General features: G+C 27.2%; 2 protein-coding genes across 2 annotated transcripts in view; one reads left to right on the top strand and one right to left on the bottom strand.

Annotated features, from left to right (window-relative positions):
* Nucleotides 1–8232: 8232 nt before the first annotated feature.
* On the top strand, nucleotides 8233–54056 carry LOC107446684 (chromodomain-helicase-DNA-binding protein 1; the record flags this gene model as incomplete). Its single annotated transcript, XM_043043196.2, is given in 38 exon segments — nucleotides 8233–8524; nucleotides 8809–8998; nucleotides 12174–12257; nucleotides 12468–12535; nucleotides 13628–13870; nucleotides 14871–15004; nucleotides 15644–15860; nucleotides 17873–17973; nucleotides 18058–18239; nucleotides 20275–20402; nucleotides 20483–20699; nucleotides 22257–22346; nucleotides 23571–23761; nucleotides 25174–25309; nucleotides 26610–26662; nucleotides 27948–28101; nucleotides 28675–28827; nucleotides 29700–29771; nucleotides 30610–30759; nucleotides 30891–31042; nucleotides 32172–32268; nucleotides 32357–32449; nucleotides 34630–34821; nucleotides 36196–36338; nucleotides 36604–36645; nucleotides 36782–36918; nucleotides 37841–37982; nucleotides 39137–39287; nucleotides 39802–39906; nucleotides 40937–41080; nucleotides 41394–41553; nucleotides 43426–43433; nucleotides 43543–43715; nucleotides 43836–43989; nucleotides 44749–44921; nucleotides 46866–47036; nucleotides 50321–50443; nucleotides 53467–54056. Coding segments are annotated over 38 exon segments (5483 nt in total), but the record flags the coding sequence as incomplete, so codon positions are not given.
* Nucleotides 54057–57836: 3780 nt separating this feature from the next.
* The window catches only part of LOC107446709 (RNA guanine-N7 methyltransferase activating subunit), a 4936-nt gene continuing 1771 nt past the window's right edge, over nucleotides 57837–61001 (bottom strand). The window contains exon 2 of the mRNA XM_016061425.3: nucleotides 57837–58166. Coding sequence (XP_015916911.1) covers nucleotides 57944–58166 — 223 coding nt within the window. The 3' untranslated portion in view covers nucleotides 57837–57943. The remainder of the gene's footprint in view (nucleotides 58167–61001) is intronic.

Below are 61001 nucleotides of genomic sequence, written 5' to 3'. Positions count from 1 at the left end.
CGAAACTAAACATCCATTAAAGCCAAAAGTTAAATTATCAATTGACATTATTAATTTAAATTTATTGTTATTAAGGTTATAAGTTCACTAATTAAAATCACTTGTCTTTGGTATTTAATGCTGGTTAAGCTGAAAAGGAAGCATTCATTGCTTATCAGCTAATTACCAGTTAAGACAACTAAACGTACCTTCGTATTTTCGTTGAAAGGAAACAGCAGATTACCTGCTTTACCATATGCTTGTACAGAATCTGTTCACATTCTAATTAGTCCCAAAAATCATCTCTTTATGATGAAAAAAAAAATTATTGTTTAATTGAATGTGAAGAGGAGCCTGATATTGTTATTCATCACACCTGAGAGAATTGCGAAAGATGCAAAACATTACTGCGGCCAATTTCACTAACCAGTGTGTTAACAAACTAGCAGGCACAAAATAGTTTCCATTTGGAAGAAAGCGAGGCCTATCTGTTCAGTGCTGCTATCAGACTACTAAGTCAAAAATAAATTATTATTCAGCTGATAGTAAATGTATTCAGAATTTCACTAAATAAATCACTATAACACTGACCATCAAATTCATGTAAAACTAGCTGAAACATTTTATGGTTTGATTTAAATTATTTTTGCATATTAGTATCACACAAAGCATGGCAATATAACAAACTTGGGGGGGGGGGCATTTTAGGTTACCTTTATTAATCCAAAATATGCCTGTTTTTATGTAGTGAAAATATATTAAATGTAACATTAATTTTGTTTTATTGTTAATTGAAGAAATTTGAAAGAAAATGATCAAATGGTAAGGCCCCAGGGTTGCTTTTTAGCGGGGAAAAATTAGTTTTTACCAGGACACAGTAAAAACTAGGATTTTACTGGTAAATACTATTAGCCCTTGTGCTTTATTATTTATAACCGATTTGAATCATATTTCCATATTATAGAATATTAATAATTATAGTTAATATACGTGTAAATATATATGTATGTCAGCAAGCCATTAGACAAGTGATATGATGTAAGCTATCACCTAATTTGTAATTGTAAAACTAATTATTCATGTAACCAGGTGAGGCAAATCTTCTCAATATTCTGATATATGGGTGATTCTTTGGAAACATGACAATTCGAAACAAAATATTTCTTCAAATTTAAAGTCTTCAAAATAATCAAAATTTCTTTTTGTATATTTATTTAGTTACATTTATTAATATCTTACAGACTGCAGTGTAGTTAATTGACATTTGCTAAAGGGAAGAAGAAAAAAAATTACCAAATTTTTAATGCCAGGAAAATGACATATTAGCTTAGAAGTTAAAAAAAACAGTCATTTTTAAGCTAATGGTGAGTAAATCAATTTAAGCCTTTGCGTTAGATAGACCATGAATAGCTTAAATTCTTTTATCCAATGTAGAAAGAATGAAAAAAATTTGTCTTGCTGATATGTACAGAATAAAATTGTGTAAAATAATCCATCATTAAATTAAAAAAATAACTGATTACATTCAAGCATATTACAATCTTACATAAACTTGGTATTAGGTTAATATTTGCTTTCTCTCTTTGCATTCAACTGTTTAAGAAAATTTTCTGGTAACTGTTTCAATGTTCTGGTACTTTAAAGCCAGGATAATGACAATTTGCCATTATATAGCATTTAACTTTAACATTTCTGCCTAAGATGCTTACATTCCGCAGAAAACGATAGGATTTCTTGAAATAACACAGGTAAATTTATGTTATTAATGATTTCAAGAAAACAGAAAAATGACAACATAAAAACCTACTCACGTTGAAAAAATTTTTGAAATAGGTTTTGAACTAGAAAGTTGGTTCTTTATTCATGCAATAAGACATGTTCAGATAGGATGGTGTTCTAATCAGTCTATTAGCATAAGATATTGATTGCTGGCCTTATCTATTTTGGTTATAAATCACTAAATAAAAGTAGGTAATAAAATGACAGTTTTCCTTGTGACAAATTATTGACAGAAAAAATTATTTTCAACGAAGTTCTTGTAAATAATACCCTCTGCATATATTCTAGAAATGTTTACAACGGTTAAGATAAAAAAAATTTAGATATGGGAAGTTATGAGCTAGTTATTATTGGAAATATTGTTTGTGACATACCAGGAAAATGACATTTTGAAATGCAATTAAATTTTTTAAATATGCAAAACAGTCAATGCTAATACAAGGTCATTTTAAAGTACTAACAGCAATGCTATTTATTAAAATTTTAACAAAAAAGTTCATTTAGTGGTATAGTATTAGATCTTGGAGCAAGGGACTGTAAATTGTCATATTTCGTGAGAATCACCCATATCTATTAGATTTTCAATGTGAGCCTATAACCATTAATTAAAAATTGAATTCATATTTAAAAATTGCATTGTATTATTTCATTGTACACCATAACTTTGCTACAGCTGTATATACAGAAAATAACTGATTAACCGGAAAACTCAAATGAGCAGAATTATGTTATTTTATAAAAAAATAATTTATTTTTATTTTTTACAAAAGAATAATTGCTTAACTAAACTCAGTGGCGCAACAGCCTATATAGGACCAGGCCTTCTGTGCCCATCTCAGTTTTCTTGACCTTTGGCTGTGGTGTGCATGAGCAGATGTTCCAGTTAGGTGGTCAGCCGAACGCGTGTTTAGTTCTCAAGCATGCTTGGTACTCATTTATCGACCCACTGAATGGATGAAAGGCTGGTTCAACCTTGTCCAGCCCAAGGATCTAACCCATGACCTGTTGCATGAGGGGGTCAAAGGAATAATTAGATTTTTAAAAAATAAACTATGATAAGGGTACAGTAAAATAAAGATTTATCTTACCAATCTTTAGTCGTTTATTTTTAGGAAATTAGATTAGGAAAAAAAATATTTCATGTTCATGATAAAAATGTCTGCTTTTAAGCTCAAAATTTGCAAAATAATCATTTGTTCAAATGAATTAAAAGTATAAAAAAATTGTTTTTTATGTAATAAGTTTTCAAAAATCTGAACGACAAAAATGAATATCAATGATGTAGACATTAGAAATAAAGATAGAAATGTTATTATCAAAACTTAGTTATAAAATGAATATATGATAAACAATAAAAAAATATGTATAGCAAAAACAAGCCTCTTATGTGGTTCAAATAGGATAATCAGGAGAAAATAATACCAAAAATATATTAGAATGAAAACAATTTTCAGGCAGAATATTTAAAAAAATAGAACGAGAAGGAAAACTAACTTAGTTATAATTTTCGAAACTAAACATCTATCTGAAAAGTTATGATTTATAGTCTGCTTAAGGAAGCATTTTTTTCTCTCAACTTAATCAAAAATGATAAACTAAAATTTTGCTCCAGAAATTTAAATTTCAGAATGACCTTATTCATAAATTGTATATATATGTTAGTTCCAGTCATATTTTGGCATTATAGCACAGAAAAATTATTTTGTGGTCACCAAACTTAAATTTCTTTTTTTTTATTTAACTGGATAAGAATTAATACTTTAAATAATTCAACAGCTGCACATTTAAGAATACATTTGCAGAACAGATCAACAAAAAATACATTTCACCTTTTATTTAGGTCATTACATACTCATTTAGTGTAAACATTGTTTATTAATAATTTTTAAGAATTAGATTTATTACCACAAATATAATAAACGTTTGGATGATGAAAAAGTAATAAGTCGTATAAGCAAATATGCATATTTAATGCTAAACGTTATTGTTTTTCCTTTGTACTGTATTCTCTTCAACATATCACACTTCAACTAGCATGAAAACTCTAGTTAATAACTAACAACAAATCGCAAAAACATAAGTTTTTCGAGATGCAAGGAAAAAAATGAAGTGTAATGGCTTTTGACTTAACTGATAACACTGAATGTTGATCTCAATAAGATGGAGAAAAGATTGCATGATAGATTGTGATTAACAAAAGTAAAGTTGCATTCTTTTGAAGTACACAGCAAAATTTCCAAAAACAGCAAAGGTATTTTTGTTTTAGGAATTCAGGCAATTTAGCTGGTAGTTGCCTACATGTTTGCAGAATAAATATTTTGGATAATGTTAACAAAATGTTTGTTTTTCTCTTTTCTATATTGATGCCAGAAGTGATTTTTTTTAAAAAAGTAATATTGTTTAGAACATTAGTTCTTAAAATGATCATATATTGTTCTGCAATGTTTAGTACAACACTATTTTAACAGTGTGTTTAATTCTTGTTTCAATACTGCCTTGAATGCTTTTAAGCTGTTTTCAGAAATAGTAGAAACAATAAGAAATTTTTCTGAAGATGGGAACAATTTTTCCCAAGATGGTAAATACCTTGCCAACCCTGAGTGAAGCTGATGACTTAGGTTCTGTTTTTTATATGTTTAGAGAGACGATAGTTCAGCTCCAAAGTACTATTTAAAAAAAAAAAAAAATATTTGTAATTACACATAAAGCAAGCTCGAAAACAGGTATGCTATGGTCAAAATACAAATGCTAAGATAAAGCAGTTTCGAATAATAAAATTTCCCATGTTTCAACCTTCTTGTTTACAGAAACAAAACTGAAGTATTTAATTTCTTGTGTTCTTTTCTTAGTATGACTTTCAAATTACTGTTTTTGGAAAAATTATAAATTTCACACCATTTTAATCTTCTACATTTTTTCTCTTATTTTGACATTTGTTTAACCTTTTGTTTACGGTCCTTAGCATTATGAAGCCGTTCTGGTTCACTTATTGTACCAGCTGTAAGCAAAAGGTTAAATGTGTAGAATCTGAAAGGTGTATTATTTCATGTGGATATATTAATTAAATTTCAGTTTAGGAACTTATTTAATAAATCGATTGGCTGACTTTAAGGACTGATATTTTAATTTTCAGCAGAAGCATTACATTTACTAATTCTTGTTCTCTCTTAATGCTTTTTTTTTTAGATAATCATCTGATTCATAAATAAATACTTCTAAATCTGAGTTAAACTATTAAAAAAAATTTACATGAAAAACAATTTTAGTGGTATAATTTCATTTTCAGTGTAACTACATTGATGAGGAGTTTTATAAAAACCAGGGGCGTGTGTAGTGTTAGTTTGAAAAATTGTGTAAAAAAATAATTCTGACATTCGCTTCAGATATTTAAAAGTTATGTGCTATTTGCAAGCTAAAAGAAGTGAACATTTTAAAAATTATACTAAATTTAATGAAAAAAAACTTGATGATTAAAATTACGAACGTCTACTTCTCACCTCGCATCAAAAAAAATATTTTTTTTTGCAAAAATAGAGGGTATGCTAGACAGCAGAAAAAATAAACACACTTATATGCTGAACTTAAATTAAGTAAATGTAGTCATCTAAAATTTATAAAATCCTCTTTCCTACCTGACTCATTTAAAATTATTTTTTTCCGGAGCTTTAATTAAGTTTCATTACAGATATCACAGTTCTGACAAAACTTGCAAAAAAGTAGCTAATAAATTGATTTTTAAATGCAAAGAATGTATTTTAACACAGTCTATCGATCCTCACAGTAAAAAATCTAAACTCAGTGGCGNGCCATCAAATAATTTTGACTTCGTGATTATTGGAAAATTATTAATACTAAATACTATCAAATCAAAACTCTTTATTTACATTGAAAAAAAAATACATTTTGCCATGTCTTAAAACAACTTAAAGTAACATCAGTGTGACTTCTGTTGTTGCAGATTCGATGACAAATAACTTATATTAGGTTGTAAGATGTAAGTTTAAGCAGGACTGATGATTTTTTTTAATCTAGTTATTTATTGTTAGCTTGTTTTTTACGGTCATTAATTGTTTTTTTGTAGTACTAATTTTTAATTTTTTTATCAATAATTGTTTATTATTTGTTTGTTTTTCGTGAATTTTAATTCAATTGTTCCATATGCTTCATAAACATTTGTGTAATAACAATTCATAGTGTAACAACAATTGTGATCGGGTAGAGCGCCCGAAATATATTGTGTCGCGTGCCATTGGTTCGCCATCCCTGTTGTATATGGTTTTATTGCACCCTTCTGTGATGAGAAATAAATACTCAAGTTCCCAATCATTAAATTTCCTCCAAATTTCAAATGAATTATAAAATTGATCTAAAAACATAAAATAAATTTAAAATCCACGCAAACAGATTTCAGCAAGAACAGCAACCAAACCTGTAATTGGAGCATATTTTTTCTAATTTTGTTGGCATTATATCATAGCTGTTACTTGTACTTTTAGATTTTATGTATGTTTCATTAAAATAAGTTTGAATTGATTAATTCTGTTGTTTAGAGTTGAGGGGAAAAAAAAAAAAAAACTAGTTGAGACTATGAGAACTATTGAATCATTTTTAACCCTATTTTCAATTGAGCCCATACATTTTAATGCCTTTTTACAAAATTTTATTCACTTTTATTGTACATGATGTTGGCCAAATATCAAATAATCATACTGTATGTTTATAAATTTTTCAATGAAAATTATGTATAAAATAAAAATAAAAGTCTAATAAGGGTTATGTCTCGTGGGGCAATTCTAGAGAGTTGACGTGGATTTTTTTCTTAGCAACCTAGCAATTTGCTTTACCATTAAAATGCTATAATTGAGAGCCCTGGTTTAACAAAAAATAGATTACAAATTATTACAATATATTTTATTTACAATACCATATATGTAATGCACATGGCATAAAGTGGTTTTTTGGGTTGAGATGGTTAACATATCAACTCACCCTTATAAAAATGCCGTCATACATTTAGAGAAAAAACTTCCCATTTGCTTATTTTTGCTGGCTTAGGGCATAAAGAAATATAAGCTGACTCAAGATATTAATTCCCTCCTTATGACGAATTTGGTTTTTAAATTGCAAAAATTATTACATTTTGCAGTAATTATATCTTAAATAAGCATAAGGAAGAGGGCTTGTTATATCTCTATAATGGCTGAGAAGAAGGTTAAAAATCAATAATAATGTGATATGAATTGTTTGAGTTGCCTTGTGAGTTGAATTGTTTGGGATAAATGAAAATAAGTTAGATCTGTTTGTGATAGCAGAGTACATAAATTAGTATATTATGTACAGATGTTGTAGGGTGTTGCTGAAGTTTGAAAAGTTGTTAATTTTGTAAAAAAAAATAAATTATTCTACATACATATATTGTATTCTACAATATAATGGTGCAAGGAGCGATGCCAGTGGGGAAGAAAACAGTTTTAGTGAAGGTTTGTTTTAGGGGTTTACTTGAAGGCATTAAAAATTGCCTATGATAGGATTTTGTCAACCTTAGTTATACCAGGATCAACTGCTCCTACTAACTCAAATTAATGATTATTTTTACTCAGTATGTGCAATACATTTTTTTAAATTTCATAGTTTCTAAAGTTTTTTTTTTTTTTTAAATGAAAATAAATGTGTCAAATAAGCACATTTAGTATTGAAATGGGAATAAAAAAAAAAGGGGAAATTTTAAATTTGTCTTACAGAAGTTCATATAAAATTTAGTTAGTTCTGAAATTTTGGGTCACATGATTCCAAGGTGCCTCATTGGCTGGACTTATTACATGCAGTTATAAGGTACAACATCATTGCAAGTAGCCAAAGCACTAATTGCTTGTTAATGAGAAGTCCAAAAATCCTGAGTCCCTGGTCGCTATCCTACTAGAACTTTAAAATCAGCCTTTTTTATTAACCCATATGGTGTCCTTGTTTGCACTTAGTTTCGTCTTTTGATCTTATATTAATTTTATTAAAATGTAATTTTATATTCTTAGAATAAGTTAGTAACCTTTAAGAACAAACAAACTTATCTTTATTTTTTATTAATATATTAAAAATACTAATTGTCTTCTAGTAATTTTCTAAAAACGAAACGTAAGTATGTTAGTTTTTGTTGCATAATTTACTAGCATCTAGAAATTTTGAACTATTATAGACCCTTGTTATTCCTTACATTTTGCGGCAATAATTTGTGACAATTTGTTTTTATCATAATAAGTTAGAAAAAGAAAATTAACACCACTTTTTTCTTCTTCATTTTCACTGTGTAATTTCAGTATTTTAGAATCATGCAATTGCAGGGAATATGCATCTAAATAAAACTTAAGTTTAAATTTTACTGAAATGAAACATCACCCTATGAAGCAGTATTGTTTTCACATTGTTTGTGTTTCGATACTGAATTTATTGTTTTATACTTCTACTTTTTTTTAAAGGAAGAGGAATCACATGGATTATCTACAAGTGGTGAATTATCCTCAAGCATAAGCAATGATAGGGATTCATCTGCTTTGAACCAGACTCTAGATTCAACTAATGAAAATTCTGGCAGTGACTCAGATTCAGATTCTAGCTCAGGATCTGGTAAATCTGGCTCTGCATCAAAATCAGAAGATGAAAAATCTAATTCTGGGAGATCAGCTAAAAGTTCAAATTCAGGATCTAACAGTGGCTCTGGATCTGACTCTGGCTCATCCAATAGTGGTTCTGACTCAGGATCTGAGTCAGAAGCGTAAGTCTTTTTATTATTTTTTTAAATTTTATTTATTGCTTTTATTTTTGAAGAAGGTATGTGCAAGGTAAATTGTTTATTATAAAATCTTAAATCTACATTTTTATTTTTTGACAGGAGAGAATATTTGTTAGAAATAAAATTATTTTCCTATATTTTGAGTAAAGAAATCAAAACATTTGCAATTTATGTTTAATTATATTTTTTAATGCTATTTTTTAAGTTAAAACAAAATAGGTTTTTCCTTTTTAATTTGGTTGTAATTTTTTCTCTCTCATTTTTAGAGAAAGTCATGGGTCTGCTAAAGATGCTAAAATTAAAAAAGAGAAGCAGAGTTCACATTCAGAAAATGAGTCTGCTCATAGTGAAGAAGATAGCAAAAGTTCCCATGGTAGTTACAACTCTAAGGCAACTAAAGCAAAAGATGTTAAACGTTCTCCGAAAGGCCGTCGTGATTTAGATGATCTTAAAACGGTAAATTTCAGTCTTTTTTTTTCATGTTAAGTTCAGTTCTCTGTCATGCAAACGAAGGTATACTTGCCAGTGAGAACTTTTGAGCCTATAAAAATTAAAATAAAAAAATGTGTACATGTATTCTTACATGTTAAATTATCGAGTGTGTGGATGAAAAAAAAATATCTGGGAGTGATATTGCTTTTATCAAAGAAAATTTCCAAATTTGTTATACAAAAGCTTATTTTTATCATAGAAAGTTATAGGTACTTATTTAATGTGCTCTGAGTTTCTAAGGGTATTACATTTTTAGCAATTGTAATGATTTCAGCACAAACCTGGATTGTATACAGTTTTTTTCTTCTTCTTTTTTTGCAAAGTATATTTTAATTTGAATTAGCTTCTTTTTTTGCAAAGTATATTTTAATTTGAATTAGCTTCTTTTTCCATTTCTTCTCTCTTACTCTAAAGAAAAGATTGATTACCTATCCAAAAGAGTCCATCTATTATTTTTCACTACTAAAATACCATATAATAATGCCATGCAAAGATATGCATATTTTCTATCATTTCAAAACTAAATTTCATAAAAATAAAATCAGAAAAAAGTAAAATCCTTTGCCCGATAAATGAAAACCCTTAATATAATTTGTTATCTTTTTATTCAATAATCTCAATTTGAGTTCCAATTTTAAAGATTCCCTCTACGTCTGCTCAACGCATTTAATATAAAATTTGAAAAGAATTACATGAATACTATGAATTTTATTAAAATCCCTTATTGTGTCTTGCAGTTTCTTTGCCACCAACACATAGTGTAAGGCTAAGAAATGGAACTTCGGCAATAAACTAAGACAGTTAATATAAGGAAGGCTTCCTTAACTTTCCCCTGGCAAATAATAATATTGAATAATACTTCTACATAGCATTTGTGATTTCTTGATGGATAGTCGTTTTCTGTTGGGTTTGCCCCTTCACTTATACCTTTCTGGCCATTTAAAAAATTATTTTATTCTTTAACAACCTTTATTTTATAAAAACTAATTTCTTTGAAAAAGAGCAGATATGAAATATAGTGGAAAGTCCCATGTCCATTGTTGAATTTCAAATCACGCATTTCAGTTAGTAATAATTTCTCAATTCTCTTGATTTGGGACAATTCCATAGTGAATCTGGGTGGTTTTGTTGCTCGTTCTTTTGGTAGATGTTAAAATGAATTTTCACTTGGTAATTAAATATGATATTTTGTTCCATAAAATTCGTATTGTGCATTTTGCACTAAATTATTGACGATTCACCCTCGATCTCATGTGGATTTACGATCACACTTTTGTCATTTATTACTTAGGAGTTTCATAATTTTTTAATACTACTTTACATGGGAAATTTCTATTCACACATTTGAAGGATTGCTTTTCGATGCACTCACTTTGTGACAATTTAATAGTTCACATGGTTTTGTCGATCGCATTTTCAACTGTTTGGTATTTCAACATAGGTATTTTTTTAAATTATGATTTTATTTTCAATATAATACTATTTCGATCTGTGAATTCTGAATCGCGCTTGTGAATTTTGACTGTATGACCCCCTTCGTGATAATTTCAAGTGAGAACTAGACTTTCTTCAAAGTGTGAAATTTTGCTCACTTGAAATTTAGTGCCCGATTCTTGACGGTAGTAATCCTTTTATGTGAGACTTGGGGAGAAAAATACATGATTTTTTCGCTAGTGCTGTTTAGAAATATTGGATTTCATTTCTGTGATATCCATGTTTTTCATATTATTACAGAAATCAGACTGAAATTAGAACAAAAGTTGGAAGTCTGGTAAAAGTTAAGAAGATGCGTGAAATCAAAAGATTCTCACCTCTTTTCTTTAACAAATCGCAAGTGTCAATTTAAAAGTAAAAAAAAAATTTTGTTCCTTTGTCCTGTATTCTTTTGTTATTAATTCAAAATGCCTCTTCTTTAACTTTGTTAACTTAACTTATAACTTGAATATAATTGTTTTTCGTCATCATTATGAAAGGAAATTGTGGAAAAATTGATAATAATTATTTTCTCCAACGATTACTAAACTTCATCAATAAATTCCAAGTGCTATTTTCCACCACCAATTACTTCTTCCTCTGCAAATGGTAATTAACATCTACGGGATAAATTGTATCATGAATTGTACCATTTTAATTTCTTCATAGCCCTAAATTTTTTACAATTGATGCAAATAATTTATCATCTTCAGAAAGTGATTTGATAATCTATTTTAAACTCACTATATGCAATCTTAATAATTTGAAGGAAAATTCCAAATATAATTAATGCTACATGTAAATTAAGTTACATAAAAGTATACTCTCTGAATAAACTTACCTTCCCTCCCCCAATACATCACATTCAGATTTTCAATCCCTAATTATTCATATAATTAATTATGTAGCTCAATTTTATATCTATTTATGATGTATATATATATGTACAAAGATAATTTCATGCAAACAATAATATAATAAATATATATATTTTTTATGGTTTTATATATTTTTTATGGTTTCATTTAGTAAAAAGAAGAATTGAAAATTGTAAGGTATACAGATTTTGTGTAATAAATAACCTTTTATGATAAAAAATTGAAAAATCCAGCGTTTTTGATTTCATAGCATATTTACAATCTGCTTTTTACACCACTAACATTGTATATTTGTACATGAAAATCTTATTATAATATGAAAAGTTTAGGAGGATACATTTTTGTTAGCCGGCCAGGTGGCCGAGCGGTTAGCATGCCTGACTGCGAAGCAAATGGCTGCGGGTTCGAATCCCGTTCTGAGCATGGATGTTTCTCTCTATGTGTTGTCATCTGTTGTGTGAGATGTGTGAATGTGGCCCACCCTATGAACGGGTATTTGTGGGAGTGTGGTGGGGGTAATGTTGCTCTCATCCATGACTTATTTTCATAGGTGCCCACTGGGTAACATTAAATGAGCTACACTTCCGGCATCTTCCAAGGTGAAGAACGAAAGTTCAGTACCTGCCGTTACATTTTTTAAAAAAATCACTGTACATGTATATGAGACTACTTTTATGTGCATTGTTGCAACTTCTTTTAAATTTGATTAAACATGTACTGTATATATATTTTCAAATATTTATCTGACTATTAGTAAAATAATTCAATATTTTTCTTTCTTTACTAAGCTTTGGGAAGAGAACCCTGAAGAATTTGGTATACGAAGGTCTGGTAGGTCAAGAAAAGAGCCAGAAAGGTACACAATTGGAGATGTAAGTTTTGTTATTGCTGTTTCAGTATAAATTTTGTGTAATGTTATTTGTTTTACCTACATGCTTGACAGTGGCATAATTAATCTGTTATATTTAATGTTATATTTAATCTCATATTCTTTAAAATTTATTTTTAGAGTGAGAACTGTTAAAATGATTATTTTTTTATTCATTATTTGCATTCTAACAGATATTAAATTATTTTTTTAGGAATCTGAAGAAAGTGATAGTGGACAAAAAAGGGATTCAAAAGGCGGAAAGCGTGTCAAGAGGAAGCAGTATGTATTTATCCATGTATTTTGAATTTTTTCTTCATGACCTACTTCTTTTTATTGAAGAACGTAGTTTTTGAATATAATGTGTAAATATACATTGATAATTAAAAAAAAATGTATCTAAATGTGATGACTAATTGTAAAGATGGGAAAAAATAATCCAAAATGTTATTTCCAAATGTAACGAGGGCTTTAGAACACGTCTAATGATGTTTTTGCATCCAACCATGGGTGCCATCTTTCGAAAATTTCCTCAGACGGAAGTAAGACGGAAACAAGACTGACTCCAAGACGGAAATTGGATTTTTTTTTTCTGTCCTTAAAAATATTTTTTAGGTCTATGTTATTGGTCTACTTTTTTATGTCCTGTTGTTATTTTATCAAAAGACAGATGAATAAATGTTTTTTGTACAGTATTTAAACTTGATGTATTATGGTAAAGCTTTCTTAGATAGTTTGCATATGTCGAGGGGGTATTGTGTATGTTAGGTATTTCAGTCAAAAAATTTTCAGTCTTGGCCTTTTTTCCAACTTGCACCCGTGCATCCAACTGTTCCACTGTATTTTTTTCAGGTTTATACTTTTCAAATATTCGTATTTAAATCTTATTGCATAGGAATTACAGTTTTTTTCACCACAAATGCTTTTCTGAGCATGCAGCTTGTCTTCATTGCACAAACCTTTTATATAAATTAAATAGCTTGAGAATTCAAATAGATATTTGCAATTCTGTATTTTTTTGTCTGAAATTTTAATGTCAATCCTGGTTTTTTACTAACCATTCTTGTTATTATTTATTGTGTTAAAATGTGCTTTTTGTGTTTTGCATACTTGGGTGTGTATTTAAATTTATCTTTTAAAAGAAGTCTTGTGATGTCTTGGGATTTGTGTCCTTACGAGTACAGCATTTATTATATACAAACAATCCCCTCATTATTGCAGTGATCCTTTTATATCAATGATATCCCCTTTATATAATGCCTGCTTTCAAATAATTTTTAAATTTTTTTTTCCTGCTCTAATAACAAAGCACTTAAAGTTATTTTAGCTCTTGGTAAGTTTCTATAATAGTTATATTATAAATATTATATTTAGATCTCAAGACTGGAAGGAATCTAATAGTGATAGTGACAGTGATGATAGTGCTTATCAAAGTAAGAGGTCTGCACCTAGAAATAAATCTACTCATTCAGAAAAGAGAAGACCTGTTAAAACTTCAAGCTCTAAGAAAAGGGTCAAACCTAAAAAGAAGGGGCATAATTCATCAGACGAAGATTATTACGATTCAGATGGTAGTGAGAAACAAGTTCCATTACGGCAGTCCAGAAAGAGTGTTAGGTTTGTATTTCAGTAATTTGTTTTCTGAAATTGAGATGATTTACCATGAAGTTTTTTATTATTACTATTTTACTCTGCTTTAACAAGATCTGAGACTTATTGAAATTTTTTTTAATAAATTAATGTCTGAAGTTAAAAAATTAATAGAAATTTGATGTTATAAGCATAATTTGGATGTATTTTTTTTTTTTGAACTTATTAAGGAATCTGAAACTTATTGTTAAAAATCTGATACTTACTAAACTTATTAAAGAATCTGACAAATATTTTTTAAAAAATTTATTTGAAAGTATCAATGTCCTTTCACTGACAAATTTCTGGTAATAGGGAAAAGAAAAAAGAGTGTTAGGTAATAGAAAAAAAAGAAGAAAATTCTGCCCATGTCATTTGTGCTTAGGTATATTATGCATTGGCATATATACCTTAGTACTAGAAGATTTTTCATCTTAATGCAAATGATGCAACATTGGAAATAAAATAAAATCTTTTTAAACAGATTTCTTAGAAATATACATGTTTTTACAATGTTTTCAGAGCAACAGGTTTTTTTTATCCTATTTTATTAATAATTTCTTTAGTTAGTTATGTATGTATATAGGAGTGTTTAGTAGCATGTTTATTAGTTCAAAATTACTAACATCGTGTTTGTTATGGAATTTTTTGCTAAACTATTTATTTGTTTTTAATGCTGTCAGTGTTGTCCATTTACTTTTGCTATTTTGACTTTGTAAAACAATCATTTGCGAAATTTTTATTTTACTCAACTGCTTGTTGCACTTAAAATATAATCAATATCAATAATCTAGGTGCAATCGAAAAGTTTCCAATAAATGTCAGCCTCCATCAATTTTTTTAAAATATTTTTAATTGATTTATTTTTTAAATACATTAAAAAACATAAAATAGAAATTTTAAAAAAAAATTTAATTTCCCTGCATCTCTTTAGCTAACCAAAAAGTACCAATAAAATATACTTATTGTGTCATGATATTTATATTAGCTATAAAGAGCAAAGTGCAGACGAAACAGATTCAGATGATCTTGTTGAAATAGAATATACTGAAACTATAATGGAGGAAGAGACTGCAGAGTGCATTGAGAAGGTACTTGATCACCGTACTGGCAAAAAAGGAGGTACGTTTTTAACTATTTTTCAGACTGTTTTGATTTATTGTAATTTTCATTTAATTTTATAAAATAATTTTCATATAATGGTTTCAACTTTTTTTTTGCTTTCAAGTCGGACTAGGAAAAGGTCAGAAATAATTCAATTATTTTAATAAAAGTTCATTTTTAAATTGTAGTTCCCCTTTAATTTAAAATTATTAAAATATGTGATTAACTACTTGAGATGTTAACACAGCAATTTTTAAACTGTGCACTTATGTAAATGAGAGATATTAAATTTCTTGGCCAATTGCCTGTCTTATAAGGCTTTTTTTTTAATTTTCAAAAACTATTTAAAAATTTTATTTAAGTCTATCAAAAAATTGTTCCAACTCTAATTTAATTATTAATTATGGAAAATGAGCTGTTATCAAATTAAATAATTAGTTATGTATTTTGATTTAAAACTTTTTTTATTTTTTAAACTATAATGGTTACAGTTTATAATAAATGCTAATTTAAATTAATTAAAAAAAACTTTTCTGAAACTCTTCAAATGCTTTTACGGCATTTATAAATTAATTAAAACAATCATTTTTGATTTGTGTTATCCAAAACTGACATTATTGATGATTGGTGAATTAAATTTATGTAATATACTTCTAGCAACTGGAGCCTGTACTACTGTTTATGCTGTGGATGATTTTGGTGACCCAAATACTGGTGAAGCTACTGAAACAGAAGAACAATTTTTGATAAAATGGAAGGGCTGGTCTTATTTGCATAACACATGGGAAACAGAAGCGACCCTTAAAGAACAAAAAGTTCAAGGAATGAAGAAGCTTGAAAATTACAAGAAAAAGAATGACGAGCTGCTAGAATGGTATATTTCATCTTAATATTTTTAATTTGTCTTCTTTTTGGTGCTCCATAATTTCCTGTTCAAAATTTTATTTTAACCCTTGGCATATTGTTAAATTTCTTGATATAGAAATGATCTTTAATTGCACTGTAAACAACAACTCGCAATGGAATGTTGACATATATGCCAACTGCTCCAGACACGCCAAAATAATTAAAGAAACGGTAAATAACTACAAACTAAATTTTGCAAATATTTGAATATATTTGCTTGCTTTTTAAAAGGTATGATTACTGTATGACATGATATGACTACTATAAAGTGGAGAATTATATACAGGGCTGATTGTGCTCCGGAAAAAATCCGGATTTCCGGAATTTTTGCTAACAGTGATCCGGAAGTTTCCGGAGATTAAAGGTCCGGACGTTTCAGAAAATTATTGATCACAGAAGTTTCCGGAAATCAAATTTTCAAAGATGGAAGTTAAAAACATAGTTTATTTTATTTGTTTGTAAGGGAGAGCCAGGGAGATATTTTATAAGCTTATATTCATGATTAATATTCATTTTTTATCAGTAAATAGTTCTTATAATCATAAAGACTTATTTGAAATTTTAATTACTTCTCCAGGTCATCATAGGTATGTGTAAAATTTTAAATATATTTTAAGTAAAGTAAGAAATATTGAGAAAAAGGAAAAAAACCTTGTTTAAATGTTTTTCTAATTTTTCANTTTTTTTTTTTTTTTTTTTTTTTTTTTTTTTTTTTTTTTTAAACTCAAGAAATTTTCCGGAATTTTGACTTGGACTCACAATCACCCCTGTTTATAAGTCTACGAATTATTTAGAAATAGTGGCGGATAAAAATCTTCTAAATAGAATTTATTAAACCAAGAATCACAATTGATAAACTACAACTTTAAAATATTTATTTGCTGTCCAGAGCAAGTTGGCATCTCTAGACGTCTGAGGCACGTCAATTATAGTTTTGACATAAGAAACCAATTACGTCTCCCAGACGTCTTCGTATGTTAAGGGCTTGATAATTAAATTATTCAGAGGTGTCAACTATTTCAAACAATTTACTTTTTTGCAGCTCAATGCACTAATTGATAGATCTTTTAATTAATCTTACTTTTAAATCTTTGAATCAAAGTATTGTCTTCAAGAACTTTTGTCTAAAATATCATTTTTTAACCTTTATTTTTTATATGTTTTATTGCTGTTTAGATAGATTTTAATTTTGTTTTTGAATTTGAAATAATGTTAGATTGTAAATATATAATGTGTGAACAGTGTACTCTTTATTTAAATGTAAAGGTTAAATGTTTTTTTTTTTCAAAGGAAAAAAAATTTAAAATTATTTACTCAAATTATTTATATGACACTTTGGATTGTGCTGGGGAAAAATGCTAATAATGTGATTTTTTTTTTGTTTTGTTTGTTTTTTTGGTTGTAGACTTTTACAAGCTCTCAAGATAAATAGCCTGCAGACTTTGCCGTATTATATTCTAATAACATCATTAATGTTTTTTTTTTCTTCAAGATCAAAATATGATTTTTTTTGTAAGAAATTGAAGAGATGTTATATGAACTATTTGAAAGTAAAAGTTTTAGATTATTAAAGTGATAAAAAATTTTTTTATATTAATTTAAAATGTCAGCTTTTAAAAAATTCTTTATTAGTATTAGTCGGTATTTTTGTTTTAGCCCAAACTTGTTTTAATTTAGCTTTTTACTAAATATTGACTGCCAAGTTTTGTCTAATTATTTTCTACAACTTTGTGTACCAAAATTATTACTTTTTTATTATGTTTTCAAATAAATTTCAATTTTTTTAAAATTATTAATTTAAAAAGCATCTAAAATTTTTAGAATTTTTTTAAAAATTTGAATTTAGTTTTCTACTTTTAACTGTTTTTTTAAATCAATTAACAAAGTTTTTTCTTTAATTTTGTACTATTTTATACCTTTTATTAAATGTTTGAAAAACCTTTAATTTTATTATATTCATGTCTAATTATTCTACCTTAGGAAATCTTTTGCTTCTCCTGAAGATCTTGAATACTATGAATGCCAGCAGGAGATGTCATTAGATGTTCATACTCAACATATGCACATGGAAAGAATTATTGGTAATAATGTTTTTTATAATAGTAGCTATAGTGTTCTGTTTAATAGATAATGTATTTTTGCTAATTTAAAGATATTTTCGACAGCTCATGGCCCATCGAAGAGTGGTGATGGTACTGAAACAGAATATTTTTGTAAATGGTCTGGTTTACCGTATATAGAATGCACTTGGGAAGAAGGTAGTCTAATATCCAAGAAATTTCAAAGTAAAATAGATGAATATTTTGTGAGGCAAAAAAATCAGAAGATACCGAGCAAAGCTTGTAAAGTTAGTATAGTAAATGTTATCTGTAAATTAATTTTGCTTTTATATTTAATTTCAAATTTTACTGTTTAAGTTTTATTTTCTTTGTCAATTTCTTTCATGTTAAAGTTTAACTAAATTAACCTGTTTTGAATTGGGAATTATATCTGAGAATTTTTATCTGAAAAAGGAAACAATGGTAATATCAGATTATTTGAAATTTCTTATGAAAATATTTGTTGCAATTTAAATGAATATGGCATGCTATTAGTTATTTATTGAACAAAGACAAACTACATATCTAAAATGTACAGAATTATAGGATGCTTATCTTCACGGTCCTAATTTTTAAAGCATTGCTATAAATAAAATGAGTAACTTTTAGGTACATGACTTCTGTCATTTATTTACCTATCAATTTATTTTATTCAGTATCGGAATATTTTTTTGTTTAGATAAAAATTTGGAAATAAGTACAGTGTTCCCTCGTCACTTCGCTCTTCATGTTTTGCATCTTCAGTGCTTCGCAGGTTTTTCCGAAATATTCATCAGAAAATAAAAATGAAAAAATAAAACCATGTCGGCAGCCACATTGCGGAAAGGAGCGTTGTTTTATGTTGATGTGCGAAAGTGACGGATCCCTGCATGTCACCCGAAGAGATGAGTTGACTCAGAGTACATATACTACGGGCTCTCATAAAGGTCAGGCTTCAAGGCTCACAAAGACTATATGACTGTCATCACGGCTGGCAATGCTGCAGGTTTTAGGCTTAAGCAGGTTTTAGGTTATTATTTAAAGCCAAAAATCCACGGGCATTAAAAAACAGAAATGCGGCTCTGTTGCTCATGTTCTGGATGCATAATTCCAAGGCCTGGATAGTGAAAGCTCTCACCCTTCAATGGTTCCTCCATTGTTTCATTCCCCAGGTGAAGCTGTATCTGGCGAAAAGGGCCTCCCTTTTAAGATCCTTCTCCTGATGGACTGTGCAGAAGGCCATGCAACAGACCTGCAATATGACGGTGTTGAGTTCTCACCGTCAATGGTTCCTCCATTGCTTCATTCCCCACGTGAAGCTGTATCTGTCTGAAAAGGGCCTCCCCTTTAAGGTCCTTCTCCTGATGGACTGTGCAGGAGGCCATGCAACGGACCTGCAACCCAACCTCAGCACCCCCAAACACTACACCTCTAATTCAGCCAATGGATCAAGGTGTCATTCGTGCCTTTAAAGCACTCTACACTAGGACTGGGCTTTATACCGATGTAAGACAATATATCGATTTAACTCCAACTCAACAAAATTCCGGAGTGAGCATTTCGACTCTACTAAATCGATTTATTCATGAGTGCAAACGCGAAATCGCCGTTGCTCTCTCCGATGCAGTGAAACACCGGTTTAATCATTGCGAGAATGTACAGAACAGAGTCCAATCTGCCGTAGCATAAGTGAAAGATTCAAGGCCAACTATCAACTCATTCTCCCGGTAACACGTGCATTCAACTTCTTTGGCTATTTGCCAAAATCACATCTGGTGCNACAATACATTTGAATAAAGGAAGGGGTACTGTGGATTTATTTCTTAGTTTTGTCGTTTAGATTGTTAAATCGATATAACCTAATATCGTGATATAAAAGGGTTGATTATATCGATTTAAGAAATTTCTATATCGTCCAGCCCTACTCTACACTCAGTTTTGTAATTAACCTTATTAATTAGCACTGACACGTTTAAGTAAATACGTATACTGTTGTAATTTTTGTCTTAAATGTGTAAAGTATAAATACCGTATACATATTTAAACCATTCGTGTACCCGCATACACGAAAATTCCTATTGGCAAAACCTACTTCGCGGTTTTTCAGCTTTCGTGGAAGGTTCTGGTCCCCATTAGCCATGAAAAACGAGGGATCTCTGTAGTTAAATGTTATTTTTCCTTGCTATTTTAGTCATTGTTTTTCATTCATGTTTTACTGTAGAATATGTTTCCTTTTAGGACAAAAACTAAGCAAACTTGATTAGTGCTACTGTAGTTAAATTAATCTATTTGTTTTTTATATAGGTGCTTAAGATCCGTCCAAAATTTATACCTCTTAAAACTCAACCTAAATATGTTGGTGGTCCTAATGATTTGGAGCTCAGGGACTACCAATTAGATGGTCTTAATTGGTTGGCAAATTCTTGGTGCAAGTTAGTACATGCCATTTATTTAATTAAAGCATTTAAAATAAATTAAGAATGGAAAAGCTCATTATAATTTTTCTATTTAGGGAAAATAGTGTTATTTTAGCTGATGAAATGGGACTGGGTAAAACTATCCAGACTATTAGTTATCTGAACTATCTATACAATCAGCATCAACTTTATGGGCCATTTCTATTGGTTGTTCCTTTATCAACAATGACATCTTGGCAAAGAGAATTTGAACAATGGGCCCCAGAAATGAATGTTATTATTTATCTTGGTGATGTGAATAGTCGAAATGTGGTAAGTATTGCTCTCAAACTAAAATTTTCTGGAAGTGGAAATATATTTATTATGAGTGTGCATGCTTAAATGCTTGATTTTCTCTTTTCTGTATTTTTGATATTTTAGTTTTTCTTCTTTTGAATGTTATTGGACTGTTTTATTAATTTTACTGCTTTTTTATGTTTTAAATTTCTATATGCATTTTTTATGTTATTGATGTTTAAAATATACATGCTGGCCAGGATAGCCTGGTTGGCAAGGTGCTGGACTCATGTTTGTTCGAACGAGAGTTTGAATCCAGCCAGCCGAAGGCTCCCTGTAAAGTAAACTCTGGTGGTACTGAATTGTAGATTGAACATTCTCTGGTTCAGGTCAAAATTACGATGTGTGGACGAATAGATGGATGTATGAATGAATTCGCCCTATAAACGGGTGAGACGTATGGGTGTGGCAAAAGTCTAATTCTTGGCCATAAATATAGCCACTGGAAAAAAAGAACAATCGCACCCCTTATGCCTCAATGGTTGACGACAACAACAAGAAATATGCATGCTTATTTTAGATTATTTTTTATTAAAAGATTGATAATGTTTAATTTCACAAGCCACATATTTGTTTGAAACCCTTGCAGTGACATTGATCTTTTATTTTTTAATTAGTCACCTTTGTCAATCAACTGATTTGTCTTTTAGATGCACCTCATGTAAGGAGCACCGCTGCTTGCAGTTGCATTATTCTAATTAATTCTCACTTGTATGCCAAAAATCTTATTATTTTTACTAATGTATTTAGAATTTCAGAATTTCTCAATTCTATGTATTATTACATAAATCAATAATTATAAATATCAGAATAATAGACTTATTTTCAAATGTATGTTGATGCATTATTTTTAAACAAATGCTTAAAGAAGTGGAAACGATATATTATTGGGATAAAAATCTTAATTGATGCAGTCAATATTCTCTCTCTTCAGAATTAAGAATCCCTGTTTTCAGAGTTTGTGTGATGTGATGCCTATGCACAGGATTGAATGAAGGGTTCTGCCATCCGTTGTGGGGAGATAACTTTTCCTGAAACCAAACATCTCCAATAACTTAAGTTCTAATCAATAACTTAAAAGTTTGGTTTCGAGGAGATAGATTCAGATTGACATCTGGCAGCATGTTTCATTTCACAGCTGTTGGCACACAACAAGGTTTTTATATTATTTGTTGTTGAGATAAAAAATATATATATATTTATATAGATTCCTTTAAAAATGAACTGACATAGTGAAGATATTACATTCCCATGCAAAGGGGAAGAATATTAGGTATAAGAGACTTTAATTTAAAAAAAAATTCAATAGTTTTAGTGTAAAACACAGATGCTATTTTTGTGGTTTAGAGTAAATTTGTTCTAGATCGCTTATACATTGTTGCTTTATTCTTCTTCTTGCTTTCTTTCTTTTTTTTTTTTNTTTTGCTTTTTTTTTTTTTTTTTTTTTTTAAGAAACTTCTTTTGAATTATTATTTATTTTTAAAATCTGTACTGAACAAAGTCATTGCGTGACAAATTTTATTTCTTTTTTAGATAAGGCAATATGAATGGCAACATCCTGGTAACAAAAGGTTGAAATTCAATGTTCTAATTACTACTTATGAATTGCTTCTGAAAGATAAGGTAGTTATTAAGATTTTGTCTTAGAAAATATTTTTTATTTTTGAATTTATTTTTTATCTTTTTTATAGTTTTATTCATTTCATGTTTTGAAAGTTGTTCTGTTAATACTTCTCTTATGAGTTTATAAAACCAAAACCCCCCTTCTAATTGCACATGTGCCCTAGTTAAGCGCTTATCTTTTGGCAACAGTTTGTTAGAACACGTCTCTTCTTTAGCTGTCGCACTTCTAAAATTTCTGATTTGAACGAAATGTGTCTTTTTGTTTTTTAGCTTCAAAAATTATGTGATCTTTTAGTGTTGCTTTACTGTACATTGTAGGTATTGATTCCCGTCTTTTGAAACTATATGCTAGACTTATTGATGAAATATGCTTCAACAAACCTTTTTATTTACAATAAAGTAAGGTATCCAGCTGGGTGAAAATTGGAAATATTTAGAAAAATTAAATTTTTTAAAATTTATGTTTGAAAGTTTATTTAATTAGCTTTCAGTATTCTTTAAATTTTTGCTCTCCAATCTTTAGAATCTAAGTTACAGTTGTTTCTTTGCACACTAACAGACAAAGCAGAAAAGTATTACTTACTTTAAATACATTTTCAGAAAAATTTTTATTTTGAGAAGATCTCTTTACCCCAACACACATTGTAAAAAAGTTTATTATGGAATTATTCGACACATCACAAAAACGTATGTTAAGGAATTATTTGAAACCTGCTACGTAGATTTTATATATTGTTTGCTATGTTTTAAACTAAAAATTGAAGCCTAAGTGAGAATTTATTATTTTTATCTTACTTTATAATTGCGAATGTTAAAATTTTTATAAAAAAAATCAATACTGACCAATTTATTATCTCTTTGTATATTGGAAATACTGTGTGAAGATTTTTCTACACGCAGGTAACCATATTATGGATTTAAAAACAATTTTGATATTTATGCATTACAATTGGTTGTACAGTTGTTAGTGTGACATAAAATTTTTTTTAGTTTCTATGCTCAAATTTGCTCTTATTTTGAAAAAATATTTTATAAAATTTTAAAGTGCAAATTTAGAAGTTTTTCTTTTCAAAATTCAAAATTTTAATTAAGGCTGTTTTTTTTCCCTTGTAATTTAGTCAGATACCTCAATCTCTTAGTGCCCCATCTATTAGATTTCTGCAAGAGAGTATAATTTAGCATATCTAATTCTATATATATTTGATTTTTCCTTTTATCTCTTAGGCATTTTTGGGAAATATAAGCTGGGCTGTTCTTGGAGTAGATGAAGCTCATCGATTAAAAAATGAAGATTCATTGCTGTATAAATATTTGTATGAGTTTGATACGAATCATCGTTTACTGATCACTGGAACACCCCTTCAAAACTCACTTCGAGAACTTTATGCTCTTCTGCATTTTATAATGCCTCAAAAGTAAGCTACAGCTGTATGGTTTAGCACTATGTTTTTCTCAAGTTTCTATATAGTTTTCTGCAATCTATGCTCAGTCAAGATCTTATTATAGACCTATTCTTATTATTACTTTTAGTATCTTCTTAATTTTGTAAATTTACCTATCACTTTTTAATCATTGCTTTTATATAAGTAGTAAAATTGATCAAAACTATAAATAATAACTGTTTATTTCTGTCAGTTATCTATTTCTGTAATGTTAGGCAAATATGTTATATTAGCATGATATGTAATGTATATGATGCAGGGGTGATTGTTTTCCAGTTTTTTTTAATCATTCTTCCGGATCTAAAAGCTAGAGCATGCCTGTGATTTTCCCCGCGAATATTTGTAGAATTCAGTCTCTCTCTAGACCATTGATCCGCAGAACAGAAACTTATAATCGTTTTAAAACTTTTATTAAATCCCATTAACAAGAGGTTTACATACATGTGATTCATCTACCAATTTCATTGATTTGGTTTGGCAGATTTTTTGGTTGTGCCAAAATCTGCTAATATTGCAATTCTTATTAATGTGGCTTTAATATCAAGGATCGATTTTTTGTATTAAATTATATGTTGTGATTCGTTTTCATAAGATTATAAAATCGTTGCATTGCGATACTTGTTCATGGGATTGAAAAAACAATCTTGCAATTTGCATATAGCCGTTTTTAAAACACTAAGTTGCGATTTGTATTCAACCAGTTGTAAAATCAAACACTAATTTTCGTATTTATACACGATTTAAAACTTACACATTGGGATTATGTTCATGCGATCTAAAAATTATGCATCGTGATTCATATTTACACAATTAAAAAATTCACTGTCACGATCATACCCACACGATTTTAAAATCCAGCGTTACGATTTATATTCATGCAATTTCAAAATCCACTGTCCCGATTCTTGTAAGAAAAAAGCTTTTTCTTGATTTAGTTACTATAATGTGTGATATTCCTAATTAGTAGGTAATTTAATTGTAAATGCTAATTCAAAAAATAATGTTATATATGAAACATGATAGGGATATAAACTGACTTATTGATTTTTGGTATATAAAAGTTTCAAGATTTTTCACTTGGTGTCACAATTACCCATGCTAATAGATATATATCATATTCCATTATAATATGTATCTCTTAGAGTAACATGATACAAATTATTTTTAATATTAATTGTGCATTATGATGAATAAAGAGAAAGGCTCCACTCTTTACTTTGTCATATAGCTTATTATTTCTGTTGTAATTAATGGAATAATTAACTGTATTATAATAATAAGTAATTATCTTTTGAGTGAATTTCTTATGAGCAAAAGATAATAAATGAAGAGTTGGATGAGGGATATCATGTTTATTTGGAATTAATTTCATGGTGACTTTAAAGGTTCTCCTCTTGGGAAGAGTTTGAAGAGGAGCATAAAGACACAGCTGATAAAGGCTATCCTAAACTGCATAAACAACTTGTACCTTATCTATTAAGAAGAGTAAAAAAAGATGTTGAGAAATCATTACCTGCTAAAGTAAGTTGTTTATTTTGGTACTGTTATATCACTTGGTATTATAAATACTCTTAGCATTTCCTGTCGTTTACATTAAGGTTAAAAAGAATTTTTAAACATAGACTTAAATTTACATTCTTATTTATAATGATATTCTTTAAATTTTATCAAAGATTAAAATCAAATAATTTAGTCTCCCACAAAAAACTTTTTTGCAAGCTTCCTTGTAGTTACATACAAATGCATTTTTAAATAATTATTCCTGTTTGTTTGAAGGAGATGCAGTTTTTTGTGTTATTACTTCTTGCTTAGTATAAGTTGTAATTGATTATATTTTTTTACTCTGCAAATCAGAGAGAAGCATTTTCTTCTCAATTTAACCTTTAACAGACCAATGACACTATATAAGCGGCATAGCACTTTTACTTACTGTTCCCATTGTCGCATTTATGGCAGCCTCTTATTACTCTTGTCATTTACGATTTAATTATAATTAATTGTTGTAATTTTGCTTGGGACAGCCAGGGTGGCTCAAGGGATAGAGCGTTCGTCTTCCAATGAGGTGAACCCTATTCGAATCCCAGCTATGACTGGTCAATACAAATTCGGCATATTGCTTGCACCGACCGCAGTGCTGGCATAAAATATCCTCAGTGGTAGATGGATCATGGATTAGAGTCCCCTTGCCGTCAAGCTTACTGTGGAAGGTTCTTGTGATTTTCTTCTCAGTGTAATGCAAATGCGGGTTAGTTCTATAAAAAAAGTCCACCAAGAAGGCAAATTTCTCCTTAAATTCTCATGCTTTCTGGATTGGTTTCAAAATTACAAGGCTGCGGAATTGAACATTAGTAGTCATGAACCCAAAAATTAAGCCTGCTGTATAACGGCATTAATATAATTATGCTTAAATGACGTTAAAGTTAAAATATTTTCAGACCATTAAGTATTAGAGTTTGAACTGTGTAATCAATGCAATTTTTTTTGCTACCACATTTCTTTAGCATACTAACACTGTGAAAAAATTTTCTAACTCAACCGAATTAGTTTTTTTTTTTTTTTTTTAAATCATTGAAATATTGATTTAAAATTTTGTAGCATTATGTACCTATTGCTTTAAAAAAAAAATTTTTTTTTTACACATTTTTATAAAAGCATAAAATATTTTTTAAGTAAGTCGGAAACATTTAGTATAATATTTGAATAATCTATCACCAATTTTATCTCACACACTCTTTCCTGTATTCCCACTTGTATTTCAAGAGTTACGATATGATATATGTTATTTAAAGAAAATTATCTTTTATTGATACTTTTTTTATAGGTTGAACGAATATTGCGTGTTGAAATGACGACTGCTCAGAAACAATTTTATCGGTAAGTATGTGTTAATCTTAATAATGGTAATATTATTTTAAATAATACTAATTGCTCAGTTATTGTACATATTGAGTTAATATTTAATGTATAAAATGCTTAAAACCACTTTTAAATATTGTGTTTTAGTGTGGTTAATATATTCATTAAAATATATAATAATATGAATTTAGAATAATGAACATTTTCAAATAATTTTTATTAAAGATAAAGTTGCTGCAAGCTACATAAGTTAATTTTACTTTCTTATACCCAAACGAAAAGAGTCAAATAACCTCATTATTCCTTGTTTGAAAATTGACTGAATTTGTTTGTAGAAATGACATCTTCTCCAGTTAAGTGGAAAACGCTGGGTTCTTACCATTTTTAAAGGTTGCTTATTTTGGATATCCATTTTTTAGAAGCCCTTTTTGATTGGGTGCTTTTAAAAAGTGCTTAATTTTCCCTTTTCCAAAATGAAATTTTGTTTTCACCCTGTCAATTTTAGCCACAAATTATTTAAAAGGTGTTATTGTGTAAAGTGTTTAAAAATTAATTAGCATTTTGTTAATGTGTGTGTATATATATATATGTGTGTGTGTTATAAAAAGCTTCAATTAATCTTTTTACGTTATTACTTTTCTGTAAATCTTTTCCTTAATTTATTATTCAAAACAAAATGCTTTCTCACACTTTTAAATTCACATCCTGTTCTTTAATTTATTTTTAGCTCAAGTATGCATTTTTAGTTCAAGTATGCATAGACATATTCCCCGTTGCTCCTTGTGGGAATCGTGCAACCTATTTAATAAACCAATTATAATTACTAAGATTTCCCTTATTCCCTAGAACGAGACATTTTACGGATTTTCTTTGCAAGATTTTCCCTAACCTTTATGGAGCAGCACGACGATTTTGTGTCACTCTCTCTCATTTCCATCATCACGTAATGATTAAATAAAATTAATTGCTCTTTTTAAAATCTTGTGCCTGTTTGATTTGGCTACACACCCTGGAAAAAAGTTTCTATATTTACTTTTTCTGTAATAATGTAGTTTCTAATGTAAAAAGGTTGCAAATAGTAGGTAAATAATTAATTGCTATTGTAATAATGTCAAATTTGATAAAATTTTGGGTGGGTATATAAAGAGATTAGATTGGATTTTTTCATGTTACTACAGATAGCTCATTTTCAAATTGATATTAATAATTTTTATATTTCAGTTATTAAGTTTTTTTTTATATATCAGTTTTTTAGTTTAGTTCATTTGTTTAAAATTTTTTACTTTTATAAATTATTTTCTAGTTGGATTTTGACTAAAAATTATAAAGCTCTTAGTAAAGGATTGAAAGGAAATGTTTCAAGTTTTTGTAATATAATAATGGAATTAAAGAAGTGTTGTAACCATGCTTTTCTAATAAGACCTGTTGATAATACTAATAACTTGGACCACTTACAAGTAAGTGATACTTTTTAGTTATTAACATTATTCTATTTTTTTTCTGTGATACATTATTTTTATAATCTTAGTAATACTTTTAAAAGGCCTATAGATAAATTTGTATGTTTTTTAAATTTTTTTTTAATCTAATAAATTATTTTTAATTTTTTCCCTGTTTTTTTTTTTTTTATTAAAAAAATGACTTTTGCTTAACATTCTGATTTCTGGGAATAATTCTTTTCGCTGCACATTAATTCTATAACTTAAATGCTTAATAAACAGGCTTTAATGTGATATGTTCAATATTGAAAAAAAAAAAAGAAAATCTGTATGTTGCTGCATAATTCTTTGTCCATCATTACATTTTAATCTTTAGTTTTACCCCTTACGGGGAAGTCAAAATTTGCTTCTTTAGAAAGTCTTTAGAGTGAGTGAAATGCTAAATTTATAAGAGGCACTTTTATTTCCTCCTTGTTTGTAAAATCATCACTGAAATTGAAGAGATTGTAATAATTGATTGAATAATGTAGTATTGAATTATATGTTAATGTTTTAGGAATTTATTATTTAAAAATGTTTTTTCTATTTTAGCACTTAATTCGTTGCAGTGGAAAGTTAGTGCTATTAGACAAACTCTTGTGCCGTCTAAAAGAAACTGGCCATAGAGTGCTCATATTTTCTCAGATGGTCCGAATGTTAGACATTTTAAGTGATTACATGCAGCTACGTCATTTTTCATATCAGGTAAATATCATTAAAAAAAAAACTTGCATTTGTTGATTAATTTATATTCTTATTCTATTTTTGTCAAAAGCAGAAAGTTTTGATTTCTTAGTGTATTTTTGTGTGAGTTTTATACTTTTTTTAAAATGAAATTCGGTAATTAAAGGTAAACATGAAACTAAAATTTTATGTGCATTTTCCAAATTGATATTTTTCTATATTATAATTAAATAATCACTCAACAGTTATTGATAAATATAGCAGGCATTTACCCTTTTTTTCTCTTGTCATATAACTGCTTACTATTATTAAACTGTTATGTATACACAGTAAAAACTCTTTTATTTAATAAAAAGGGAGAAATGGATACTTCTTACCTTTTTATCTCTGAGAGATATAGAGTGAAACCCCTTCATCATAAGTTTTTCTGTCTGGAAATTTTGTTCTTTTTAGTATTTCAAATAATTTTTAAACCTAGGTTTACATGTCAAGCAAACTTTAGTTTATGCAAATTAAAGTATCATTATTTAAAGTGTAGTTTAAAAAGATCGAATTATATATGTGTAGAGTTTAATTAGGTAGAATTATACTTTGTGCTGTGTCTGTGAATATGTACTTACTTTTACTACAAAACTATACTTATTTGGAAAGATATACATAAAATTTTATTTTTGATACTTCCTGTGTATTTAAAATCATTTCCATATGATAAAAATGTAACTAAACTTAAAATGGGACATATGACCAGGGCGTTTATATACATTTTAATTTTTTTGTTTTGAATTTAAATGTTTCTTTGCTTCTTGTTATTATCTTAAACCCTGCATTATTTTTCATTTCATTATTTTTTTACTATTGCTATGTGACTAATGTTTTAAAAATATAACATTTAGCGCTTGGATGGATCAATAAAAGGAGAAACTCGAAAACAAGCGCTTGATCATTTTAATGCTGAAGGATCACAGGTATGTTTTTTTTAAAACTTATTTTAATTTTCTATTTTTATTCGGCTAAGTTTGCATCCATGGTGTATTTCCATGTATATTTCTTATAATTTCACATTTTCTTATTTATTTGTTCAGTAATTAGTTTTTCATGTGTTCATAAAAATAATCTAAGTATGTTTATGTTTTTCAACTTGAAGTGTTTTTTTTCTTTCCATCATTAAGAAAACACAAGTTTTTATCACTTTCATTTGAAATATGTGCATTTGACTTATTCTTTTTCATTGTTATGGTTTATTTAAAGTTATTTTAATCAAACATTTTGTGCATTTAAGTTAAATTTTTCATCGTTTTGTTTTTGTACTAAAGGGGTAATTACTCCATGAAATGTTAGGTTTTGATTTAAAAGTACCTAAAAGAATTTGTTATTTAAGGAAAAAATTGTATTCTGAGAACACAAATTTTATTAAAAAAAGTAAATATAAAATTAAATTTATATTTATATGTAAATATTAACTTAATATAATTTTTGTGTATATATTTTAGAATACTTTGCGAGATGAGAATTAACAGACAGATATAATTAGAAAAGGTTTTAATGTTAAATTTTAAAAAAAAGATTTCTTTCAAGAAATAACTGTATTATGAACCCTCATTTAATCTTTTAATGATTCAGACAGATTAACAGATTTGCCAAACTTATAACTTCGTATAGAGAAAGAGCTAAATCATTCCTACTTTCCTTTGTCAAAAAGTGGGAGGATTTGTTTCACATTTTATATTATGCATTGTCCTCTTTTTAACATAAATTACTTTTTTCTCTGCCTTGTATTTATACTACTATTTTATATATTTTTAGGACTTCTGCTTTCTGTTGTCAACTAGAGCAGGTGGGCTTGGTATTAATCTTGCTACAGCTGATACTGTTATAATATTTGATTCTGATTGGAATCCTCAAAATGACTTACAAGCACAAGCTAGAGCTCATAGGATTGGTCAGAAAAACCAAGTAATATACTTATAAATTTATAATGCTTCACATTTAGTATTTCTTTTGTTTATTTTTTAATGTATTCAAAATGTTTTATTTGTAAAAATATTTAATCATTTAAAAAGTGAGTAATTTATTTTTATTTTTAGGTTAATATTTACCGTTTAGTAACTAAAACTAGTGTTGAAGAGGATATCATCGAAAGGGCTAAGCGAAAAATGGTTTTAGATCATTTAGTAATTCAAAGAATGGACACAACTGGTCGCACAGTTATGCAACCTAATAAAGCACCTGGAAATAGGTATAATATGTTTAAACTTTTAAATATTATTATTTAAATATTATTTATTTTAAATATTATTANTTTTATTTTTAGGTTAATATTTACCGTTTAGTAACTAAAACTAGTGTTGAAGAGGATATCATCGAAAGGGCTAAGCGAAAAATGGTTTTAGATCATTTAGTAATTCAAAGAATGGACACAACTGGTCGCACAGTTATGCAACCCAATAAAGCACCTGGAAATAGGTATAATATGTTTAAACTTTTAAATATTATTAATTAGTCTTAATTAGTTAAAATTTTCTAGGGCGGCACAGGATTAGCTAAATTTAAATATTTATTCATTGATTTCTTTTTAGGAATAAAGAATAATTTTATTGTTTATTTATGGTGTTATTTCAAAATCATTTAAAATCTATTCTTTTCATTTTTAAAATATGAATAAAGCACTTAGCTTTCATTTTATTTAAAATCTAAATGTTATATACTAATAATTGCAACTGAATAAAAAAATTTATTTTTGTTATTCAAATATTTTGTTTTAAATTTTTTTTTAACAAATTATTATTTCTTTGAATAAAGAAAAGTTAATGATTGTACAATACAGGACAAAGTTTTTCAGAGTAGTGATTAAAAAACGTAATATTTAGCTGACTTTAAGCAAAAATAAGGTTTTTTTTTTCAATACTCTCCTAGATTGTAAATAATACAGTATCCAAATGGTATTAATGGTCATATACGTAATAGTCATGGATTTTAGCTACATCCAGTGATTGTACTGTTTGCTGAAGATTGTTTGATACTCATTTTTAGTTAACAAATTTAAATTTTTTGTCTAAACAATATAAATTTAATGTCTGTATTAAAGGAACAACACCATTATCTTTGTCTTATAAAATTATAACAGTGTAACATGTATTGTTTATTTTAACGTTTAACTAAGAAACCAAAATCACAGGTGATATAAATAACACAAAATAATTTAATTCAAAATATTAGCTGATAACCCTGTAGACACCGACTGTAAATGTAATTTGATTAAGTGTTTTATTTGTTTTCATTATTAAAGAAATAAGCAATAGTAGCAGTGTAATTTTTTTATATTTACATGTTTATCTTAATACATTTTGTGTCTTTTAATTTTACAGTGCAACACCTTTTAACAAAGAGGAATTATCAGCAATTTTAAAGTTTGGTGCAGAAGAATTATTTAAAGAAACCGATGATGGAGATGAAGAACCTCAGGTGAGTTTGTCTAGCAATAAGATTTTTTTCCATGTCTAAATTGTCCAATTTGAAGGTGGTGTATAAAACATATATTTTTATATGATAGGTGGACATTGATGAAATTCTAAGTAGAGCAGAATATAGGGATGATCAAGATCAACCCATGTCTGTTGGAGAAGAGCTTTTATCAGCATTTAAGGTATTCTTTTACAAAACTTCAAAATATTGCATTTTTCAAACTACTGTTATTAAAGTACTAGATAATTTGTGATTCTAAAAAAATATTATAACAAATAAACAGTGCTTAAAATTTGTGCGATTATTTTAATTTTGTTACCTTTTCAGTATTTTGGGAGTATTTCAGAATTTTTTTACAATTTAGACACATATTAGTGTTTTTACTAATTTTTAAAGAGAGAAGGTTTTTTTCTTTCCATAAAGCATGAAAAAGGATGTGAGCAAGATTTGTTAATTTTTTAAACTTAATTTACAAATTTTTGTATTCAAACTCATTAATGTAATAAATATTGATACATTGATATCACCATATTAAAGTAGTTAATTTAGAATTAGTGAGTAAATTTCCAAAAAGATGATTTGATAAATAGTGACACTTATAGACACTGAGATTTTTGAAGAAAAAAAATAACAGTGCTCAATTTTTAAAATTTTGTTCCTTAATGTGATTAAATGTGAATAATATAATCATTTAATTATATTAAAAACAAAATTTAAAAAAATTATGCATTTTTTCAAGTTTATGTATAATATCTTATAAAAGCTTGGCATTTACTTTTAATGGAAAAGTTAATGATTTTTATTTATTTAAATTGTGTGTGCTGCTATTAATTGAGTTAGTTAGAATGCATTAAGGGTTCTTTTTGACAAGAATCAGCAATAAGAATTTGTAATATCAAACATCGATTTTTGAATTTTTATATGTGATTTAAAAACTATGCATTGCTAAAAACTATGCATAAAAACTATGCAACTGTGCAAAATCTAATTTTGCGATTCTTGTAAGAAGTAAGTTTTTTCTTTAATTCGTTACTCTAAAGGCGTGATATATTTTGCATTAGTAATTAATTTAATTATAAAAAATCAAAAAATTATGTTAAATATGAACTCTATAAATTGATTTTTTGCAAATAAAATTTTCAGTTTTTCACTTTGTGTCACAATCACCCCTGAAATATGTTTGTTAAGATTATTAACATTCATAAAGCGCATGATATATTTTTTCTTTTCTATTTATTTCCCAACACAATATTGGTATTATTATGGCATCTACGTCCTTCTTCTCTTATGTTTGACCAGTTACAATTCATCCTGAAATGCAATTATTTGTTATTAAAACTAAAAGAAGGCAACTGTGTCTATTATTTGTTTATTAAAAGGCGATAATTTTAAATATATCTATACTATTTTAACACATGATACAGATCACATGAAAAACGGAAAAACAAAGTATACACTTGGGAGGAGTCACAATTTAGTACGGGAGTAAGCTAAAGTACTGTTGAAATCTATCAAATTACAATGGATAAAACTGATGTATTAAAATCAATATAAGTTTAATTGGAGGCTGAAACTTAAGGTGTTTCTAATAATCAGCATCCAACTCCTCTCTGTTTCCTTGCACAATTACATTAGTTTTATTTTTATGATTACATCCACATTCTGCACTGTAATTTGCCTGATTTCAAATCATGTTTGTTCTTTAGGCAATTAAATAGTAGTTTTCACTCAAAGCGTATTTCTTTATTTTTTCACTTATGATAAGAATTCTAGAGAACAAAAAAATAAAGGGTGGTTTTTACGAACCACTCTGTGTTATCTCTAATTTTTTTTTCTTCAAGATTTTTCTTTTACCTTATGTGCTACTTCACTGCCAGATGATTTTATTAAATATACTAGTATTTCTTTCTAAGGTTACTATTTAGACTACTATTTTTAAGCTTGGGGGCAACTAAAGCAATTATTTTTGAATGCTTACTTAAGTAGAGGCCCTGCTTATTAGCCAATGAAACATTTACTTCTATGTGTTTTTTTTTCTTTCCATTTAATAAAGCCGATTTCTAAAATAAAATCTGACATATCCAAAAGTTTGTAATTTAATGCATCCTAAATAATTACAATGAAAGATAGTAAACTTATGAAGAATATGGAAACTGAAAATTTAATATTAATCCTCAGATGGATCCTATATAATTTATACTCAGTTTAATATTATGTTTTAATTTTTTTCAAGTTCATTATTTATTTAGTCGCTCCAAAATTTGCTGTGCTTCTTTATAATACCTTGAATTTATTTAATATAAATATTTGTTAATCTAGCTTTTGTTACTTATCAATGTTCATTCTCAATTTAATTATTAGGTGGCTAGTTTTAACTTTAATGAAGAAGAAGTGAGCATGCAAAGTTCTGGTGATTCAAAAGAACAATCAAATGAAAAAGATTGGGATGATATTATACCTGAAAAAGAGAGAAAACAGATAGAAGACGAGGAGCGAGAAAGAGAAGAATTAGAGCTTTACTTGCCTCCCAGGAGTCGAAAATCTGTTAAAAAGGTTAGAAAATGTGTTAATACTATCTTTACGCAAAACAATTTATAAATATATTCTTGAATTTGTCTTCATTTATTTATAAAACAGTGATTTGTAATTTTATACTTTATTTTTATTACATCTTTTTTTGTAATAATAATAATTGTTAAAGTACTTGAATGTCTATTAGTGCTTACAAAATTTTCCATTACAGTAATATCACTGATATTATTGTCAAGCAACTAATAGAACAGGGCATTGCATATTTACTAACTGAAATTGATTTTAGGAGAGGTATTTCTAATAATAGCTACAATCTTTAAATACTAAAATGCTAATTTAAATGCTAAATGCTAATTTAAATAAATTATAAAAGTCAAAATCCTAAAAATGAGAAATTTTTATACTTCCTTATATAAATTTTTAATGCATATTGACTACCATTTTTTAAAGCAAATGATAAAAATATGCTGGCAATAAGTATTAGGTGTTTTTTATTTTATATTAACTGTTAAAATTCATTTGTAAAATAATTTTTTCCCCTTTTAAAAAGCATTGTGGGTAAATATATTTAAAAACTAAAAAGTTACTAATGCTGTGAATATAGTAAAATATTTAGCATGGCATTTTTAATTTATAAACATTTTAGCTAATTCTAATTTAGCCTTGTCTTCAAATAATCAAAATAGGTTCAGTGAGTTCAGTTTTTAAAAAGAAATCTGATCAATATTTTATCAATATATGAATTTTTTACTGCAAAGAATGAGAATTATGACACTTTGAATAACTCTACAGTTTCAATGCTCTTAAAAATAGACATTTGAACAGAAATATGATAACAAATATTTAAAAGGGTTTCAGATGTTAAGGAGAATTTAGTGATATATTTTTGTATTCAACATGGTGCTATTTTTATCTTCAGTGAGCCACCAAATTATTTCTGATTTTGCAGAAAAAACACGCACAGTTAAATAATAAACAAAGCTCATACATTAACCCCTTTCATGTAAGTAATAAACAATAAAAAAAAAACTAATTTTTTAGCATTTTTTGATTTATTTTTGTGAGCTATGACTTTTATTTTTTATAATTTTGCTATCGTTGTCATAAAACATTCTGATTTAATGAGGTAATTTTCTTGGCCCCTGCATTCTTACAATTAAAAAGCATAGCCACATTGTAATTCTTTGTGTTCAATTTATACAATTTTTAATTAATGCAAGTAAGGCATCAAACAGAGAAACAAATTGTTCTTTGTGGTATTTTTTGGTAATAATGTTCTTTAAATCAGATACTCACTTGGAGATGCTACAATTATCAATGTTATTGTTTCCGTCTCAATTTTCTTTCAGTTCCTTCTTTTAATGCTTAAAATTAATTTGGATAACCATTTCATAGGAAACCAAAAATTCAGATAGTGAGTCAGCCAGCGCTGGGTCAGATAATGATGATTCAGATGAGGATCGACCCAAGAAAAGAGGTCGGCCAAGAATAGTTAAAAATGATGCTATCAAGGACTTTACTGATGTTGAAATTAGAAGGTTTGACTCTCTATATATTATTGTTTTTTTTAATACTTGATTTTAGTTACTACTTCAAATTGACAGGCTGTTTCAACTAGCTTAGGCACCTTATATTTTGATGCCATTTTAAATTTACAGAATGCTCTTATTGCTGCATGCCTATTGAATAGTGTATCATTTAAATAAGTCAGAAATATATAAGGCTTAGTGTGTTATGATCATTTTTTCATTGACTGTTCATCTTTATTGTTTTATAAATAATCTGTAATTAATTTATTTGCAGGTTTTTGAAAAGTTACAAGAAATTTCCTTGTCCTCTCAAAAGGTATCAATAAAATTATTATTGAACTCAAAGTATCTTTAATATTATAATGCAATGTTTTATAATATTTTTAAATTATTATTAACTGTTAAAAAAATTGTCCGTTTTACATAAACTAAATCTTGTTTTTAAATTTCAGATTAGAGGCTATTGCCATGGATGCAGAATTACAAGAAAAACCATTCAATGAATTGAAAAAATTAGCAGACTTAATTAAAAATGGTTGTGATAAGGCCATGAAGGAATTTGTGGATAAGAAGGACGAAGAAGAACCAGGTACATATTTTTTACTGTTTTAATTTAAGTGCACTGTTTAAACATATATTTAAAAATCTTTTGTGTTATGTATGTATGTTGTCAATATAATACTAGAAATATAGCCCATTCCTATAAATAAAAAAAATATGCAATAATTAACCATAGACAATTGAATGTTATTAAATTATAACAGAATATTTATATTTTAATCTATGCATATTTAACATATCTAAGCATATCTAATTTAATACCCAATTTACAAGTAAATTTTTTTGCATTTATGTAAAAGGTTTTAAAGATTGTGTAGGAAAATATAATATTATATGTTGAATATTTTGCTGCTTATAATGTTAAATATATTATTTTGAGAATAAGAAATTGAATCAACATGATAGCATATGATGACTTGCTGAAAAAAAATTAAGGATACTTCATTCTCTTCATAGAATTGTTTTTTTTTTTTTTTTTTTGTTAACTCTATTTACTCTAATTACCAAGATTTCCAAAAGATGTGGGTTCACTTTGTTCTTCCAAAATTAACTCAAAAGTTAAAAACAATATCCAAGCAAAAAGGAAAATAATTTGTTGTAGTGCTACGTTTATAAACTTATTCAAGAGTCTTGTTGCTGATATTGTGTAAGACTTGTGCCATGAAAACAAAATGAATGAACAGTATGGAAAAAAAATAGTAACAATTTATGATTATAGTTTAAATTTTTTCAACTACTGAATATATGTTTTGATAAGTCATATTGATCATTTATTGATATTATTATTACATTCTTATTTTCGGTCTATGTTCTAATACCTTTCTCTTTTTCCTTTCCAAAATGTATATAAAGAGTTCTCAAATTTTTGTCTTGTACACAAAAATATATAACTATATGTGAAAAGTTATTATAATTCTGTTTTTATAATTTCTCTTTTATCACTTTTTAAGCTGTGAAAAAAAGAGGAAGAGAAAAGGGTCCATCATTTAAAGTTGGTGGTGTTAACGTCAATGCTAAGACTCTTGCTACAGTTGAGAGTGAGTTGGAACCTTTGGACATCATATTGCCATCAGATCCGAAGGAAAGGAAAAGGTATTTTTTTCATAATTATCTTTACCTTATTTTGTTAATTTAAATTATTTAATTTATAATTCAGAGTGGTTTGTTATACATCGGTAGAAATATTGTTACACAATCTTTTAAAATACTTAATTTTTCATATATATTTTTGTATGTTTTTGCATTCATAAAATATGGTTATTACAAAGCTGCCACAGGCTACTATTTTCATCTTCCCTATACTACGGTTTTCTATTTTTTTAAAAAGCAAAATGATTACTATTTTCAACAAAGTGGTTTCAGCTGAAAAAAAAATGTTTTTTTTCTTTTAAATTTGTGGTTAAAATTTGCTTATTTTATTTTTGAATTGATTGCTTTGTTTATTTAAAAACCTCATTGCTCTAAATTTATGTGTGCTCATGGATGTTAATAGATTTTGAGTGGCATCAATTAAAATTTACTTATTATAATAAATCTGCAAAAACAGATTTGATGTGTGATACTTGGTAATGATGTGTTATGGTTGTTTAACACTTCCTCCCTCCTCAAAAAGTATTTAAATGCATGTTTGATAAATTATTTCAAAATGGAATAAGATTTTTTATGTTAGAGCTAAAAGCCTCAAAACTCATTAAAAAGTTTATTTAAACATTTTTTATACAGTAAAGATTTTGCCACTACTATTTACTTCCTATGTTTAGTATAACACTTTGAGCACTTATTATAGCATTTTAATTTTCACGTTCCATTTAGTATCAGCACTTTGAGGATACTGTTCAATTTATTTCTTTTAGTGTTTTAGACTATTAAAAGCTACTATTTTGCATCTATGATTCCACTTGTCAGAACAATATGAAAAATTAGCAAGAATACCTATAACAGTAAAATTAAAAATTAGCTAACTTGCAATATGGCAAAAAGATACAATGTGATCAAAATTATTAGTCTGAATCATATTATGTAAGACATTTTTACTAATTAATTCTTTTATTGAAAACTCAACTTGTATTTTAGAGCTATAATTTTGCTTTTGAAAAAAATAACAGAAAAATAATAGGCAAGTGCATTACATGATTGTGTATTAAAAATATCAAAATCAATTATTAAAGAGTTTAAGTTCATGTTAAGAAATTAATAAATCTTCATAAAATATAAGATGAAATTTATTATTTTTTTTTACTTATTAGCTGGGTATTGCGAGAGCATGTTAAAGATGCACATTTTGATGTTCCTTGGGGACCAGAGGAGGATTCTCGACTTTTGAGAGGTGTCTATGAGCATGGCATGGGAAGTTGGGAATCTATCAAAATGGATCCTAATCTTGATCTAGGAGAAAAGGTGAGTGAAAATAACTCTTCTAAAACATAGGAAAGGCTATTAACTTCTTTCTAGTCACTATTTTGATTTTTTGAGAATAATGCTAAATGAATTGAAAAGAGTTCTAATACTTCCACATAAAGAAACTTATAGTTTTGGCTTTATAATGAAGAGCTTTCTTCAGTGGCAAAACCCAAAAAAAGAGATACATAAAAATGCAGGAAGAAAATAACAAACATGTTACAAAGAAGAATTGATGAGTGGGAAAAAGCTAGAACCAACTTTTACCTCAATCAATTCTTATCTTTTTTTTCTTCTACTTTTTGGATTATCTTTTTTAAACTTGTGTTTCCTTCGTTAATTTTTTTGTTTCGACACTGAAGTAAGTTCTTCATGTAGCTGGCCTTTTAAATTTTCCTAATGAAATATTTTATATTTATTTTTAACACTTAGTTATGATTCTTGAAAGGCATAATTAGGTGAATTTTCCTTTTATCTTGAATACTAGACTTGAAAATTTTTAATATTTTTCTAGATTTTACCTGATGGAGAACAAAAGCCTCAAGCTAAAAATTTACAGACTCGTGTAGATTACTTATTAAAAATTTTGAAGAAAATGACTCTTGTGTCGCCTGGTCAAGTAAGTTCTTTCATTTTACTAATTTAGCATGGTTAAAATTAAACATGTCATTTTGCATTTTATTAATCATTCCCGCCAATTCAAGATATGCAATTGTTTATTGCAATCTTGAGTCTTATTTCATCTTGTTAATTAGAATGACTATTAATTTATTATTTCAAGTTTAGTAACATGTATCTATCTAGAGTAAGTACTATGTATCTATGATCTATCTAGAACAGAGGTTCCTAATTTAACTGAACTACATATATTTTTCCCGAATACCTCTTACAGGGATCCCATGGGTCAGCGAGAACAGGGAAAACCCGGAATTGTCAGTTAATTTTATTTTAACTCTAAGAAGCAAGAAATAGTCAAAAAAAACTTGGAAAAACTTCTGATGAAAAGTAGCATGGTATAGATTAAATATGGTATGGATTTTCATTAAAATGTATACCTAGAAAAGCCAGGGAATTTTTTTCTGAAATTGAGTGGGAGCCCTGTCTAAGAAATATTCTTACGAATTGATATCATGACCAGAAATTTTTCTTTCTTAAAAAAAAAATAACGTTTTTTATGCTTGTCTTGTTTGTAGTACAATTCAATGCTTTTATTTTTAAACGTATATGCATTCAAAGTCAAATTGTTTTGCAAAATAGATTTTTTTTTATTGTAAATTTTAATATTACAACCCTTTTGGTTTTAAGATATTCCAATAATTATGAGTTATAAACATATTAAATCTTTTTAATAATAAAAATGGCCTTAATTAAATAGTCTTAATTTAAATTCAGAATTCAAAGTAGAAAAAAAAAGAAACAATATCTTTCAATAAGAAGAATAGTATGTAGACCATCAAGTCTACTTTGCTAAAAGTTGGCGATATCCATTGTAATTGTATGCATGCCTTATAATTGTTCAATTATATTTATTCACTATACTAAGAATGTGGAAAAATATGAAATAGGTACCTGCGACGTAGCAAACTGCAATATTAGTAGGTATGTGTGATCTATTTATTTTTAATTTATGTTTATTGTCATTTTTTCAGGAAATACCAAAATCAAAACGTGGTCGTAAAGTAAAGACTGAAGAAGGTCGCAAAGTTAAGGCTCCCCGCAAAAGCAAGATTGAAACAAAACATATTAGTAAAGCTATTATTGATAACACAGATAGTGATGCTTCCGATTCCTCCGTAAGTAATTTTGTGTGTATATACAATATATAGCTTTGAAATAAAAAAACTTACTCAAAAAAGATAGGGTTCTTTCTTGTGCTGATTGTAAAGTGTAGAAACAATATAAAAATCACAAATATGCACTCTTCGACTGACTTATTTATGATTTTTATATTCTTTCTTTATGTTTAAGAATTTATTATTTATGTGTTATGCAATTAAATAATTTTTTTGTAGTTTCATTCTTGATTTATAATATTCAAAAATAATACTTACAGTTGATGATGTTAATTTTTAAGTCCTTATAGTAATGTAGTTTAAAATATTACAGACCACTACTAAAGAGACTGAAAAGCCTGTTGTTAAGCTTGAACCAGCATCTCCAGCTCCTATTAAATCAATAGTTTTAAGTGATAGTGAATCTTCATCAAAGAAAAAGAAAACAAAGAAAGAACCACCTGAGAAACCAAAACCACCAAAAGAAAAAGTAAGCTATTAAGTTTTTGCATATTTTTTTTTCTTAGATATTTTATTTATAATTATTTTTAAAAAGTTCCAGTTTAAATTATTAATTTGCTTTTTACTGATACTTTCAAAATATAATTGCTTATTAGTTGAGCTTAAAAAAATTAATTTCTTTAAAAATTTTGAAAAAACCTTTTAAAAAAATTTAATCTTTAAAAAGTATTTAATCTTTTTCATTGGGCTATTTAATTTGATAAAATAATTGCTGAATTTTAGATAAGGATTTGTGATGTACATGCTACTCTTACTTACTCTGCTATTCCAACTAACGTAATTCAACAATAACAGTAACTGTCTTTGTTATTTTTTTAATTGGTGGAACCTGGTGGTTATTTTTTTAATTAACCTGAACCATCTCAATTAAAGAAAAAATTACGTTTGTCTTTAGATTAAGTGAGCCACCAAAATGGCAATCTTAGACATTTTCTTGTTAGCTACCGTATATTCCGGCGTATAACGCGCACTTTTAATACAAAAAATAACATTGGAATTTACGGGTGCGCGGTATACGCCGAATATAAAAAATTATAGATTAAAAAAATTTCAATATAGAAAAATACTTTTATTTTAAAGAAATAACATACCTTTACCTATATACTTCATTGATTTTCGTTATTACATAAATAGTTCATTATATCCGTCTTCCGCTATCAATTACAATTATTAAAATTTTTTTGTATTATAATTACAACTTTTTTTGTATTATCTGTAAGGTGGGACCTAAACATGTCCCACTCTAAAAGGCTTTCTGGTTTTCTTACGCAACCAGGACGGATTTGCCAGATGTTTTTTACCCACAATTTAGCACCATTTTTGTCCATCCAGAATCACATTATTGCTCTTTCAATTCTACCNAGCGTCTCTTTTTATTAATATTTTTTACATAACATAGACATCTAAAATTTGCCCTGGTGTGTGAAACAAATTAAAAATGTAAAAATCATAAACTTTTAGAGCTTAAAGGCAATTAGAATATAATAAGCAACTTTTTAAATCAAATTTATGTACTTTAAATTACAGTGCATATTAATCATTGCAAAGCGTACATGAATAATGTTAAAAGTTCAATGTTTAAAATTGAGCTTATTTCAGAATCACAAATCGAACACTAAAAAGTTTAAGAGAGAAATATTACCAAATACAAACAGCACCCTGCCTAAAAATGAGATTAGTAACTAATTTTTAAAAAGTATGCAGATAAACTTTGTTTTTAAATAGATATTGCAACTATATAGTGATGATAAAAGTTTTTGTGATAAATGGTAAGAAAGTTTTTAATGTTTTAATTAATTTAACACTAAATGTGATGTAAAAAATGAAGTCTTCACTGTCATTAAGTTTAGTAGTTGAAAATATTTTATATTGGTAATAAAATTTAGCACTAACACGTGGTTATAAATTGTAAACTTTCATAAATTATCTTTTCTCGTTAATCTTTAGCCTTAGGACAAAGTTCTCTATTTTGATAAAGTTATTTATAGACATACACTTTTACTGTTTTCTTTCTCTTTGCCTCTCATTGTAATCTGATTTCTATTTTCAATTTTAAAAAAAAAATTTAAATGGACATTTTTCCATGACTTCAAAACCTACCATAAAAATGCAACGACTTTTCAAAGACTGATGGCATTCAAAATAAAAATATTTAGCATATAATATTCTACTTTTATCACATTTGTGAATATGTAACAGCTATTCATGATTGTTAAATTCAGTCTTTTTCATTTTCCTTGGCGGAAGGGTTTTATATAACATACATCCTTAATAGTTATTGAATTAGTTATTGAATAATATAATTATTGTTATTAATTGTAATTAATAGTTATGGAATTTTTCAGTATTCTTTGTTGCTTTCAACAAAAATAGTTTATTGCTCTTGATTTTTTTGTTTCTTTAAATATTTTACATTGGATAACTTTCAAATTAAAAGAAAACTTATTTATTCATTAATCTAGTGCAAAGAACAGATGAGGCCTGTAAAAAAATACTTGATGCGACTTGATTTCAAATCTGAATTGGAAGAAGAAAAGAAACGACGTTTTCCCCAATATTTGCTAAAAATTGGACGTAAAATTTCAGAAATCTTAAAGAGTTACAAAGATCCAGAATCAGTAAAAGAATGGAGAAGGTATGTAATAAAATTAAAAATTATGAGCATTTAATTTTTATGCATTTAATGTATGTCTTTCTCTATTTGCTATTGATAAATACTTATTTATTATTATTTTTTTTTTAATTCTCTTGACAGTAACTTATGGATTTTTGTTTCAAACTTTACTGAGCAAAATGCTAAGCAACTGTATAAAATATATCGTCAAGCTATTAAAGATATAGAACTGGCGAATCGTCCATCTGAGTCGAAGAAATCAAATGATAACATGGAAAGAAAATCTATTCTTGATGTAAGTAGTCTTTATGTTAGTTGGATTCTTAAAGACATTAGTTATAGTACAAGTAATGTAGTAAAATTCCACATGTACACTGCAATATAAATAATAATCTCAGATTTCCACTGTTCAGAATTCCACAGTTGAATAATTTAAGCCCAATTTTTTGCATTTTAGAAAATTTTTTAACTTTTTGGGTTTTTTTTTTCTTTTTCATTTTTGATTATGTTCAGTAGTCATTTTATTTTCCTTTTTTTTTGTTATTTTAGCATATAACATTTATTTTAAGCTTAAATGAACATGCAATATGTACTGCATTGCAATTAATTTTAAGGAGGAAAACAATGTTTCATTTTAATATTTTTAATTCATTAATGGGGCAATTTTCTAGGGCATTTGTTGGGATTCTCTACATCATCAAAATCAAGGCTCTAATAATATATCTAACTGCCTGTCTATTTTATATCTAGGTGCTGTTTTAACATGTTCATTATTAAATATTTCGGTGAAATTTGCACATGTGTGATTTCACTTTTTTAGTTCTCAGAGTTTTTACCCCTTGTCTCTTCATGAATTATATTTTGTAATTAACATTAACTATTATTGCACTTAAACCATATTTTGAAATTAGGCTTATCCTTTAACTGTTTGAAAATTTTCAGATTGGCACAGGTCAGAATTCTAACAATTACAATTTCATTGTTAACTATTCTGGGGAATAGTAGGGGGTAGCAATTTAATTTCCATTGTAAAGTTTAAACTTTTTGATTTCAGACTAGTCCCAAACAATCTATACCTGATAAACAGAATAGCAAACATCGTTCTCAACAAGGGTCATCCAATAAAAGGTCAGCTGAAGATGATCCTGGTAGGAAAGGTGATCGACCATTAAAAAAGAAATACTCAGACAGTCCTAATGACAGAAAAATATCTGAAAGGAGAGATAGGTAAGAAAAGCTTAATGTTAATGTTTAAGAGATGTATTTACTATTAAACTAAATCTAACAACATTTTATGGCTTGTGTTTAATGATTTGCAGATAGTTGCTTTTCCACTTGGAAGATATTTTAATGTTTTCCTTTTAATATTTTGTTTTCATGTGTGTTAGGACAGTCCACTGCACCAGAGAAGAATCAGGGTGAACAATAAACAATTGAAAGTGAACAATAAACGACTTAAAATTTGAACTGTAAAAAAAAAGGACAATTTTAATTATAGTCTGATCATAGAGAAATAATTATTGTTCTTGCTTCCTCTCAATATAATTTGCTAATCTCTCTGTTATCTTAGTAGCTTCTTTCTAGTCCTTGATAGGTCAAAAGATTGTTTGAATTCAAAATATTTTGCTTGGCAAATTGAACATACACTACCCTACAATAATGGAAGACACATTTTCACTTTTTGACATTTTTTAAAATTCCTCAAAAATAACTTAAAGGATTATTTTGTAACTTGTGTTGTTTAGTTCATGCGATTTTTCTTAGCTTGCAATAAAGTTTTAAAGCTTTCAGAGATTTGAGGGTTCGACAATAAATTACGAAAGAAAACTAGTATGTTCAAACATCTTATGCCAGCAAATCAAGCAATAAGCTTGTATTGATTACTTTAATTGTTATATGCAAGAAACTGTATGAAACTTCTTAATTCTATCTTAAATATTTATAGAGATATGGAAATTTTTTAAGAAAAAGTAATTATTTTTTATCTTACGTTTTTCGCTATAACTTTAAAAATATTCAGTAAAATTAAACAAAAGTTTTTGGAGCAATTTAAAATTAAATACAAAATTTTGTTTTAAAATTTGATAAAAGTTTGCTTCAAACTACGAGGGATATGAGTATTAGAAGTAGTTCTTTTGTACTGCGCGTGCGCGAACAATTTAAAAAGCTTTTTCTTCCTCATAATTATGTAGTGAACTGCATTTGGCAACTAATGAAAGAAGTCTTATTTCAATATCTTAAAAATGTAAAAAGTTTTGAGTAATTGTCTATATACTTTTTGTACTTCTTTAAATGATTGATTTTTGTTTTTAGATCTAAATTGCTCCAAAAATTTTGTTTAATTTTTCTGATTATTTTTGAAGTTATGGCAAAAAAAAAAGCATAAGACAATTATTATTAATTTTTTTAATGTCTATATCTGTATAAGTATTTATTTAGGCCTCCAAAATTTATGCAGTAATTGTAAATAAAAACTAAAGTAATCAATACAAGTTACAATCTGGTTGCTTGATTTTCTGGCATAAGTAGTTTTAAAAAAATAAATAATTGCTTTCTTTCATTATTTATTGTCGATCCCTAAACCTCTGAAAGCTTTACATCTTATTGCTAAGTTTAAAAAAATCACATGAACTAAACAACTCGAATGTTACAAAATAATCCTTTGAGTGTTTTTTGAGAAATTTAAAAAAATGTCAAAAAGTGAATGCTTCTCTTCTATTATTGTTGGGTAGTGTACATTGATATAGAGTAATTCTATTTTGACTAATGTTCTGCCAAGCAGTCAGTGCCAGCGTGTAGTCTGAAATTTGACAGTCAAAAATTAGCCTGTAATAAGAAAACTAGTCTCTTTTCAAGTGTTAAATGGATTTATAAACTGTGTTAGTTTTAACTGTGTTTCTTAAAAATAATGTTAAAAAATAGTATAATTATTAATGTAGAATTTTTAAATAGTTTTATGAATTTAATATGATATAAATTATAAGAGGAGCATTTCTGTTGGGTAATTTAGAAGAGTTCATAATAGAACAAAACAGTTTGTTATTGATTTTCAGTACTAATTTTCTTAAAATTATGAAATTAATACTTTTACGCTTAGTTACCTTGAAATAGTGTTGTCAAAAATACATAATTTTCAATTGCAATTTAGTTATATATTTATTTTGACTTTAGTGATAGTCGAAGTTCAGACAAGAATTTGTATCCACAAAAAAGTCCATCCAATAGTTATTCTGGTGCACCTCATCATGGTTATTCAAATCATAGAGATGGTGTACCAAATAAGATGAAAATGGATCGTTGGAACAATTCAAATCATTCGAGTGGAAATTGGTCAAAAGATAGGCAAGTATATTATACAGTAGTACTTTCTGTGTAATCACGCCTGCCTAGTATTTTAATTTGCATTTTAGTAATTCGTTAAAATAAATTTATATTAACACTAATGTAATAGTTTTCTTCCGAGAAAAAGAAAGAAAATTATCTGACCATAATTTCCTGATTTATTTAGTAACTAATTAATATTTTGGAATACCGTGTATCTCGGTGTATAAGTTGACCTGCCATATCAATGATTACAAGATAGCAAATTTCTAGTATGTCAGGCTTATACCTCGACAGCTGAAAACACAAATCTGAATATTTCTTAAAAAAAATTTATTGAATCTACAAAAAAATTTTAAGTTAAAAATATTTCACATTGTTGCATCTGGATATTATTATTTTTGCTCTCAAATTAAGGTGTTGTGAGACAATCCTCAAATAAAGCAAAATAATGTTTTCTGAACGTAATTTAAAGTATTGTTTCTATCAAAAAAACTTAACATGCAAAAAAAAAAAAAAATAATAATAATAAATAAAAAAGAGAGAGGGAGAGAGAAAATATAAAATTAATGGTATATAATATTTTAAAAATATTTTTTTGAAAGAGGTAAATTTATACAGAGTTATTCATATCTATTTTATTGCTCATGATTTATCAATATTTTACGATCAATGAATGTCCGACTGATTGGGGGCGTATAGGTCGACCCCCTGATTTTCGTAAAAAGTTTTAAGGTTTGAAAACTAAACTAACACAATATATATTAGATTATATCTTAATATGTTATTAGATTAATAAATATATATTAGATTAATAAAAATTCATGCTGTTGAACATAGCTCCCAAATTTAATGGTTGTAAGCGTTTAGAATTCAAGTACTAAATTTTTTTAAAATTAAAATTTGATAATTATTTTCATATTTTTTTTATTACTTATATATATATTTATATATCTTTTTATATATATATTTTACTTATATATTTTTATTTAACATCTTGCTTACGGCACTTAGCATGATGAAGTCATTCTGGTCCATTTATTGTACCAGCTGTAAGCAATGGGTTAATAGAATGCTTAGCAGTGATTTCTTACTATAATGAATCAAAAAAGATTCACAAATAATATTGATTAGTTATTTATTTAAAAATAATATTATGTTCTTATGATCTGTCAGTTAACATGTCGGAAGCAGAATCTTTCTTTCTGAATGCTGAGGATCCTAAACATAAATTTCGCAATTGATTAAGAGATAGAGTAATGAACATCCTTAATAAACTTGAAATTGTAAAAAAAGAAAAAAAATACGGTCCCTAGTATTAATAATTTTTCGTGGCATAAATTTAGACCTCTCGGCTTCCTATACACTGAAACTATATTCCTGAGATAGAAAAATAACATTAGACTGTATGCAACTATAACTGCAACATGTATTCAATACAATAAATTGCAATTGTCCAAATGTTCTTTCTTTGTTTTTTGCCTTGATATTTTTACATAGCTGCCAACTTCTAGATTTTTGCAAGTTTCTTTTACTCTTCAAGATTCAATCAAGAATCATGGAAACACTTCTATACTGACTCATTTACTTCATAATTCTTAAGAAATACTTAGAGAATTCTTTTAAAACTTTAGAAGCGTTGAACTCATTCGATTTCTTGTGTATATCTATGAAGTTTAAAGTTTTAGAAGTTTGAGGGACCGGCAATAAATTACAAACAAAAAAGAATGTTTTTGAACACCCTATGCCAAAAAATCAGCAATAAGCTTGTAACTCATGTCAATTATGTTGGTTCTCATATTCATGGAGATATGAACGTTTTATAAAAATTAAATTTTTTGACTTATGTTTTCTTACTATAACTGAAGAAATATATTCAATGAAATTGAACAAAATATTTAGAGTCATTTTAAATTAATAATAAAATATTTAAGAATTTAAAAAACAAAAATATTCGTTATAAATTGCGGAAGATATGAGTATTTAGTTTAGAATCGTATTTTGGTAACCTATGACAAAATTCTGATTTGAATATCCTAAAAAATTTAAAAAGTTTCTAACAAATTTCTTAGTAGCTGTTGTACTTCTTATTGAATACTCCAAATGATAAGGGGTTTTCCACAAATGATAATACTCTAAAATGATGGTCCGGACAACAAAATGTGATGATATTAGGAAATAAAACATGATTCAATAGGGTGTGGTCCTATGTTCTGATAATGATGCCAATACGTCATTCAAGCATTGATGCCGATTTCGATAATAATGCCATTATCATTTTTAATAAATCTAATTTAATAGTACGAAATTTAATTTGTGGAAAACCCCTTACCATTTAAAACTTTCTTTCCAAATTAAGAAAAATTCCTTAGAAAATTGTTAGAAGCTTTTTAAATTTTCAAGATATTTAAATTTGATTTTTTTTACATAAGTTATCAAATTTGATTCAAAACGAAATTATGAAATTTTTTTTTAAATGTTTTCTGCTATGTAGCCTAAAAATATTCTTTAAATACTCATACCTTGCACAATTTAAAAATTTGTTTTCAAAATTAAAAATTACTTTTTGCAAAATTAAAAATTACTTCTAGAGAGAATTATTTTATTGATTATTTCTGCAATTATAGCAAAAAAATGTAAGTCTAAAAAAAAAGTTTTTTATAAAAATGTCCACATCTTCATGGATATTTAAGTTAGGTTTATGAAATTTTGTGCAGTTATTTTATATGATAATCAACGTAATTGAGGTGAGTTACAAACTTATTATTGTATTTTTTGGCATAGGGTGTCTGTAATTTATTGCCGGTCCCTCAAACCTCTATAAGTTTTAAACTTTATTGATATGTATGTTAATTGCATGGCTTAAACACTTTTTAAAATAATTCTCTAAGCATTTGAGAAATATGAAAAAATTAGTTAACATTAATGTGTGTCCTTTATTCTGTCCAACCTCTGTATGTCCTTAACATTCAAAATATTTTTCGGTTTCACACAATCTTGGTGCAACATAATTAAAATAAAAATATTTACTATGGCAAACTTATTTAAATTAATTTGCTGCTAAATTATTTTTTCTTAATTTTATTAATAAAAACTTAGTGCGTGGAGTTATTTGCACAAATAGTAATAACGTGATTAATTTTGTTGTACTTGTTAATATTTACTTTTTTCAGAAAGTACCTTTTTCAGTCCAGTTATCAAAACTTCATTTAAAGACAGGGAAAAAATATTATAAGAGTAGCTTAAAATTGTGTTGAATTTATAACTTAAATTTAAAATTGCTTTTTTTTCTCTCCCCATTTTAGGTATTCAAATGATTATAACAAACGTGATCACTACAGAAACTATTCTAGAGAAGAAGGCAACAATTTCCAGCGAGGAAAACCTCATAGAGATTACCCATATCCTCCAGATAGGCATAATAATAGGTAATTATGTCTTTCATATTTGCTTAATAAATTTTTCCTGAACAATCAAAAATATTTTTTAAAAAAAATTTAAGGCATTGAAATCAATTTTTATGTAGTAGTAAAGATTTTTTTTTTGTTGGTATTTTTCTATATGACATTTCATTAAGAGAATAAATGGTTTCAGTAAAAAATTTTTTTATTTATGTTAAAATTTTTTTTAAAAAATAGACAACTTAGAAGAAGAAAATAAAAAGTAGGGTAAACTAACCAGTGAAGGAACACTTAAGCTTTGCTTGCCTTTTAAAAAATATATTAATTTCAAAATTCGTAATTTTAGTTAAATGACAGTGTCAACATATTTTTTACTAATTGCAAATTATGTAAAAAAAATTGTAGAGAACTTACATAATATTGTTTTAAAGTTTTGGAGGTTCAAATAACAAGTAGTAAGAAGACCAAGTGAAGGAACAGCTCTTACCAGTGAATGAACACCCAGTAAAGGAACACTTAATTTTGGTTATTTTTTAATGCTCTTTATGAATTTATAAGCCATACAAATATTTAAAAACAAGCCTATTCTTGAAATTATAACATATAAATACTTGGAAAATGTTAACTTTTTTTTGTAATCATGAATTGAAAATTAAAGTGTCAACATATTAACACATACTGTTCATTCACTGGTAAATCTATACCAGGAACATGCCTGTTCCCTCACTGGTTAGAAGTTGTTTTTCGTATTTTTAACATACTTTTGATGCGGAACATCACTAAAGTTACAAGAAAATTAAAGTTTATCTTTTACTTTCATTAACTTAGAGAAAAAAAAAAACCCAGTAAAGGAACACTTGTTCCTTCTCTGGTTTTTCATTGTTTGATAACCCAGCAAATAAACACCCCCTTATATCAGTACTTTATTATGCTATGATGCTTAAAAAAAATAAAACGTAACTTCAATAACTATATTTTGAATTCTCTTTTTCACAGTGAGAAAAGTAAAACTATTACCTGCAATTAATTCCACTTCAAACATATTAATACAAACACTCACCTTATAATTTTTTCAAAGAAACAAGGTGTTGCAGAGATAATAACAAATTCAAAAATTTTTCCAGAGAAGTCTATTTGACCAGGTAATCCAAAACATTGCTAGATGACTTCCTATTGTTTGGCAGTAAGCTATTGTTACCAATCAATCTAAAGAAAAACTTTCAAATTCTTATTTTTAATCAATATATATGAAATGTTCCTTCACTGGGTAGTGTTCATTCACTGGTTGGTTTACCCTATCTGAATTAAGAAAAAACTATACTAAATTTTTTCTTTCCATTTAATATTTTACAGTAATAAGTTTAAAAATATGCTTGTTCAATTTCTTTTTTAATGTCTTCTATTAAGAAAGCTAAAACATTTAAATTTAAAAACAATTAAAATGATGTAGAAAATAGTCTTTGATATGTCATTAAATTTTTAGGGTTTAGGCCTCTCGTAAAATAGGGTTTATGAAGGAATCCTATTTTCTTTTCTCCCATAAGACCCTATTTAATGAAGAAAAAACTCAAATTTAACAAATTATTTTAAAAACCACAGAAATTTTTACTCTTCTTTTGTATTAGTTCTGGTTGAAAAGAAAAAAAATTAGGTTGCTTTTCAAATGTCTACTGTATCCATATTGTCTGGGAAAGAAAAAGATAAGGTTTTAACATTTATGTCACATGTAAGGATAATTTAAACTCCCATTTTTCGAGTGGGGAATCTGTTAAACATTACTCAGCTCATACCTAAAAATTTAAAATGAACTTGTACATAATTATTGTTTTTTTCTTTAAAAAAAAAAAAAAAAAACAACAACTCTGAATAAAAAAAAGTGTACAATTTCTAATTATGGGGTTTTTGTGTTGCTGTAAGTATAGAAATTTTTATTTCGACCCTTGACAGTTCTGGTTCCGATGAATTTGTTGAATCGGGGTCAGGCTGTACAGATGATAATTTCGATTCCATTTAAGAATATAAATCGTTTTTCACTGTACAATTCAGACTTAATGCAAATTATATGATAAAAACAGAAATTTCAACATTAATGGATTCTCCATAATTTTTATCCAATTTTGTCTGTTACTGCATACTACATAATTTAAAACCCATTTTTTAAAAAAAGTCTGATTTTTTTTTTTTTTTTTTTTTTTTTTTTTTTTTTTTTTTNGATGATAATTTCGATTCCATTTAAGAATATAAATCGTTTTTCACTGTACAATTCAGACTTAATGCAAATTATGTGATAAAAACAAAAATTTCAACTTTCATGGATTCTCCATAATTTTTATCCAATTTTGTCTGTTACTGCGTACTACACAATTTAAAACCCATTTTTTAAAAAAAGTCTGATTTTTTATTTTTTTGGGTTTTTTTTCCCCCTTGGTGTTTCAAATTTCAATATATTTAATCTGATATTAATTACGAAACCTGACTTATTGCTTTTTGACATGCCAGATTAATGAAGATTCTATCATAAATCCGTGATGTTTTCCAATTTTTTAAGGCAGCCAGAAGTCATTTTTTGGCATTTGTTTCCCCATCATCTTTTGAATTCCATTATTTTATATATGATGTTGTTACACATGAATTTCGAATTTGAGTAACATTTGCATCAAGAATTCATGTCATTGCTAAACATTTTTCTCATTTCTGATCCGAAAAAGCGACAAACAACTGTAAAATTTTTACTTTTAGCAGTTATATTTTTATTGTTTTTCAGCATTTATTGCAGTTGTTTATGACATTACAAGCCATTTTCACCAAATATTTAAACATGTAGAATTTATACAGCGTACAAAACTTTCAAAATGCGAAAAATTGCCTATTTTTAATTTTTTTCGCTAATTATTTCTTAATGTCTTACATTTACTAAAACACATTTTTTTTCGTAGATTTACTAAAAAGTTTCACTACTGAATTCTGTAAAAATTAAACTTAGCATTATAAGAATGCAGATAATTCTTTTGAATATTCAAATGTCTACAGTATTAAATTTGTTATTACAGATATCATCAAAGTGGTGGTGGGGGCTACTCTTCATATGGTATGCGTCCGGCACCTTATGGTATGCCTGGTCAACCTCCTCCTGCTCATAGTGGTTATAACTATGGACCTGCACCCCCTGTACATTCACCTCCTTCAATGGGCTCCCAACCACCTCATCATGGGTCAGATCATTCCGGTGATTCATATGGATCCTATCAAGGTCACGCCGATTCTTGGCGTAGAAGAAAAGATCATAGTTCCAGTAGTGATCACAAATTCAAAAACTAAAATTTCCTAGTCTTGTATATGTCTTTTGCATCAGGAACAGTTTAGGACTACATATATATATATTAATATATTTTCTATGAACACAACTGTGTGAATATGTAAATATCATACCCATAATTTAATCATCAATTAACACTGTGATGTGGTAAAATCGACAAACTTCATTATCATTTAAATCTAATTTGCTACAAGGAATTATCATCATGTGTACAAACTAATGCATTCCACAACAAGCAGAAATGAAAGTGCTTTTTCTTATGTACATTACAGTATAAAGAAGAAAAATCAATTTGTAAATAATAAATTAATGGTTTTCAGTTTTTGTTTTGGTTCTGTTAATTTTTGTATTATATCAGAGATCTATTCACTGTAAAAGAATTAAACAGAGGGTAAAAAATTATCTTTACTACAAAAAATGAGTAATATATAATTACTTCTTGTTCAATAGTTTATATATGGTGTAATTTAAGACTCTTTGATTCAGGTTCGCAAAGAGATAAATTTAAGACGGGAATTCTTATTCCTCAAGGAAAAAAAAAGACTTTCACACAGCACGTAAGTAAAAAGTGTTGGCAACAGTTTAAGTTTAACTCTTAATTTTAAAAAAAAAATTCAAATACTTGCTTTATTAAAAAAAGAAAAATTTCCTTAAAAAAAAGTGTTCTATTGCTATCACATGGTGCGTAGCGTTTTTAAAAAGTGCTTATTTTCCATTTTCGAAAATGAGATTTTTTTTCTTTACCATGTCAATTTTCGCCACGTATTACGGAAAAGCGTACTTTTCACATTGTTCTATTCAACGTTTTCACTATTCATTCAACCACTCTCTATTTCGGTTTACCGTGGATCCATAGCATATGAAAGCAATAATTTTACATGTTTGATGAAATACTCGAGAGTCTGCATGTGTATATAGTGAGATTCTTGCGCTCTCACGTGCAACTCTGTTGCATTTTGCAAGATTCTCTCAATTTCAGGCTCCATTTTCCACCCTCTGATATCGAGCAGAAAAAATCTCGATAATTTTATAATGGCTAATATTATCAAGAAAAGAGTTTTTTGTCGGAACCTAGTCATTTTATTATGATCGTGAAAATTCTTTTGCATGTTGTTAATGTATGTAGTGCTTAAAAGTTTTTTTGAGTGCTTATTTTTTGTTGAGAGATTTGGCTATGCACCCTGTATCAATGGTTTGCTCTTTTACAACTTTTGTCTCCAGAGTTTTGATGAAATAGTTTTTTCCTACTTTTTAGAATGTTCAAAGGATGATGTTCTATTACTAACATATCTATAAAGAAATCTTTGTAAATATAGAGAAAAATTTGCAGCACTCAAATGTGAAATAAGATTTGAAAATAAAATAGGAAACTTGTTTTTTTCATAAAAGGTATTGTGAACGCAAATTATAAACTGGCTGTAATTTTTCTAGTTTTAAAATTAATTTAATTTTTATAAAATTTTTCCTAATCATAATAATTTGCTTGAGATTTGGAAATTTTAATTGACCCTTTGTTTACGGTGTACCATTACATTTGGTTCATATGTTGTACCAGCTGTATGCAAAAGGTTAATTACAATATCTAAACAAGAACATAATAGGGTTTTAATAAGTATATTTATAAAAAAATTGCCTTTAAAAAAAAATGCCTATTTCACTTAAGGTTTCTATCAAAAGGTTGGATTTAAATGAAAAACCTGGGTTTTTAGAACTATTTAAAAACTTCATATTGTCATCATTAAATGTATTATTTTAAAATAAAATTATGGCGAAAAATTTCAAATCAAACATAAAAGTTAAAGATTTTTAACTATATACTACTACTTCTGTCGCATGGACTATGCCACTTTTGTTAATCTATTGCAACTTTGGAAAATCTCATTCTCATTATTATGAAATCTCATTTTCAAAATTAAAATCTATAATTTAACATGAAATTGCTGGAATGTAGTTGTTTCTGTTTTATTTTAGATTTATACGGACTTACTTTCATTGGTTATTTTTGCCACTAACTACGGCAATTTTATATGGTATAACAATAAGTTCTTAGTTTTGTATAAAATAAAAAAAGTTAAAAGCTCAAATAAAATAAAAAAGCTCATAGTAAAGCTCAAATAAAATAAAAAAAGTTTATTTCCATAAATTAAAGTTGCAGATTTCAGTGATGAAATCATATGACTGCAATCATGCTGAAAATCAAAAGCATATAAATAAAATTCTAAAAATACAAAAGAAATTCTTATTTATAAAGATAAACTAGTATGTATTAAACAAGTATATTCAGGGGGTGTCTAAATTGATGTACTTGAAGGGGGACTAAAATAAAATCTTCAAAATCAGCAAATTTAAATAATTATATAATTTTTTTTCATCTTTTACATTAAAATAAATACTCATCTAAAAATTTAGAAATATTATCTATAACATGTGCTTTGTTTCTGAACTGTCTGCATGTTTATGACAAGGAGGGTATGGTGAAATGTGTCAATGAAGAGGCTGGTCAAAATATTGAGAAAAAGTGTGACATTTGTGGGTAACCCCTCAGAGCTGCCTTGAAAGAAATTCTATTGTCACAGTTGCTTTACTTAGGAGCATAAAGGCAAAACTAGTGCAGCCTGGCGGAGGGCACAGCAAATTTATTTTGGCCTAGACAAAAATAAAATGTATTTAATGAGCTGCTACATTGTTAAGCATTAAAAAAAACAAAAAAAACTTTATTCCCATGTAGGTAACAAGATGTTTCTCTGATTGTGCATTTATGTAGTTAAAATTTTGGAAACTTAAAAAATACCTGATGTAAGAGTTATCTTCTTTGGAATAAGTGTCTTATTATATTGAGACGGACTGTCCCAAATTTGATACTGAAAGCTTGTATTAAATTTTTTATCCCACGCTTGAAAGAAAATGCTCGAAAAAATGCGTTTTCAGCCCTCAAATTTATAAAATAAACTTGATTACAAGTACAGGGATATTTATTAACCCTTTGCCTAATTATGAAATTTTTTTAAAGTGCTTAAAAATATTTTTTGAGTGCTTGAAAAGTGCCTATTTTTTGCTGAATAATTTGGCTACGCACCCTGTTTAATCAAGAATAAATAGGGAGTTTTTTTTTCAAATTCACATTTCACCCTTTCTTCAGAGAAAAAACTTGCTTAAAATCCAAGTTTTACATCAGTTTCTGAGGATGATTCATTGAGTGCTTGTTATATCAAACACATTCATGCTGATACAATATTTCGTATTGGATATTTTGTTATTGTAGGATTGGAAATTTGAAAAAAAAGAAAGACAGGTTTTATATTGCACTAGTGTCATCCATTGAAAGTGATACTGTTAAAGTAGTGTATTTAAGAAAATTTAATACAGGTGTTTTGTCTTTTCAGACAAAAAAAATTGGTTTTGTTGCACTCAAATTGCTAATATCTTCCATGAAACTATTTTTGATTTTTAAAAATTCAAATTTTTATTTCCTTAACAAATTAGCAAAATTTACAAATAAAAATATGATTTGAAAACTTCACATTTTTCCTTTCATTTTAGAGAAAGATTTAAAAGTCCTCTCGGCAATGTGTTAACTAATTTTAAATATAAGTTCTTATTTAATTAATATTTGAGTTTTCGTAGCAAACGCTTTTTTAAGGTTAAACATTAGTGTTATTTTCTTTAAAAAATATGCAAACGGCATTCAATTCATATAAGTGCTGAATTTCCTTTTGAAATATATTTTTTTAAAAATTCGCAATTAGCTTTCCCCTCTAGAACATATCTCTAATTTTTAAAGTCAAATTTATAAAAAAAAAATTCTTATTGACAACTTTTATAAATTGATCTTATTAAGAAAAATATTAAATTAATTAGACTTTTAAATTTCTTTAAAAGAAGAAAAAAACCAAAATGTCCTTTTTGCAACTAATTTTTAAAAATTAGTTTTCAATAAAAAAAATGTGTTTAAAATTTTGTGGCGACATAGAAATTTGAAATTGTGTTAATTAAGATTATGAAAAATAAGCTTTAAACAATATAGAACATCAATTTTCAATAAGTGTATTTTTAAAATCAGCATTCAAAAATAAAAAGCTATTGATTTAATAATTAAAAGCAAGATGGCATATTTGGAGTCTTTATTTCAAATGATATTTATCATCAAGAACAGAAATTGGTTAGAGACCTAAATCTCAATCTGAGTAAATTATACAGACATTCTCTATTTGTTATCGATAACGATTTCTTTCATTATGAGTTCTCTCATCTCGATTATGACTCGTTGAACCTTCTCTATCACGATTTCTTTCATTCCAGTTTCTATTTGAAGAGTCTCCCCTTTCTCTTCTATTTCGATCACCATCTTCAGAGCGATCGCGGTAGGAATGAGATCGATGGTGATCTCTGTCATGTCGTGAACGTCCATGATCTTGTGAAGAAGATGAATAGTCCCTAAATGAGAAAAAATTAAATAACTTCCACAATTGTAAGAAATATTAATGTCAGTTTAAGGAAAACAAAAACCTCTAAATGGTAGGCATTCTTAAAATTTGGACTCACTTGAAATAGTATCATTCAGGACTAACTCCATATCAATATCACTTATGAGCAAATGGATCATTTTAATAGCAATAACTTGGATGAAACAATTACTCCTAGTAATTGGGTGGATTTATTAATCCAAATTTTTTCGAACTAATGCAAGGAAGTTATTTTCAATTTGATATAGGTTCACTTCAACACAGATTTTAATAATGATTACATTTTTACATGATTACATTTTCATGCTATATTGAAAAAAAAAAAGTTCATTAATTTGTTTTCAGCTTACAAAATTATGAAAGAATTTCCACAAATATTTATTACAAAGTATTATAATTATTTTTAAATGTTTGTTTTTACCATGATTTTCATGTGAGCTTTTTTTCTAAGTATTTTGACAAAAATTAAAAGAATTGTTTTCCTTAATTGTAATGTTTTTTTTTAAATTATTTTTCCAATTTAAATGATTTTTAAATGGAATTTAGAGGAATAATCAATTTTAATTCGATTCCCAATATGGTTTTGCATGAGCTGAATCAGTTAATTAAATAATTTAAAAATAAATAATCTTGAAATCTTTGTTTGGTAATACTTAGTTCATTTTTCAGTTGTTATTAATCTTGTAATGTTATTAATGTATGAACTAATGATAGTTATATCCATGGATTTATTATATTTTTATAACTTCATTGAATAACTCTAATGAACACATGTTAAATATGTTAATTATTTGACAAAATATTTTTCAACTTTTGTTTCAGTTCAAAACAACTTTTGTTTCATTTTACAACCAAAATTATTTTTAAGTCTTACAATTCTAGGACTTAAATTTCTAGGTAAACTTAAAAATTAAATATAAACTTTAAGATCTAATAAAAGCAATAGAAATTAAACTTAAAAATTTTCTCCTCAAAGTTTTTATTTAAGAGTTAAATTAAGATTAATATGTATCTGATACTTATATTAATTTGTAACTACAATACCAAAAAACAAAACAAAAAAATGGTGCTTACCCATCTCTACCACCAAAACTCAAGAAATGAAAAATTCCTTGACTTCTCTATACTGATTTAATGGAATTTTCCAGATTTTTGTAACTGTTAGAATTATTTTTAAGAATTTTTTTTTCAGATATGCCTTATTACTGTTCAGAAAATATATTACAAAAATTTAGAAAATATACTGAAAAAAATTTATTTTAAGAAAAATATATTGGACTTTTAGGAACATCACAAATTTAACTGGATTAATTTTTTCTGACTTTTTAGGGATTTTAATTTAATTCCTGACATTTCCAAGCAAACAATTTCCTGACATTTTCTTGTTCTGTGGCTATTTTAAAATAATCTTTTTCATGAAAATAAATTATTTTAACCTTGGCTATATTCTGCATAAATTTCAATTTATAATTTCATCCACTAGCATGAAGAAAATTGCAAGTAAAAATAATTTAGATGCTAATTACAGAAAAACACAGTATTACACAAAATTACACAATAACACAATATTACAAAATAACACACAATAATACAATTACAAAATAACACAAAATTACAGAAAAACACATATCAATATTGCTATAACCTTTTTTGGTTTGGTTTTCCAATCATTTTTTCCCAATCCTTTCCATGTGAATTTTCGAATTCTGATATTTTTAATAATGATGCACGAATTTCGAATTAGAGTAACCTTTTTTTAAAGAGCTTGAATCACGATTCCATATTGTGCAACATCCATGTCCTTTTTCGACTGATTTATTATCATTTATTTACCAATTAATAGGCTGTTTCCGGATAATTTTTAAAATTTAATTACAATATTATTAAGACACACAAATTTCAAATGAGAGGAATTATTTTTCGACTAGATTGGTTTGAGACCATTCTGCTGTACCATCATTTTCTAATAATTTTTTACAGTTATTTATAATTTTTTCGTTCATCTCCATATGGCTTTTAGCCTACTATATTTTAAATAAGATATTGCGACACCCGAATTTTGAATGTGAGTAATCACTTTTTGATGCACTTGATTTGCAACTATTCTATCATTAATTCACAATATTTTCTATTCATTTTCTTGGCAGTTATCATAATTTTGTTTTTTCAGCTTTTAGTACATAGCATTCCAATATTTTAAATTCAAAGTTATTTAGATACTAGAATTTCTAATTTGATTAATAATTTTTTTATGCTTTTAAATTACGATGATTTCATTTTAAATGTGTCCATTTTTTACCTACAGTTAGCTATTACTTTTTTAAATTCCCTAATTTAATACAATGTTATTGGAACACCGTAATCGAATATGAGTAGTAACTTTTTGGCGCACTTTAATTGTTTGCATCTATGCCATCATAATATAGGTCATTTTCCAACCATTTAACTAAATTATGTGTTTTTTTCTTCAAGATTCCTGAAATAAAAATTTCTAAATCTTGTATTTTGTCTATTACTTTAGATTTATTGTATAATTTTTATACAATGAAACATATATAGATATCTTGTAGCATTAAAACAGTAAAAAATATTGTTATTTGAACTTTTATATTCATATAAGGACTAGTATTAACCATTTAGTAGTAATTTTATTGGTTTATGTCACACACTAATGATTATGTTGCATTTTCTACACAGAATTAATTTCCTGGAAGCTTTAAAAATGCTTGTATGTATTCTGTTTTTTTTACTAGAATTTTTAAGCACCAGCAATATTTGCTACTAATTTGTAAAAACCAAGTCACTG

This window comes from Parasteatoda tepidariorum, chromosome 7 (genome assembly GCF_043381705.1).
Source record: "Parasteatoda tepidariorum isolate YZ-2023 chromosome 7, CAS_Ptep_4.0, whole genome shotgun sequence".
Lineage (NCBI taxonomy): Eukaryota > Metazoa > Arthropoda > Arachnida > Araneae > Theridiidae > Parasteatoda > Parasteatoda tepidariorum.
This window is presented reverse-complemented; position numbering and strand designations above follow the sequence as displayed.